Source organism: Salmo salar, chromosome 28, assembly GCF_965601325.2.
Source record: "Salmo salar chromosome 28, fSalSal1, whole genome shotgun sequence".
Lineage (NCBI taxonomy): Eukaryota > Metazoa > Chordata > Actinopteri > Salmoniformes > Salmonidae > Salmo > Salmo salar.
The window spans coordinates 39,116,089-39,188,119 of record NC_138318.1 but is presented as its reverse complement, the minus strand read 5'-3'; the positions used below and the strand labels follow the sequence as shown (position 1 = coordinate 39,188,119).

The following is a 72,031-nucleotide window of genomic DNA, read 5'->3' as shown; positions in this document are numbered from 1 at the left end:
CCAACACTGGCCGGTTTGCACTGATCCAACACTGGCCGGTTTGCACTGATCCAACACTGGCCGGTCTATACTGCTACGTTAACTGCGGCGTAAATTCTCCTAACCTGGTACGTTAACTGCGGCGTAAATTCTCCTAACCTGGTACGTTAACTATACTGCTACGTTAACTGCGGCGTAAATTCTCCTAACTTGCTACGTTAACTATACTGCTACGTTAACTGCGGCGTAAATTCTCCTAACCTGCTACGTTAACTATACTGCTACGTTAACTGCGGCGTAAATTCTCCTAACTTGCTACGTTAACTATACTGCTACGTTAACTGCGGCGTAAATTCTCCTAACTTGCTACGTTAACTATACTGCTACGTTAACTGCGGCGTAAATTCTCCTAACTTGCTACGTTAACTATACTGCTACGTTAACTGCGGCGTAAATTCTCCTAACTTGCTACGTTAACTATACTGCTACGTTAACTGCGGCGTAAATTCTCCTAACCTGCTACGTTAACTATACTGCTACGTTAACTGCGGCGTAAATTCTCCTAACCTGCTGCGAAAAGAGTGCTTTCCATTTACGGTTCAGGCAGAGAGGAAGAGGTGTATGGAAGCATCTAGGTGCTTATTCATAATTCCAATTTCCTTTCATCTTGTCAAGGCCAAAAACAATAGGACATTCAGCGTTTTATCATTTTTGTAGTTGAAAACAAAAAAACATTGTATATCAACTCGTGTTCTCGTTTATAGTTTCCAAATTGGGCATCGAGTAAAAGAAAACAAATATGTAAAAAAAAGACAAAATGTAAAAAAATAACAAAATATGTGTTTCTTCATATCTGGAAGGACACGGTATGGGGGCAGAATGTGCCCGCTGGAGGAGGACACAGTATGGGGGGTTCAGAATGTGCCCGCTGGAGGAGAACACGGTATGGGGGGGTTCAGAATGTGCCCGCTGGAGGTGAACACGGTATGGGGCAGAATGTGCCCGCTGGAGGAGAACACAGTATGTGGGGTTCAGAATTTGCCCGCTGGAGGAGAACACGGTATGGGGGCAGAATGTGCCCGCTGGAGGAGAACACGGTATGGAGGCGGGTTCAGAATGTGCCCGCTGGAGGAGAACACGGTATGGAGGCGGGTTCAGAATGTGCCCGCTGGAGGAGAACACGGTATGGAGGCGGGTTCAGAATGTGCCCGCTGGAGGATGACACGGTATGGGGGCAGAATGTGCCCGCTGGAGGAGAACAAGATATGGGGGGGTTCAGAATGTGCCCGCTGGAGGAGAACACAGTATGGGGGCAGAATGTGCCCGCTGGAGGAGAACACGGTATGGAGGCGGTTTCAGAATGTGCCCGCTGGAGGAGAACACGGTATGGAGGCGGGTTCAGAATGTGCCCGCTGGAGGAGAACACGGTATGGAGGCGGGTTCAGAATGTGCCCGCTGGAGGAGAACACGGTATGGGGGCAGAATGTGCCCGCTGGAGGAGACAACAGTATGGCATCTGAGCAGATCATCATGAACTTAATCCAGTTACATCAGCCAATACAATAAATAAAAAAATCTGCCTTTTTTTTATTGGTGTGGGCATAATTCACAAACCTCCTTTCCTGCTTACTGAAAGGCAGATGTAGAAAAGGAGTAATGGTGAGGACACTACATGAATTGATATGACAAAATGGCCTACTTTTCTTAATGTATATCTACCACCTTTCAGGGGAGCAGATGATCAATGATATACAGAGAAAGTCTGATATTACTTGATTATGGAACTTGAAGCATAAAGCCCATTTTCCAGTTGGGTTTGGCTCAGTAAAACACACCAATCCCTGTCCTAATTTCAACAATGGGTACTAATGTGGTATATCTTGTATTTGTTTTGTAGTAAATCTCACTAATTTGTGAGATTGTAAACGGTCATATTTTTTTTAAACATATTTCCAACTTCAGTATCCAAAATGTTTTGGCTGCTCCCATAGGATATAGTAATTACAAAAATGTACAACGCTGAAAGTCGGGCTTTGGTGTTTGTCATTAGCATTTTGGTGAGCACTATGCTGGCCAGCCCAAAGGTTACATGGCCACAATCAAGCTACATTATGACTCAAAATGTCATGGGAATTATACACCACAATTCATTTGACCAGGAAAAGAGGACTGACTGCCAGATGCCTCTGGATCTGCAGATAGAGAAGATATTGGCTCAACACTCACCTTCCAATCGGTGTTGGCAACTCAAATAGCATTGTAAATTACGCCCTTCAAGTACTGAGCAAATATCATAATTAATGAAAATGCCCTTCATTTGCATTGCGAATGTTGCTTTCATGGTTGTGATCAACAATACGAATGTAAGAGTGGTAATGAAATGAATTACAGGAGTATTTTTATGACCCAGCAGATGGCTGTAGTCCACCTTCAATAACAGCCCAATGAGTTGGTGCCAGAGGTTCAGGCTTGAGATCCAAAGGCCTTGAATTCACACAAAATGTGCCTATGATCCAGGGTTTCCCAAACTCAGTCCTCGGGACCCCAAGGGGTGCACATTTTGGTTTTTGCACCTAGCACTACACAGCTGATTCAAATCATCAAGCTTTGAACATTTATCAACTGTGTAAATTCTTATTTACAATGACTGCCAAACACAGACAACGCTGGGCCAATTGTGCGCCGCCCTATGGCCTTTTTTGCCTTTACCTCCCTTATCTCACATAATTTGCTCACATTGTATATAGTCTTATTTTTTTCTACTGCATCATTGATTGTATGTTGTTTTACTCCATGTGTAACTCTGTGTTTTTGTATGTTGTCGAACTGCTTTGCTTTATCTTGGCCAGGTCGCAATTGTAAATGAGAACTTGTTCTCAACTTGCCTACCTGGTTAAATAAAGGTGAAATAAATAAAAATGGGACTCCCAATCACAGCCAGATGTGATGCAGCCTGGATTCGAACCAGGGGATGTAGTGACACCTCTTGCACTGAGCTGCAGTGCCTTAAACCGCTGCGCCACTCAGGACAAACACCAAAATGTGCACCGCTTGGACCGAGTTTGGGAAACACTGCTTTATCCAAATGGAGCAGCATGAGGGCCATTTGCTCAGTGTTGAAGTCATTAAACCCACAGCATGAGGGCCATTTGCTCAGTGTTGAAGTCATTAAACCCACAGCATGAGGGCCATTTGCTCAGTGTTGAAGTCATTAAACCCACAGCTTGAGGGCCATTTGCTCAGTGTTGAAGTCATTAAACCCACAGCATGAGGGCCATTTGCTCAGTGTTGAAGTCATTAAACCCACAGCATGAGGGCCATTTGCTCAGTGTTGAAGTCATTAAACCCACAGCTTGAGGGCCATTTGCTCAGTGTTGAAGTCATTAAACCCACAGCATGAGGGCCATTTGCTCAGTGTTGAAGTCATTAAACCCACAGCTTGAGGGCCATTTGCTCAGTGTTGAAGTCATTAAACCCACAGCTTGAGGGCCATTTGCTCAGTGTTGAAGTCATTAAACCCACAGCATGAGGGCCATTTGCTCAGTGTTGAAGTCATTAAACCCACAGCTTGAGGGCCATTTGCTCAGTGTTGAAGTCATTAAACCCACAGCATGAGGGCCATTTGCTCAGTGTTGAAGTCATTAAACCCACAGCTTGAGGGCCATTTGCTCAGTGTTGAAGTCATTAAACCCACAGCATGAGGGCCATTTGCTCAGTGTTGAAGTCATTAAACCCACAGCTTGAGAGCCATTTGCTCAGTGTTGAAGTCATTAAACCCACAGCTTGAGGGCCATTTGCTCAGTGTTGAAGTCATTCCCACCTATGTGATACTGTGGGACAATGTCAGTTTCCACCGAGCTGCTCAGGTAAGGGAATGGTTTAACATCAATGGGCAGTTTATGAACTTGTACCTCCCTCCATACTCGCCTTTCCTGAATCCGATTGAGGAGTTTTTCTCCTCTTGGAGATGGAAAGTGTATGATAGACAACCCTACACCAGAGTAAATCTGCTGCAAGCCATGGATTTAACCTGTGGTGAAATAGGTGAGGAATCATGTCGGGGCTGGATACGGCACACAAGAGGCTTCTTCCCCCGTTGCCTCAGGAGGGACAATATTGCTTGTGATGTCGACGAAGTGCTCTGGCCTGACCCAGCCCAAAGACAAGAAGAAGCACATTGATCACATGTTTACTCCTTTGATTTTTGTCCCTTTTAGTATTGTATACTGTAGTACAGTGCATTGTAGGCTGTATACTGTACAATGGACAAATTGTATGGCCCTGAACATTGTGCTTAACATTTATTAACAGTACTGACTGCTCAATAGATTTTGACTGGTTGCAGGTTCATATCAACAAAGAACAATAATTACAGTATCACAGAGACAAAGGACACGTTTGTGAGATGCAGGGTACAGTACTGTAAAAATAGGGGTACAAGGAGGAGGAAGAACAAAAAACGAAATTGCAAAGAGCAAAGCCTTCCCTGTGGCTCAGTTGGTAGAGCATAGTGTGTGCAATGCCAGGGTTTTGGGTTCAATTCCCACGTGGGGTGAGTACAAAAAAAAAATGCATGAAATGAAATGTATGCATTCACTACTGTAAGTCGCTCTGGATAAGAGCGTCTGCTAAGTGACTAAAATGTCATTTCTGACCAACTTTGAGCTACTATGACAGAACATGTTTTCGTTCATCAAAAGACAATGACGGAAAAATATGAATATTTTTTTAGATTAAAAATGTACTTCTCCCTGAGAATTGTATGTTTTGAACAATGTGTTTTCTATTTTTCGGTGTATTGTTTACTGACTGTTTGAGAGTGTATATCATTTTGAGCACTTTGTTTATGATGTGAGAGCAGTGTTTGATTTTGAACACAGGTAAAACTGTTTTGAGGCGAATGTTTCATTTTGCGAGAGGAGTCAGAGGTTATGTAAATAGTGCTTGAAGATGAGGAGAGGAGAGGAGAGGAGTCAGAGGTTATGTAAATAGTGCTTGAAGATGAGGTTTTGTGTTTAATGTTTTCAGGAAATGAAGCAAGGTTTCAGAAATTGTGTTTTAGCGATTGAGAAAAACTGTAAACCCACAGCTTGAACTGCCATTACTCAGTGTTGAAGTCATTACAGTTTTTCTCAGTCGCTTTGGTGCATTTCTTAGATCAAAAGTGCCATTCTTGATACTACTTGTACAAATTCCAAATCATCTAGTCACTTGTGCACATCATTAAAGCAATTTCTTATTCCTTTGAACAAATTGCAATTGCTTTTGTACATATTGCAATTGATAATGTACAAGTGTCAGCTTTTTTCCACCTTTTCAATTGCTCATGTCATGTTGATCAAAATATAGTAGATGGTTCTCTGTTGAATAGTCTTACCCCTCAAAACATCTAGGCATTAGTTCCTTGCATAAGCCATTACATGCAAAATTGTTGAACTATTTGTCATAAACTGTCAAGCATAGTTTTACACATTTCTATTAGACCTTTTGTACAAAACCGTGAATTGATGAATGGTGGGGGTGAAATTGACCCTCACTCATGAAGGAATGTAAAGCGTTAGTTCAACCAACAATCAACCAGTTGTCTAAATTGCTCAAAGGTGCATCTCATGAAGAATCAATTGGCAAGCATATATAGACAGACCACAACACAGAGTTGCAATTTTCCAATAATGGATGGACCAGGAAACGAACAGGGTCAACAGCCAAGAGGAGGAGGAAGAGGAGCAAGGATGCGTGGTGGAAGGCAAAACAGAGGAAGAGGCAGAAGAGGACATACGGGCCACTATTATAGACCATGTTGTCAATCATGGCCTTACAATGGCTGAGGCGGGTCGACGGGTGCAGCCGAATATTGGGAGATCAACCGTGTCCTCAATAGTTCAAACGTTTCGAAGAAAGAACAGGTATGTCCACCAATGTACAGTGCACAGTTACTGTATATAAGCAGTATACTGTATACTTCCTACAATGCTTCATATTACAGTAGCCCACTTGTATTTCACAGCATACAGAAATATACTCTATACAGATACATACTGCACCTTACATGCACCCACCTGTATGTTTTACAGTAAAATGTGTGTTCACATAGTTTTTGTCTATGTGAAAGTGTGCGATGCATCACTGCATTTTTTCCCCCCACATAGGACTGCAAGATTACCTCAAACCGGTGGCAGAGGACGCCTTTTCACACCTCAACAGGAGGAGGCTATTTGCACCATGGGCCGAGCAAACAATGCCATGAGACTCAGGGAAATACAAAGGACCATTATAGAAGACAACGATGTCTTTGAAAACATCCATACGGTTAGCATGTCAACCATCGACAGGGTGCTGCATAGAAACCAGATGAGTATGAAACAGCTGTACCGTGTACCATTCCAAAGGAATGAGGACAGAGTTAAGGAGCTACGGTACCAGTATATACAGGTAAAACATATATCTATGTAACTACAGCAACATTTTATAGTGATACATAGTACAGTAAGCATAAACTGCACACATTTCCATTGCTGTGGAAGGAACATGCAATATATGTACATTTTATGTCACTCTTCCTTACCAAAACAAATTCAACTGTGTGTTCTGGGATATAGCGTATAATGGAGTTGGAATCAAGTGAACCCTCTCACAACTTTGTATACGTGGATGAGGCTGGCTTCAACCTGACCAGATGCAGGAGGCGGGGTCGGAATATCATCGGTCACAGAGCTACTGTGGATTTGCCAGGCCAACGGGGAGGAAATATCACCATGTGTGCTGCTATTTCGGAAGCATGGTGTCCTAACCCATATCCCCCTTATAGGGCCATACAACACCCAGCATCTACTCAACTTTTTACAGACTCTCTACAGGGCTCTCATCCCTGATGATGAGAGGGGTCTGTTTAGAGAGGATTTGCCAAAGTATGTGGTCATTTGTGATAATGTGAGTTTCCATCGATCAAACATCGTAAGGCAATGGTTTGTGACCCACCCGAGGATGCTCATAGAATTCCTCCCACCTTATTCACCATTCCTTAACCCAATTGAGGAGTTATTTTCAGCATGGAGGTGGAAGGTGTACGATCGTCAGCCACACGCACAGATGACCCTGCTGGCTGCAATGGATGCAGCATGTGAGGACATCACAGTAGACAAAGTAAGGAAAAGTTGTGCCTTAGGGGTGGTTTCTTTATAATTTCGTTTTTTTTCCTTTGAGCCCCTTGGGTTGTCCAGTCTCTTTCAATCAATAACCCACATACAGTAATATGTAAATAGTACTGTTGAAATTGATATATGCCATAGAAGTGCAGCCTTGTGCATTTTCAATACAGTAACTGTCATCCAAACTGTAGCCTAAGTTTACATCAGGTAATACTGTCAAAGTACACAGTTCCATTGACAACATGCCTAAACATTTTGACGACCTTGTTCGTGAACAATGACTCAATGACTTATCATTCTGATGACAGTGACATGATCATTGCCATGAATATTTACTTTTGAGAGATGTACTAAGGATTTTTAGTGACTGACTAGCTTTAGAAACACATCTATTGTATATTGCAGTTTGTATAAATTGTTCTGAGAAACGCACTTATTGCACTTATTATTTTGCACGTTAGGGATGATGTGAAAAATGCACCAAAGCGACTTAGTGTAACAGTGTAGGTTCCGTCCCTCTCTTCGCCCCAACCTGGGCTCGAACCAGGGACCCTCTGCACACATCAACAACTGACACCCCCACGAAGCATCGTTACCCATTGCGCCACAAAAGCCGCGGGGAAACCCTACTTCAAGTCTCAGAGCGAGTGACGTCACTGATTGAAATGCTATTAGCGCGCACCACCGCTAACTAACTAGCCATTTCACATCGGTTACATGAGTAACTGTAACATGAGCATAAATATTACATTTTAGTAATTTAGCAGCCGCTCTTATCCAGTGCGACTTACAGTAGTGAATGCATACATTTCATTTCATGCATTTTTTTATTAAAAATAAAAAATAAATTGTACTGGCTCCCTGTGGGAATCGAACCCCACCCGGCGGCACACCCTGCGGCATTGCAAACACCATGCTCTACCAAGTTTGTAATATTGATGGGCACCAAAATTATTTATTTTTCAAGTCCATTTCTGCTTGATACCTGGTATGTCAAATTGTTTTTCTTTGGTAAATGTTCTTTTTTTGTAAATAAAGTATGCAATTTATCTTATCTCCTTGGTGTTTGAGCTTTATTTTCTGAAAATATTTTGGGATGTTCAACACTTACAGACCCAGATTAAATATTTCTAAAAACAGTGACCCAAGTCTCTCCAGTATGTGTGGTGTGTTAGGACCTCACTGTCTGCCACATTGAAGAACTCCGGGGTTCAGTGAATTATCACTTCTACCTCTAAAATCAGCAATCAAAGGATTCATTCATGCTCCTTAGATGCCAGGTTAGGGTTACACACTAATGTTCTGTCATGTTCTATTGATCCCCTGAAGTAGCCTTGGTCACCCCCTGGCCACCCCATGTAGAAAACTCTAGTTCTGCCACTGCTTCCTATGGAGTTTGTCCTAGCCACTGTGCTTCTGCATCGCTTGCCGTTTGGGGTTTTTGGCTGGGTTTCTGTACAGCACTTTGATGACATCTGCTGATGTAAAAAGGGGCTTTATAAATACATTTGATTTGATTGAGATACCAACATAAAAAAAAGGGGTAGTTGCATCGGGTGTGACCACCATTTGCCTCATGCAGCGCGACATCTCCGTTGCATAAAGTTGATCAGGCTGTTGACTGTGGAATGTTGTCCCACTCCTTTTCAATGGTTGTGGGAAGTTGCTGGACATTGGGGGGAACTGGAACACACTGTCGTACAAGTCGATCCAGAGCATCCCAAACATGCTCAATGGGTGACATGTCGTGATTATGCAGGCCATGGAAGAACTGGGAAATGTTCAGCTTCCAGGAATTGTGTACAGATCCTTGCGACATGGGGCCGTGCATTATCATGCTGAAACATGAGGTGATGGCACCGACAATGGACCTCAGGATCACATCACAGTATCTCTGTGTACTCAAATTTCCAACAATAAAATGCAATTGTGTTCGTTGTCCGTAGCTTATGCCTGCCCATACCCTAACCCCTCCTCCACCATGGGGCACTCTGTTCACAACGTTGACATCAGCAAACCGCTAGTTCACACAACGCCATACACGCTGTCTGCCATCTGCCCGGTACAGTTGAAACCGGGATTCACCCATTTAGAGCACACTTCTCCAGTGGCCATTTAAGGTGAGCATTTGCCCACTGAAGTCAGTTACGACACCAAACTGCAGTCAGGTCAAGACCCTGGTCAGGACGACGAGCACGTAGGTAACTGCCACTTGAGTAAATGAGGGATACAATATTGAAAGCATGATGTGCTTCTACACAGGAAGTTGCAGACACTTATAGAATCTATGCTAAGGCGCATTGAAGCTTTTCTGGCAGCTCAATTACGATCCAATCAAATTGTATTAATCACAAGCGCCAAACAGGTGTAGACCTTACAGTGAAATGCTTACTTACAACCACTTAATCAACAATGCAGTTAAAAAAAATATATGGATAAAAATAAAAAGTAACAAGTAATTAAAGAGCAGCAATAAAATAACAATAGCGAGACTATATTCAGGGGAGTACCGGTACAGAGTCAATGTGCAGGGGCACCGGTTAGTTGAGGTAATATGTACATGCAGGTAGAGTTATTAAAGTGACTATGCATAGATGATAACAACAGAGAGTAGCAGCGGTGTAAAAATGGGGGGGGGGGGGGGGCAATGCAAATAGTCTGGGTAGCCATTTGATTAGGTGTTCAGGAGTCTTATGGCTTGGGGGTAGAAGCTGTTTAGAAGCCTCTTGGACCTAGACTTGGCGCTCCGGTACCGCTTGCCGTGCGGTAGCAGAGAGAACAGTCTATGACTAGGGTGGTTGGAGTCTTGACAATTTTTAGGGCCTTTCTCTGACACCTCCTGGTATAGAGGTCCTGGATGGCAGGAAGCTTTGCCCCAGTGATGTACTGGGTCATTCGCACTACCCTCTGTAGTGCCTTGCGGTCAGAGGCCGAGCAGTTGCCATACCAGGCAGTGATACATACAGTCAGGATGCTCTCGATGGTGCAGCTGTAGAACCTTTTGAGGATCTGAGGACCCATGCCAAATCTTTTCAGTCTCCTGAAGGAGAATAGGTTTTGTCGTGCCCTCTTCACGACTGTCTTGGTATGCTTGGACCATGTTAGTTTGTGATGATGTGGACACCAAGGAACTTGAAGCTCTCAACCTGCTCCACTGCAGCCCCGTCGATGAGAATGGGGGCGTGCTCGGTCCTCCTTTTCCTGTAGTCCACAATCATCTCCTTTGTTTTGATCACGTTGAGGGAGAGGTTGTTGTCCTGGCAACACACTGCCAGGTCTCTGACCTCCTCCCTAAGACACTTTCAGTTGGTGTTTCCTTTATTTTGGCAGTTACCTGTAACTGCAGGCTACACGGAGAATGGAACAGCTTGAGTCGCGCAAAAGGGAATTTAACATTGCAGATAAAGTTTTGAATGAGACAATTGTGTGTACAACATCTAAAGTCCTGCATTACTATACTGAGAGCTTTGGTGTTTGTCCGATGGGCATTATGATCTGGTTGCATGCAGCTGTGCACTGAATTTATGATTATTTGGGTTCTGCCAGCTGTGGGCATGTGGTCAGGATTAAACCCAACCCAAGGTAAACAGTTACTGTATGGTACCCTTCGTTCTGTGATGTATCATTTTTTCCTATCATCTCACCAAATGTCCGTTTTGGACGAGACTGATTTGACAAATTACAATACTTACACTTTATAGTCAATTTTGACACTAAAATAAATGTTTCTCGCTCATATCGATTCCATATAGCCCATTTTCTAAATGAAAAGTAGCTTTTTCGGGGCAGTCGCTCCAGGGCCCTCAAACTCAACTCTGGACCTCAAAGCTAGTTCCACTGTTTTTTCCTTTTCCCCCAGTAATCAGGGACTGATTTTGACCTGGGACACCAGGTGGGTGCAATGAATTATCAGGTAAAACAGAAAACCAGCAGGCTCCAGGCCTCGTAGGGTAAGAGTTGAATTCCCCCTGCTCTAGGGTAGGGCTCTCCAACCCTGTTCCTGGAGAGCTACCATGCAGGTTTTCGCTCCAACCCCAGTTGTAACTAACCTGATTCAGCTTATCAACCAGCTAATTATTAAAATCAGGTGTAGTAGAGTGTTGGTGTGAAGAGCTGTACAAAGAACAGGGTTGGAACCTGCTGGTTTAGGGTTTAGTTAGGGACGTCCCAAGGATTCCATAAAGCACTAACTTTGGTGAATCATTACCACATACATGTAATCTCTCTTTGCATAATCCTCGCTCCCTTTCCTCCCCTCCTTAGCTTTCCTAGATCCATTTCCTCCTATCTTAATTTCTAGCCTCCTTTCTTTTATCCCTTCCCCGCCACCCTACCCTTTTGCTCTAATTTCTTCTAACATCCTTTCCTTTCCTCCTATTCTAGTTTCCTTTCCTTCTTCATTTGCTCACATTTCCTTCCCTAACTGTATTTTCTCTTCTCCTTCCCATTCCTAGATCTCAATTCAAGATTGGCTTAAAAAAAAAAAAGAATAAAAAAAGAATAATAATAATAATTTAAAAAAAAGATCGTGTTGATGCAGAGATTGAAGTTCAATCATAGGAATGTGGGCGTATGGATAATTTATAATAATCAGAAATACATAGTTATCACACAAAACACTAGATGGAAAAGGTTTGTTTGAAACATAATGAATATCTAAGTCTTCTACGAGCACTTCCGGTAAAAAAAAAACAATCTCTCTCCCGATTGGTCGAATTTAAAAAAGAGACCGCGACAGTTCTGGATGACAACAGAAAACTGTTTTTCGTTGCGAAACATTTTATTTTTTGTTGGGGAAAAACAAAAAGTCTGTCACGTAAGTAGACATTAAAAACCCTAATATCAATAAGAAAAATACTATATATATATATTTTTTTTTTTTTCTCATAATGATTCGAATATATAGGGTAAGTTAGTGGTTTTGCATGTCTCTTCCATTATGTTACAAAAAGACTTGACGTTAGCTAGTTAAGTTAGCTGTGTTGGCGTCGCATCGTCGGGAATAGTGTTTAGACAACTTAACTAGCTGTCGGTGCAAATACCAATTTGTTTCGTTAAAGCCAACAACATGTTTTACTCCGCTTGCTAGCAAGTAGTACTTTGATCTGCTTACGTTGAATGTCGAAGGTGATTGTTGTTAGCTAGCTAGTTGCTAGTGTAGAAGGTGCGTTGGTAACTAACTATAGCCAGTGTTTTTTGCTCAACACCTGTTTTCTTTGATCCCACCACATTTATTTGACACAGGATGATGGAATCAGGTTATCACAGCAGATTGGGAAGCGTGGAGAGGGAAATGAACGTCGACGACCTGAGGAAAGACCTTTTATCAGAGTTTCACTCACAGGAGTCATGCCTAGAAGAGAACGAGCACTTGCAGGTGTACCTCCGCATTAGACCGTTCACATCAATTGAAAGTGAAAATGGCGAATCACAGGTAATGTAACACACTGCTCCTCTGGCTTGAAATAGTTTTTTCACAAGAAGCACACACACACGTCAGGTAACAAGAGCCTTGGATAATAACTGTTGACCAAAGTTTAAATTGACCATTGACTCGCTGTCCTTTTGCTGTACGAATTCAAGGAGTGCGTTTCCATTGAGCCCCCAGACAAGGTCCTCCTCAAGGCTCCAAGGACCTCCCTGTCAGCAGGGCTTAGTGACAAATCAGTCCTGCAGACAGCTCAAAGGTTCCAGTTCTCACAGGTCAGTCAGCAGGGCCTGGCAGTGGCTCAGTTGGTAGAGCATGGTGTTTGCAACGACAGGGTTGTGGGTTAGATTCCCACGGGGGACCAGTACAGGGGAAAAAATGTATGAAATCTATGCTTTCACTACTGTAAGTCGCTCTGGAAAAGAGCGTCTGCTAAATGACTAAAATGTAAATGTGTGTGTGTATATATATATTTTTTTTTTTTGTTGCCTGCCAGCTAAATCTGACGCATTTACGGTAATGGCGATTTTTAAATGTGCACTATCCCTGTAATCAAATCAAATGTATTTATATAGCCCTTCTTACATCAGCTGATATCTCAAAGTGCTGTACAGAAACCCAGCCTAAAACCCCAAACAGCAAGCAATGCAGGTGTAGAAGCACGGTGGCTAGGAAAAACTCCCTAGAAAGGTCAAAACCTAGGAAGAAACCTAGAGAGGAACCAGGCTATGAGGGGTGGACCAGTCCTCTTCTGGCTGTGCCGGGTGGAGATTATAACAGAACATGGCCAAGATGTTCAGATGTTCATAAATGACCAGCATGGTCAAATAATAATAAAACACATTTTAACAAGGTAGAACAAAAACACACATGAAAATAAATAATAACCACGTTGTAATAAAGGAACAGAAGATGTATCCTCTAACAACACTGTTTATTTTTGTCCTCAGGTCTTGGGGCCAGAAACCTCTCAGAGGGAGATGTTTGATGGCACCGTGAGAAGTCTGGTCAAGGATGTTTTGGAAGGTGGAAATTCTCTGGTTTTCACATACGGAGTCACAAATGCGGGAAAGACGTTCACATTTCTAGGTTTGATTTCTGGATTATTTTTTTTGTTTTTCTTGCCTTGCAGCGTTGTGGAAAGATGCATACTGTTTTGTCATCACATCCTACTTGTACACGAGGGCTAGCCTGAGTTAGCTGTCGCACAGACTCACTGTATGAATAACACTGTGAAACACAATCCTTTTTAAAGTCAAATCATATGTTTACCGTTCACCCACTTTCAAACCCTGCTCTTTATGACCAACTCCCACAAACACACTAAGACAACATGATTCACACATTAACAGATCTTCAACACCTGTTGTTTTTTCTTAAGGTCCAGAGGCCAACGCAGGGATCCTCCCCAGGTCTTTGAATGTCATCTTCAACAGCATCGAGGGGCGTGTTTACAACCAGATGACTATCAAGCCACAGCGATGCAGAGAGTTCATCAGGCTCACTAAAGATCAGCAGAGTGAGGAGGCCACTAGCAAGAGAAATCTCTTCAGGCTCCTCAAGGAGGTACAGCATTGGTTTATTAACCTAAATTCATATATATTTTTTTAAATCTTTGTTTTAATTTTTTAAAGCCATTGCATTACTCAACAAGTTTTTCTTTGGGTTTAATAATTTATATTATATCATTGCTCTTCCCCCATAGAGTGATAACCCGAAAAGCTCCACCAGCCAGACAAGCTCCACCAGCCAGACAACCCTGCAAGGCAAGGAGATGCATCATTTATGTGTTCTTACACTACTATGCATGTTCATGTTTTGCATTTATACATGATTGTCACATGTCACATTGCTCCTCTCGCTCTCTCGCTCTCGCTCTCTCTCTCCCGAAGTTTGGTGCATCGTTTGTCATCACAACAGACTTCTATCCAACAAGAGGGTTTGTAAACAGTCTAACAGCACCACTTGTTTCTCTGACAGGGTCCACACTAAGTGACATTGAGAGGACTGTGACTGAAGACGCTTTCAGTCTGGTTTTTGACGCACACACCAAGTTCTCAGTCTGGGTGTCCTTCTGTGAAATCTACAACGAGAATATTCACGACTTGCTGGAGCCCATACCGATCGGAGCCCTGAAGAGATCCACGCTGCGGCTGTCGCAGGATGTCAAAGGCAACTCCTTTGTGAAAGGTAACAGATGCATTGGAGGTGTAAAATATTAACCCACAATCCTGTTGTTAAAGCACCACGCTCTACCAACTGAGCTGCAAAGGACCAAATGTTCCTGCGTGTAATTTCAGATCTGAAGTGGATACAAGTGAACAATGCGGAGGAAGCCTACAAGGTGATGAAGCTAGGGAAGAAGAACCAGAGCTTTGCCAGCACAAAGCTAAACCTCCTCTCAAGCAGGAGGTATGATCATTTTTAAGCGCGTCAATACCTTTTTCAATGATTAATTTGAATGTTTCTTTGGGCTGCTACTAACTTGCTTTGAGCCAGGTTCACACAGTAGAGTAGATTTGACTGCTTAATAAAATAAATTCTGTTCCGTTCCTATGCTCAGCCACAGCATATTTTCTGTTCGTATCCTGCGGATTGAAGATGCTAGGATTCCTCGTGTTAACTCTGTCAGCGAGTAAGTGAAATGCATATTTCATTCATTTGCTCACAATAAATATCTTCTATGAGCCCCGTGCAGTATTTGTGGGTGTCTAAGGCAGGGCATTCCCCCCCCCCCCCCCTTTCTGTTCAGGCTGTCCCTGTGTGACCTGGCTGGGTCTGAGAGGTGTGCTAAAACTCAGAATAAAGGGGAGCGTTTGAAAGAGGCCGGGAACATCAACACTTCCCTGATGACGCTGGGCAAGTGCATCAACGCTTTACGTCAAAGCCAGCAATCCAAGTGAGCCTTGTCTGCTTTTTAACATATGTAATACAGAGTCTACCAAACATTAGGAACGCCTTCCTAATATTGGGGGGTATACATAATCTTTTAGCTGAATCTGCTGCAACTCATTTCTCAGTGCTCTGAGAAGTGTGTTTTTGTTGTACATTGTCCCTGTCCAAATCTAATAAATACATTTTTATATTCTGACCTGCCCCTTGTTGCTAGGCTACCACAGCACATCCCTTTCAGGGAGAGCAAGCTCACCCACTACCTGCAGGGCTTCTTCTGTGGGCGGGGCAAAGCCTGCATGGTAGTCAACATCAACCAGTGTGCCTCCATGTACGACGAGACGATCAACGTGCTCAAGTTCTCCGCTGTGGCTCAGAAGGTGGTGGTGCTGACATCCAAGACCGCCCCTTATCTCGCCGCCAAGACGTCGACCCAGGAACTGTCCATGATCGTCGACCACGCAGACAGGAAGAAACTGTTGGGTCAGCGGAGAAGGAGCTCCCTGGTTGGCTGGGAGACCAGTCTGGAGGATGTGCAGGAGGATGACATGGAAGCGGAGAGCACGACAGAGGACAGCGTGATTGAGGAGACCATGCAAGAAGTGGACGATGACAAGTTTCTCATCGATAAAGATGCTTATGAGGTAAGGGTCTCCCCCTAGCTACTAGGGCTGGGAGTTGCCAGGGACCTCATTACACCCTACTGAGGGCCCTCATTACACCAGGCCTCATTGCACCCGACCTCATTGCACCCTACTGAGGGACCTCATTGCACCCTACTGAGGGACCTCATTGCACCCTACTGAGGGACCTCATTGCACCCTACTGAGGGACCTCATTGCACCCTACTGAGGGACCTCATTGCACCCTACTGAGGGACCTCATTGCACCCTACTGAGGGACCTCATTGCACCCTACCTCATTGCACCCTACCTCATTGCACCCTACCTCATTGCACCCTACTGAGGGACCTCATTGCACCCTACCTCATTGCACCCTACTGAGAGACCTCATTGCACCCTACCTCATTGCACCCTACTGAGGGACCTCATTGCACCCTACTGAGAGACCTCATTGCACCCTACCTCATTGCACCCTACTGAGAGACCTCATTGCACCCTACTGAGAGACCTCATTGCACCCTACCTCATTGCACCCTACTGAGGGACCTCATTGCACCCTACTGAGGGACCTCATTGCACCCTACTGAGGGACCTCATTGCACCCTACTGAGGGACCTCATTGCACCCTACTGAGGGACCTCATTGCACCCTACTGAGGGACCTCATTGCACCCTACTGAGGGACCTCATTGCACCCTACCTCATTGCACCCTACCTCATTGCACCCTACCTCATTGCACCCTACCTCATTGCACCCTACCTCATTGCACCCTACTGAGGGACCTCATTGCACCCTACCTCATTGCACCCTACCTCATTGCACCCTACCTCATTGCACCCTACCTCATTGCACCCTACTGAGAGACCTCATTGCACCCTACCTCATTGCACCCTACTGAGGGACCTCATTGCACCCTACTGAGAGACCTCATTGCACCCTACCTCATTACACCCTACTGAGAGACCTCATTGCACCCTACCTCATTGCACCCTACTGAGGGACCTCATTGCACCCTACTGAGAGACCTCATTGCACCCTACCTCATTGCACCCTACTGAGAGACCTCATTGCACCCTACCTCATTGCACCCTACTGAGGGACCTCATTGCACCCTGCTGAGGGACCTCATGCACCCTGCTGAGGGACCTCATTGCACCCTGCTGAGGGACCTCATTGCACCCTGCTGAGGGACCTCATTGCACCCTGCTGAGGGACCTCATTGCACCCTACCTCATTGCACCCGACTGAAGGACCTCATTGCATGATATTATCACCATACTGGGGTGCCATTACAATATGTGTTGTGATTTGATACTTTGATTATTTTTTTTGCGTTCCGAACATATTGCTCACCACATGTCTGCTGCAGAGGGACAAGAGGGTCATGATAACTAGTTTTGATCAGTTGTGGAAATAAGTGCTGAAAACAAATTGCATTCCTATTTTAAAAGGTGGAGAACAAGCTATGAAGGAAAAATGAGTTTTGGTGCAGGTACAGCCAACTAGCGCAAAAATAATACAGCGACGTTGTCAAAAAGATAATATCACGATATGTAAAATAATACAGCGACGTTGTCAAAAAGATAATATCACGATATGTAACCGGATTGATTTGTTCCCCCATCACTACTAACCTCTGTTTAGTAGTCACCTACATTACCAGGCCCTGATTAGATATTTCGGGAAGATTCAGGCCTACTAATAGTCTCGTAAAGGGACCAGAGTTTTGCCTAATCAGGTCACATTGTCAAAAAACTGGTTACTTTTTATTAATGTGACGTTCACCCAGAACTAAAGTCTTGTATAATTTGGTCAGATGCTTGATTTAATATACACTGCTCAAAAAAATAAAGGGAACACTAAAATAACACATCCTAGATCTGAATGAATGAAATAATCTTAAATACTTTTTTTCTTTACATAGTTGAATGTGCTGACAACAAAATCACACAAAAATAATCAATGGAAATCCAATTTATCAACCCATGGAGGTCTGGATTTGGAGTCACACTCAAAATTAAAGTGGAAAACCACACTACAGGCTGATCCAACTTTGATGTAATGTCCTTAAAACAAGTCAAAATGAGGCTCAGTAGTGTGTGTGGCCTCCACGTACCTGTATGACCTCCCTACAACGCCTGGGCATGCTCCTGATGAGGTGGCGGATGGTCTCCTGAGGGATCTCCTCCCAGACCTGGACTAAAGCATTCGCCAACTCCTGGACAGTCTGTGGTGCAACGTGGCGTTGGTGGATGGAGCGAGACATGATGTCCCAGATGTGCTCAATTGGATTCAGGTCTGGGGAACGGGCGGGCCAGTCCATAGCATCAATGCCTTCCTCTTGCAGGAACTGCTGACACACTCCAGCCACATGAGGTCTAGCATTGTCTTGCATTAGGAGGAACCCAGGGCCAACCGCACCAGCATATGCTCTCACAAGGGGTCTGAGGATCTCATCTTGGTACCTAATGGCAGTCAGGCTACCTCTGGCGAGCACATGGAGGGCTGTGCGGCCCCCCAAAGAAATGCCACCCCACACCATGACTGACCCACTGCCAAACCGGTCATGCTGGAGGATGTTGCAGGCAGCAGAACGTTCTCCACGGCGTCTCCAGACTGTCATGTCTGTCACATGTGCTCAGTGTGAACCTGCTTTCATCTGTGAAGAGCACAGGGTGCCAGTGGCTAATTTGCCAATCTTGGTGTTCTCTGGCAAATGCCAAACGTCCTGCACGGTGTTGGGCTGTAAGCACAACCCCCACCTGTGGACGTCGGGCCCTCATACCACCCTCATGGAGTCTGTTTCTGACCGTTTGAGCAGACACATGCACATTTGTGGCCTGCTGGAGGTCATTTTGCAGGGCTCTGGCAGTGCTCCTCTTGCCCCTCCTTGCACAAAGGCGGAGGTAGCGGTCCTGCTGCTGGGTTGTTGCCCTCCTACAGCCTCCTCCATGTCTCCTGATGTACTGGCCTGTCTCCTGGTAGCGCCTCCATGCTCTGGACACTACGCTGACAGACGCAGCAAACCTTCTTGCCACAGCTCTCATTGATGTGCCATCCTGGATGAGCTGCACTACCTGAGCCACTTGTGTGGGTTGTAGACTCCGTCTCATGCTACCACTAGAGTGAAAGCACCGCCAGCATTCAAAAGTGACCAAAACATCAGCCAGGAAGCATAGGAACTGAGAAGTGGTCTGTGGTTACCACCTGCAGAACCACTCCTTTATTGGGGGTGTCTTGCTAATTGCCTATAATTTCCACCTGTTGTCTATTCCATTTGCACAACAGCATGTGAAATTTATTGTCAATCAGTGTTGCTTCCTAAGTGGACAGTTTGATTTCACAGAAGTGTGATTGACTTGGAGTTACATTGTGTTGTTTAAGTGTTCCCTTTATTTTTTTGAGCAGTATATATATTTTTTTTAAGTCTGTCAACGAGAGATGAATGTGAAGTTTTTTAAAAATGCTATATGTCTGTCAACCCTTTCAGAGCCAGCTCCTCCAGTTGAAGGAGCTCCGGGAACAACTCCAGAAAGAGAGATCTGAAAACCTGGCGTTGGAATCCCGCATCCGTGACGAGGTCACAAAGGAGTTCTCTGACCTCTTCTCTGAAATGCAGACCGATTACAAGTGAGCTCTTCTCGGCCATTTTGTTTTAAGTCATAATTTTTGTTTGGCTGCTTTAAATAATAATAGATTGGATTTATACATTGCCTTTCTATCAACTGAGGTACTCAAAGCTTTACATAGTAAGGGGGATTTAAAGGTAAATATTTTTATTACATAAAACTGAACAAGCTGTAGCTATAATAACTTGATTTCTGTGTCTTAAAGGGAACGTCTGGCCAAAGAGAAGGAGATTGTCGAGGAGAGAGCGGAGAGGCGTCTAGAGATCCTGAAGAATCTAGTGAACAAGAACACCAGTCAAGGGGAGCTGGACAGAGCAGAGCGAGCCACGGTAATGCGGCCTAACTATAGACACGTTGGCCGTCTAGCAGTGTCAACCTCCATGTTGCCTTGTCTCTTCTGTCACCTGACTTTGCTCATAACTACTCTATTGAGGAAATATATACTATGACATGAGGTCTCACCTAGCTATCTATCTTAAGACGAATGTACGAACTAAGCTGGATAAGAGCTTCTGCTAAATGACTCAAAATGTGTATCGTCTCATGTAGAAGGAGAGCTCGTCGTTGGGAGGCATGTTTGACTCCATGTGCAGTGACCTGGCAGGCATAAAGATGGCGGCTGAGACGGCCAAGACATGTCTGGTGGTCGCCCACCCCAGTAGTGACACCGTCTCCAACCTCTCAGTGCAGCTCCCTGTCGAAACCAATGGTAACCATCTGGCGCCCAGTTGTTTTTCATTCTAGCACTACACAATGGATTCCACTAAGCAAAGGCTTGATGATGATTTGAATCGGGGGGGGGGGGGGTGTGTGTGTAATGTTTAAAAACCAAGATGTGCACCCCAGGACCAGGATTATGAAACACCGTCAGCGTCTGTGGAACTCTGTCAGCGATAACCTGTTAATCATCAGTTTTCAGTATCCATCAATGACATAAGCAGACTGGTTTACCTGATGGGTTTTTTCCAGTGGCTATGAGGGAACATGCTAGGTTTCCTTCTGGTTGATTAGTCCGTTGTCTTCCGTTGATTTCAGAACTGGAAAATGATCGCAGACGAGCACCGCAATCAAAGGAACAGCTTGACGAGGCTAGGAAGGTACTGTCAAATTGTATTTTGGGTGGGGTATTTTTTTGCAGCAAATGGGACTTATTTTTGGTTCTGACTAATCAATCGTGGACAGACTACATACACCACATTGATGCTGCAGTTTTAGTTCTGTGTTAACTGAGAGTCGTACTGACAAACCCTTATTTGTGTTTTTCTCTTGAGTCTCAGGAGCTGAAGTTCTCCGACCTTCTGGAGATGTGTCATGAGAAGGACGAGATGATCTCCTCGCTTCAGAACACCGTGGACCAGCAGGTCAAAGACACTATCAAAGATGTAAGTTCATTTTTAAATGACAAGCGATCAGCCTGTTTCATAACCCAGGGGTTCTCAAACCTTTTGGGGGCCGGGGACCCCTTTTTGTGACAGCAAATTCATCAGGGACCACCCTCGTAATCACAACACATCAAATGTGATTGGTCACATAGACATGATTAGCAGATGTTATTGCGAGTGTTGTGAAATGCTTGTGCTTCTAGTTCCGACAGTGCAGTAATATCTAACAATTCCACAACAACTACCTAATACACACATCTAAGTAAAGGAATGGAATAAGAATATTTTAATATATGGATGAGCAGCATAGGCAAGATGCAATAGATGGCATGTAATGTACAGTTGAAGTTGGAAGCTTACAAACCCAAGCCAAATACATTTAAACTGTTTTTCACAATTCCTGACATTTAATCCTAGTAAACGTTCCCTGTTTTAGGTCAGTTAGGATCACCACTTTATTTTAAGAAGGTGTAATGTCAGAATAATAGTAGAGATTTATTTCAGCTTTTATTTCTTTCATCACATTCCCAGTGGGTCTGAAGTTTACATGCACTCAATTAGTATTTGGTAGCATTGCCTTTAAATTGTTTAACTTGGGTCTAACGTTTCGGTTAGCCTTCCACAAGCTTCCCACAATAAATTGGGTGAATTCTGGCCCATTTATCCTGACAGAGCTGGTATAACTGAGTCAGGTTTGTGGGCCTCCTTGCTCACACACGCCTTTTCAGTTCTGCCCACCCATTTTTCTATGGGATTGAGGTCAGGGCTTTGTGATGGCCACTCCAATACCTTGACTTTGTTGTCCTTAAGCCATTTTGCCACAACTTTGGAAGTATGTTTGGGGGTCATTGTCCATTTGGAAGACCCATTTGCGACCAAGCTTTAACTTCCTGACTGATGTCTTGAGATGTTGCTTCAATATATCCACATCATTTTCTTTCCTAATGATGCCATCTATTTTGTGAAGTGCACCAGTCCCTCCTGCAGCAAAGCACCCCCACAACATGATGCTGCCACCCCCGTGCTTCATGGATGGGGTTCTTTGGCTTGCAAGCATCCCCCCCCTTTTTCCTCCTAACATAACGATGGTCATTATGGCCAAACAATTCTATTTTTGTTTCATCAGACCAGAGGATATTTCTTTAAAGTACAGTCTTCGTCCCCATGTGCAGTTGCAAACCATAGTCTGGCTTTTTTATGGCGGCTTTGGAGCAGTGGCTTCTTCCTTGCTGAGCGGCCTTTCAGGTTATGTCAATATAGGACTCGTTTTACTGTGGCTATAGATACTTTTCTACCTGTTTCCTCCAGCATTTTCACAAGGTCCTTTGCTGTTGTTCTGGGATTGATTTGCACCAAAGTACGTTCATCTCTAGGAGACAGAATGCGTCTCCTTCCTGAGTGGTATGACGGCTGCGTGGTCCCATGGTGTTTATACTTGCGTATTATTGTTTGTACAGATGAACGTGGTACCTTCAGGCATTTGGCAATTGCTCCCAAGGATGAACCAGATTTCTGGAGGTCTAGAATTTATTTTCTGAGGTCTTGGCTGATTTATTTTGATTTTTTTTTCCCAATGATGTCAAGCAAAGAGGCACTGAGTTTGAAGGTACAGTGGGGGGAAAAGTATTTGATCCCCTGCTGATTTTGTACATTTGCCCACTTACAAAGAAATGATCAGTCTATAATTTTAATAGTAGGTTTATTTGAACACAGAGACAGAATAACAAAAAATCCAGAAAAACGCATGTCAAATGTTATAAAATGATTTACATTTTAATGAGGGAAATGAGTATTTGACCCCTCTGCAAAACATGACTTAGTACTTGGTGGCAAAACCCTTGTTGGCAATCAGAGGTCAGATGTTTCTTGTAGTTGGCCACCAGGTTTGCACACATCTCAGGAGGGATTTTGTCCCACTCCTCTTTGCAGATCTTCTCCAAGTCATTAAGGTTTCGAGGCTGACGTTTGGCAACTCGAACCTTCAGCTTTCTCCACAGATTTTCTATGGGTTTAAGGTCTGGCGACTGGCAAGACCACTCCAGGACCTTAATGTGCTTCTTCTTGAGCCACTCCTTTGTTGCCTTGGCCGTGTGTTTTGGGTCATTGTCATGCTGGAATACCCATCCACGACCCATTTTCAATGCCCTGGCTGAGGGAAGGAGGTTCTCACCCAAGATTTGACGGTACATGGCCCCGTCCATCGTCCCTTTGATGCGGTGAAGTTGTCCTGTCCCCTTAGCAGAAACACACCCCCAAAGCATAATGTTTCCACCTCCATGTCTGATGGTGTTCTTGGGGTCATAGGCAGCATTCCTCCTCCTCCAAACACGGCGAGTTGAGTTGATGTCAAAGAGCTTCATTTTGGTCTCATCTGACCACAGCACTTTCACCCAGTTGTCCTCTGAATCATTCAGATGTTCATTGGCAAACTTCAGACGGGCATGTATATGTATTCTTGAGCAGGGGGACCTTGCGGGCGCTGCAGGATTTCAGTCCTTCATGGCGTAGTGTGTTACCAATTGTTTTCTTGGTGACTATGGTCCCAGCTGCCTTGAGATCATTGACAAGATCCTCCCGTGTAGTTCTGGGCTGATTCCTCACCGTTCTCATGATCATTGCAACTCTACGAGGTGAGATCTTGCATGGAGCCCCAGGCCGAGGGATATTGACAGTTCTTTTGTGTTTCTTCCATTTGCGAATAATTGCACCAACTGTTGTCACCTTCTCACCAAGCTGCTTGGCGATGGTCTTGTAGCCCATTCCAGCCTTGTGTAGGTCTACAATCTTGTCCCTGACACCTTTGGAGAGCTCTTTGGTCTTGGCCATGGTGGAGAGTTTGGAATCTGATTGCTTCTGTGGACAGGTGTCTTTTTTACAGGTAACAAGCTGCGGTTAGGAGCACTCCCTTTAACCTCTCTGGGCCAGTGGGACGCTTGCGTCCCACCTACTCAACAGCCAGTGTAATCCCGTGGCGCGATATTCAAATACCTTAGAAATGCTATTACTTCAATTTCTCAAACATATGACTATTTTACAGCTATTTAAATACAAGACTCTCGTTAATCTAACCACACTGTCCGATTTCAAAAAGGCTTTACAACGAAAGCAAAACATTAGATTATGTCAGCAGAGTACCAAGCCAGAAATAATCAGACACCCATTTTTCAAGCTAGCATATAATATCACATAAACCCAAACCACAGCTAAATGCAGCACTAACCTTTGATCTTCATCAGATGACAATCCTAGGACATTATGTTATACAATACATGCATGTTTTTTTTTCAATCAAGTTCATATTTATATCAAAAAACAGCTTTTTACATTAGCATGTGACTAGCATTCCCACCGAACACTTCCGGTGAATTTACTAAATTACTCACGATAAACGTTCACAAAAAACATAATTATTTTAAGAATTATAGATACAGAACTCCTTTATGCACTCGCTATGTCCGATTTTTAAAATAGCTTTTCGGTGAAAGCACATTTTGCAATATTCTCAGTAGATAGCCCGGCCATCACAGGCTAGCTATTTTGACACTCACCAAGTGTGGTACTCACCAAACTCCGATTTACTATTAGAAAAGTTCGATTACCTTTGCTGTTCTTCGTCAGAATGCACTCCCAGGACTTCTACTTCAATAACAAATGTTGGTTTGGTTCCAAATAATCCATAGTTATATCCAAATAGCAACGTTTTGTTCGTGCGTTCAAGACACTATCCGAAGGGTGACGCGTTTCGTGACAAAAAAATTCTAAATATTCCATTACTGTACTTCGAAGCATGTCAACCGCTGTTTAAAATCAATTTTTATGCTATTTTTCTCGTAAAAAAGCGATAATATTCCGACCGGGAGTCGTTGTTTTCGTTCAAAGAGAGAGAAAGTAAACATGGTGTCGGCTCGTGCACGCGCCTCCAGTCTCATTGTTCTCTGATCGACCACTATCCAAATGCGCTAATGTTTTTCAGCCATGGCCTGCAAAGCCACCATTCATTGTTCTGGGGCCTTCTGAGAGCCTACGGGAGCGTTAGAAAATGTCACGTTATGCCAGAGATCCCCTGTTTTGGTTAGAGATGATCAAGAAGGCCAAGAATTAGTCAGAGCGCTTCCTGTTTGGAATCTTCTCAGGTTTTGGCCTGCCATATGAGTTCTGTTATACTCAGACACCATTCAAACAGTTTTAGAAACTTTAGGGTGTTTTCTATCCAAATCAAACAATTATGTGCATATTCTAGTTACTGGGCAGCAGTAGTAACCAGATTAAATCGGGTAAGTTTTTTTTATCCGGCCGTGCAAATACTGCCCCCTATCCCCAACAGGTTAAGAGTGTGCTCCTTATCTCAGCTCGTTACCTGTATAAAAGACACCTGGGAGCCAGAAATCTTTCTGATTGAGAGGTGGTCAAATACTCATTTCCCTCATTAAAATGCTGATCAATTTCTGACATGTGTTTTTCTGGATATTTTTGTTATTCTGTCTCTCACTGTTCAAATAAACCTACCATTAAAATTATAGACTGATCCTTTCTTTGTCAGTGGGCAAATGTACAAAATCACCAGGGGATCAAATACTCTTTTCCCCCACTGTAGGCCTTGAAATACACTAATTGGAGGAGTACCTGTGGATGTATGTAAACTTCTGACCCACTGGAATTGTGATGCATTGAAATAATCTGTTTGTAAACAATTGTTGGAAAAATTACTTGTGTCATGCACAAAGTAGATGTCCTAACCGACTTGCCAAAACTATAGTTTGTTAACAAGAAATTTGTGGAGTGGATGAAAAACGAGTTTTAATGACTCCAACCTAAGTGTATGTAAACTTCTGACTTCAACTGTACATATGAGATGAGTAATGCAAGGTATGTAAACATTAAAGTGACTAGTAATCCATTTTATTGAAGTGGCCAATGATTTCAAGTCTGTATGTAGGCAGCAGCCTCTCTGTGTGTTAGTGATGAACATAATTCCATATGAGTACTGCTATGACTTTAGCAGTGCATCATGGCTGGACGAACCAAGTCTCAGACCCTGGGAAGGAATATATTTTTTTTTTTATTTTTTAAAGGCCCATGTCTTGGCATCAGAATATTGCATTTCGACACATTTTGTGATGGTGCATAGTTGTAAAATTTACTGTGGATACCAATATCCCTGTGAGCCACCAAGGCCCGTGTTACTCCGGGTTAAGAACATGCATTGTAAATTAATAATACTCTAATACACCCTCTTAACTTATTCCATGGATGTGTTGCCAAAATGTGTTTAATCTGTTAGTAATATATATATATATATATATATATATATATTATATTATTTTTAAATCTGAACGTTGACCCCCTGCAGTAACTAGCCGACCCCACTTTGAGAACATCTGTCATGCGCCATATTTGACAATACCTCTCCCATTTTATAGCTCACTGGTGCCAATTTCCCATCCAAATGTGACCTTTTTTATAAATGCTCATATCCAGAACGTGCCTTTTTTTAAAATATATATTTTTTATATTCCAGCTTGAGTAGGCCATGCTAGATGTTTTAACACCGTTGTTGGGGTGGGGGGGGGGGTGTCCTTGACAGAAGACTACATTCGACGGCATCAAGGATGAGCTCCTGCGTCTGAAGAGCAGCTGCACTTGCTCCAGAGGGGAGAAGCGCAGCTCTCGCACAGAGAGCCGCAAACGGCTGGTGGATCTCCAGCCGGACCTGGAGGAACAGCCCCCCAGCAAGAAAGGTATGGGGTTGGCTCCGAGCACTGCCGGGATGTCCCTCCCACCGTTTGTGGGGGGAGAACAGGGGGGAGAGAGTAATGCCAGAGGTCGCAAAAACATCCGCTCGAAAAGGCGGCTGTCTGCGCTCCAGAAGTAATGCTGCCTCAACTTCCTTATGGATAAATGCTTCTATTCCTCATGTGTTTTTTTTTTTTTTTAAAGTGGTTGTCGTATTCATGATTTTAAACCATAATAAACCGTTTTTTTGTTGGTTTTCTGTACTCAGACATTTTTTTTTTTAAAACATTGTACAGCTGTGGAAGGATTTGAGGTGTCACGTCATTAGTAGAGAAACCATGTTCTGAGAAATGGTCTTCACTAACCATACTCGCTAATATGGACTTAGAAACGTTTTATTTTCCAATATCAATTGCTGACCAAAATTGCAATGTGTCCAGTTGTTTGCTGTTTAGCAAACCAACTAGCCCTAATCCTATTCCACTGGCTAACGCTTAAGGACAGAACACCAGATCCATTCAGTTAAATACTGTTAAGCATCTCGTTAACCTAAACTAACATCCCACCATACCTCAGATCATCCTATTATAATATGCTTTGTTTGCAACGCCTTTTAGAGATGACTCATCAGATGTCCTGCTTCTTTGTTAGGTTTCCATGGGGAGGGTAGTGGAGAGGACGAGAAGATGGACAGATTGTGCTGGGAGCAGGTGGTGAAATCCTCAGAAGTGGCGGGACTAGTAGAGACTCTGCAGCTTGACCAGGTAGCACACGAAGAGGGTGACTTGAAAGTGCAGGAGGTGAATATCTCCTGTATGAAGGCACATGAGCTGGAGGTGCAGACGCGTGCTCGCGAGGAGGCCCTGTCCGTGGTGGTGGAGGGGAGGCGGCGGTGGCGGCGGCGAGGAGGGAGAATGCCAGGCTGCTCCAGGAACGGGAAGACTTGCAGCGGGAGATGCGCATACTTCGAGGGGAATCCCAGGCTCTAATTGGGAAGCTGCAGGCCATGGAGAGGGAGGTCAGTCTGCAGACAGCCAGAGCAGAAAAGGCTGCAGAGGACCGACAGGCCACGCATGACCACGAGGTCAGAGAGAAAACTGCCCTGATTGACTCCCTGATACAGGAAGTGACACGCCTAGGGAAGGAAGTCGTGACCTCTCAAGCTGCGTCGGGAGCACAAAGGGACAGCAGGCTTCTCAGAGACAAGATGGCGGAACTGAAGAGGGAATGCTCAGAGGCCCTAGAGGAGAGGCTCCTGCTGAAAGAGAAACTGTCCCAACAGCAGATCTCTGAACAGGAGCTGAAAGAGAAACTGGCCCAACAGCAGATCTCTGAACAGGAGCTGAAAGAGGAACTGGCCCAACAGCAGATCTCTGAACAGGAGCTGAAAGAGAAACTGGCCCAACAGCAGATCTCCGAACAGGAGCTGAAAGAGAAACTGGCCCAACAGCAGATCTCCGAACAGGAGCTGAAAGAGAAACTGGCCCAACAGCAGATCTCCGAACAGGAGCTGAAAGAGAAACTGGCCCAACAGCAGATCTCCGAACAGGAGCTGAAAGAGAAACTGGCCCAACAGCAGATCTCCGAACAGGAGCTGAAAGAGAAACTGGCCCAACAGCAGATCTCCGAACAGGAGCTGAAAGAGAAACTGGCCCAACAGCAGATCTCCGAACAGGAGCTGAAAGAGAAACTGGCCCAACAGCAGATCTCCGAACAGGAGCTGAAAGAGAAACTGGCCCAACAGCAGATCTCCGAACAGGAGCTGAAAGAGAAACTGGCCCAACAGCAGATCTCTGAACAGGAGCTGAAAGAGAAACTGGCCCAACAGCAGATCTCCGAACAGGAGCTGAAAGAGAAACTGGCCCAACAGCAGATCTCCGAACAGGAGCTGAAAGAGAAACTGGCCCAACAGCAGATCTCCGAACAGGAGCTGAAAGAGAAACTGGCCCAACAGCAGATCTCTGAACAGGAGCTGAAAGAGAAACTGGCCCAACAGCAGATCTCCGAACAGGAGCTGAAAGAGAAACTGGCCCAACAGCAGATCTCCGAACAGGAGCTGAAAGAGAAACTGGCCCAACAGCAGATCTCCGAACAGGAGCTGAAAGAGAAACTGGCCCAACAGCAGATCTCCGAACAGGAGCTGAAAGAGAAACTGGCCCAACAGGAATTGACCTTGGAGCAGCTCAAGGTGGAAATGGAGGCTAAAGAAGAGGCCCACGTTGACAGCAAAAACTCTGTATCTGAGAGAGAGACCGCTGAGGGCCTGAGGAAACTAAACTCTGATCTGGAGGCTGAGGTCGTGACCTTGAAGGGAAAGATGGCCTATCTGGAGGGAGAGGAGCGCACCCGCCAAATGGAGAGGGAGGTGGCTGTAACCGTGTCCCAAACGGAGAGAGTGGCAGAGTTGGAGAAGATACTGTTCGAGAAGGAGGCGGAGGTGTCGGGCCTGCAGAGGAGCCTGCGGGAGGTGCAGGAGAGGTGGGAGGATGAGGAGACCGCTGCGGTGCAGGAGGCTCGTAGGAGGGAGGTGGAGAGGAGGAGGGAGCTGCTGGCCGTGGCTGAGGAGGCCATCGCTCAGAAGGACGCTGAGCTGAAGAAGAGAGCCCAGGACATCACCAGGTTAGTGGGCTGGCTGGAACCATTCACTATGGCTAGTGGGGAAGCCTACGTGCCAATCCTAAATCATCCTCTAAACCCTATGCACGTGTGGAGATCTGAGAGGATTTGATTGGTGTATGCAGTACGGTGACAGTTCCACCTAGCCTATCAGAGGGCAAGGTGCAGCTATTACAAGATTGATTACAAGTGTTTCCTCAGATCTCTACAAGTCTATAGGGCACCGGGTTTCTTTATTTTCCCTGCTCATCCTGACTGTTAAACCTCTCTAATATAGTGGTGTTTTAAGTTAATCTCATGTGTTTGTGACCACAGATTGAAGGAGACCATTAAACTTGACTCGGACAAAGTGAAGATTTTGAGCTTGGACCTTGAGAGGAAAGACGATGACATTTCTGATCTCAAAGAGAAGCTGGCCGACTCTAAAAAACAGATACAGCAAGTTCAAAAGGAGGTAAAGGCTGATAAGATTTATATATTTTTTTCATGCAAGAGAGTAATATACAGTATATACACACACAAGTATGTGGACACCTGCTCGTCGAACATCTCATTCCAAAATCATGGGCATTAATATGGAGTTGGTCCCCCCCTTTTGCTGCTATAACAGCCTCCACTCTTCTGGAAAGGCTTTCCACTAGATGTTGGAACATTGCTGAGGGGACTTGCTTCCATTCAGCCACAAGAGCATCAGTGAGGTTGGGCACTGATGTTGGGCGATTAGGCCTGGCTCGCAAATTCATCCCCAAGGTGTTTGATGGGGTTAAGGTCAGGGATCTGTGCAGGCCAGTCAAGTTCTTCCACATCGAACTCGACAAACCATTTCTGTATGGACCTCTCGCTTTATGTTCGGGGACATTGTCATGCTGAAACAGGAAAGGGACTTCCCCAAACTGCTGCCACAAAGTTGGAGGCACAGAATCGTCTAGAATGTCATGGTATGTTGTAGCGTTAAGATTTCCCTTCACTGGAACTAAGGGGCCCGAACCATGAAAAACAGCCCCAGACCCTTATTCCTCCTCCACCAAACTTTACAGTTGGCACTATGCATTCGGGCAGGTAGCGTTCTCCTTGCGTCCGCCAAATCCAGATTTGTCCATCAGACTGCCAGATGATGAAGTGTGATTTATCTCTCCAGAGAACTAATTTTCACTGCTCCAGAGTCCAATGGCGGTGAGCTTTACACCACTCCAGCCAACGCTTGGCATTGCGTATGGTGATCTTAGGCTTGTGTGCGGCTGCTCGGCAATGGAAACCCATTTCGTGAAGCGTCCGACAAACAGTTATTGTGCTGACGTTGCTTCAAGAAGTAATTTGAAACTTGGTAGTGAGGGTTGCCACCGAGGGGCAGACTATTTTTACGCGCTTCAGCACTTGGTGGTCCCATTCTGTGAGCTTGTGTGGCCTACCACTTCTCGGCTGAGCCGTTGTTGCTCCTAGACCTTTTCATTTACATTTAAGTCATTTAGCAGACGCTCTTATCCAGAGCGACTTACAAATTGGTGCATTCACCTTATGATATCCAGTGGAACAACCACTCTACAATAGTGCAGCTAAATCATTTGGGGCGGGGGGGGGTTAGAAGGATTACTTTATCCTATCCCAGGTATTCCTTAAAGAGGTGGGGTTTCAGGTGTTAGGTTCTAATTCTGAGTAAGACACTCAACGGACATTTATGAAAGCTTAACCAAGTTTAATTCTTCCCAGAGGATCAATACAGCTGCATTAGACAAACATTATCAGACAAGGTCTGGTATTTAACCGTTCCTCATAGGCTGAGTCTCCTCCTACACATCTCTATAAACATCGTTCTTTACTGCTGGGCAGGACACTAGTGATACGAGCCATAAACTTTTCTTTCCCCCTTAACGTGACCTGACCTCGACACCCTTCATCACTAATCCATGGCTCGCTCCCCTTTATCAATGCCTGCCACATGTAATCAATCCCCAGCACTTAACACATTCCAAGCTTAATTGTACAGACTGTATACCTTCCTCCTATAACCATTAACTTCTGGTGTAGACCCTCTAAACCTCAGCCCATCCCTCGGTGACATGAATAAGTACATTTCCTACCCTCAGAACCCGACACACAGTTGACCGGGGGTAGCTCAAGCAGGGCAGAAATTTGACGACATGACTTGTTTGGAATGGGAACATCCTATGACTGTGCTGCGTTGAAAGTCACTGAGCTCTTTAGTACGGGCCATTCTACTGCCAATGTTTTGTCTATGGAAATTGCATGGCTGTGTGCTTTATTTTTTTATATTTTATATACACCTGTCAACAATGGGTGCGGCTGAAATGGATAAATCCACTCATTTTGTACGGGTGTCCACATACTTTTTGTAATGTAGTTGGTGAATAATTCTACACGTAATCACTATTAATAACATATTAAACACTAGTAATACAATATGAATAACACATTAAACACTTAAATAACGTATCAAAGACTTGATAACGTGTGCCCTTTTTTTTGTTATCCTTACCCAAGATCACCTTGGAGAAATCTCTGAAACTTAAACTGCAGGACTTGGAGAAAGTGAAGAAACAGCAGCAAGCAGACTTGGCTAATAAAGACCGGACCATACACCAACTGAAAACTGTATGTTGTGTACTCTCTGGGTTATTTTCATTCTAACAAAGAGGTGTGTGTGGTGTGTGTGTGGGGGGGGGGGGGGATGTATGTATGCCCTTGTTGTTGACCGGCTCTTCCTCTATCCAGGAACATTCCGCTGACTCGAAGTCTGAGGAGAACTTAAAGCTTTATCAGAACGCCTGCAAAGGTACATGGCTCAGTACTGTTCTACTGTTATGTGTCTGTGTTTTTGAAATCTGTCTTCCCCGACTACTTAGTAAAACTGTGTACTAATCGTCCTATAGACTCTTTAGAACACACTGTTCTAAAAATCTATGCCTGTTTTACTCGCAAATATCAACATGTGAGACTTATGCACACTGAGAACGCATCTAATGCAGTGTTACTGAGGCACGCTGAGAATAGTGTTACTGAGGCACGCTGAGAATAGTGTTACTGAGGCACGCTGAGAATAGTGTTACTGAGGCACGCTGAGAATAGTGTTACTGAGGCACGCTGAGAATAGTGTTACTGAGGCACGCTGAGAATAGTGTTACTGGGGCACGCTGAGAATAGTGTTACTGGGGCACGCTGAGAATAGTGTTACTGGGGCACGCTGAGAATAGTGTTACTGGGGCACGCTGAGAATAGTGTTACTGGGGCACGCTGAGAATAGTGTTACTGGGGCACGCTGAGAATAGTGTTACTGGGGCACGCTGAGAATAGTGTTACTGGGGCACGCTGAGAATAGTGTTACTGGGGCACGCTGAGAATAGTGTTACTGGGGCACGCTGAGAATAGTGTTACTGGGGCACGCTGAGAATAGTGTTACTGGGGCACGCTGAGAATAGTGTTACTGGGGCACGCTGAGAATAGTGTTACTGGGGCACGCTGAGAATAGTGTTACTGGGGCACGCTGAGAATAGTGTTACTGGGGCACGCTGAGAATAGTGTTACTGGGGCACGCTGAGAATAGTGTTACTGGGGCACGCTGAGAATAGTGTTACTGGGGCACGCTGAGAATAGTGTTACTGGGGCACGCTGAGAATAGTGTTACTGGGGCATGCTGAGAATAGTGTTACTGGGGCACGCTGAGAATAGTGTTACTGGGGCACGCTGAGAATAGTGTTACTGGGGCACGCTGAGAATAGTGTTACTGAGGCACGCTGAGAATAGTGTTACTGAGGCACGCTGAGAATAGTGTTACTGAGGCACGCTGAGAATAGTGTTACTGAGGCACGCTGAGAATAGTGTTACTGAGGCACGCTGAGAATAGTGTTACTGAGGCACGCTGAGAATAGTGTTACTGAGGCACGCTGAGAATAGTGTTACTGAGGCACGCTGAGAATAGTGTTACTGAGGCACGCTGAGAATAGTGTTACTGAGGCACGCTGAGAATAGTGTTACTGAGGCACGCTGAGAATAGTGTTACTGAGGCACGCTGAGAATAGTGTTACTGAGGCACGCTGAGAATAGTGTTACTGAGGCACGCTGAGAATAGTGTTACTGGGGCACGCTGAGAATAGTGTTACTGGGGCACGCTGAGAATAGTGTTACTGAGGCACGCTGAGAATAGTGTTACTGGGGCACGCTGAGAATAGTGTTACTGGGGCACGCTGAGAATAGTGTTACTGAGGCACGCTGAGAATAGAGTGTTACTGAGGCACGCTGAGAATAGAGTGTTACTGAGGCACGCTGAGAATGCAGTGTTACTGGGGCACGCTGAGAATAGTGTTACTGAGGCACGCTGAGAATAGTGTTACTGAGGCACGCTGAGAATGCAGTGTTACTGGGGCACGCTGAGAATGCAGTGTTACTGGGGCACGCTGAGAATGCAGTGTTACTGGGGCACGCTGAGAATGCAGTGTTACTGGGGCACGCTGAGAATGCAGTGTTACTCGGGCACGCTGAGAAGGCATCATCTAATGCAGTGTCCCCACTCCAGTACCCCCACCAACAGCACACTTTTTATTGTATCCCCGGACAAACTCACCTGATTCAACTCACTGAGGGCTTGATGATGATAAGTTGACAAGTTGAATCAGGTGTGTTTGTCTGGGGCTACAATAAAATGTGTACTGTTGGGAGGACTGGAGTTGGGAAACAATGATCTAATGCGCAATTTTGTGTTTTCCTGATTTATTTGTTTATTTTTTTTGGTACAGCCATTCCCCTTATCTGATTATTAGACACGTGGGTATGAAAATATGCTTTTCCTCCAATAGCATGCAGAGAATTATATTACTGTAGATGAAAGCCAAAATGAGTTTCCACATCTTGGCATTTTTAAAGCATTACTTTAAGTTTCAAAATTGCACATACTAGAAAACGTTCTATTTCCACATACCCAAAATGGCTACTATTTAGAATGCAAGTACAAGTATTGGAACACGGTCATAGTGTTGACTACACACGGTAGTTCAGGTATTGTGACACAGCCATAGTGTTTGACAGTACATACGGTAGTCTATTCCCATATGCTCTTCTCTGTGCGTCTCTGTCCTGTATTCATGGGGTTCATTGTGCTTCCTCAGACCTTCAGGCTAAGGAGCGTTTGATTGAAGACATGCGTCTGGCTCTGACTGAGCAGGAGGACACCCAGACCCAACAGGAGCAGGTGCTGGAGGCTAAACTGGAAGAGATTGACGCCCTCACAGAAGGTGGGATTATCAAATCACTATTTAAAGTGCATTTTAAACACGTGTCAATACACTTAACAAAAAAATATGTATTAAAAATGAATAATACAATTTTTTTTTAATATATATATATAGCTGCCCACACAAGCAGCAATGAACGGGGTTCACAGGATGACAGAAATGACACAAGATCAGTCTTTTATATGTAATCATTGAAGGCATTACCATATTAATAACAAATGTAATGACTAAATACAAAATCTGGATTGAATCTGAAGTTCCTGAGGAGAAGTTGATTGTAGCTGATTGTGAGAACTAACGTTACATTATGCCAAGAATCAATACTAAATTCAGTGTAGTTCATTTTAGGGATGTCCGTGATAGCAATGACACGTTTCAAATTGATAGGCAACTGTGGAGTGGATGTACAGTGGTGAAAATCGAAAACTTAAAATCTGATTTTTTTTTTTTATTTATCAATAAATCAGCCATCTTTCGACCAATCCCTTAGCATTTCTCTGTACCATGGGCCGACATTCCAAATTTGGTGTCTGAATATTTGAAGTATTTTTAGCATATTAGCTAATATGCGTCTACTTGTATAGTGTGGCAATCTTTTGAATGCATCAGTTATTTTCTCAAACTCTTTAGGGGGTATTGTTAGGAGTGAATTTAACTTTTTAGTCCATGAAGATTTTTTTAATGTATTTTTGGCATTAGAATTACATAGTCAAATAAGTGAATTGTTAGTTTCCTTATTTAAGATATCAATGGTAAACTTAACCTGGCTCATCGTGTTAATTTCTTTGACGCTGAACAGTTTCATAGGTCATTGTTGAGTGGTACCAAGGATTTAAATGGACACGTAAAATCAGATTTCCTGATTTGTATCAGTAACTCAGCCATCTCTTAACCAATCCCTTAGCTTTTCTCAAACTAAGTTAAGAGATGTACAATGAGCCTACATACCGAGATGTCCAAGATGGAGGAAAACCTATCCTGATGGAACTTATGGGCCCTTGAGACACATTTTGTTCAGCATGAGGATAGACACCAACATACAAAGTTTAAGTCGCTAGGTCAAACGGGGCGGCGGATATAAGCGTTTAAGTGAGACACCCCCCCCCCTTTATAACAGCACCACCTACTGGCCAATCAGTGCCATTATTTTGACCAAATTACTCATAGCCTCTAGTTTCTTTTGTCAAATTTAGAAAAAATATATATAATCTAAGAATAACGATAGATTACAGGTTGGCTGTGAACCCTTAAACAAGACTGTGGGGATGTGGTTTTCCATTCAGATTACAGCTCTTTATATTTGGTGACGGTACTCAAGTGTCTTTCTTTTATTTATTGTCATTTTCAGAGGTGGAGAAAGTGAAAGGACTGTTACGCTACCAGGACAATAGAAAAGACACTGCGTCCCTGAGAGACAGCCAATCGGACGAAGCCAAATTAGCCAAACAGGAAGCCATTCAGGCTCAAGTGACCTTGAAGGTGAACTTCTAAATATTTAGTTGATAATGCATATTTTGTCCCGTCTTTTTAGATTGGATTAATCTGTGTTTGTACGTGTTTTCCCCCAAGTAATCATATGAGTTAGAGCCGGGATGATAAAACAAAAAATGACCGTGACGACTGAACAGACCTCTTATCGAGGACATTTTACTGATATCGATAATTACGATAAATAGTCTATAGCCTTCTAGATGTGACGTTTGACATAAGTCTACTAATATGGGTGGTTGGTAACGGGACAATTGCTAGCTACAACGTTCAAACTAGAAGTATGAGTTTTTTTAAGGGTCATGTAAAAAGTAATTGAGGGCAACATTAATGTTAGAAACCTATTGATCTATTTATCATTATTGCGTATTTTTGTCGTGTGTGTGTGTGTGTGTGTGTGTGTGTGTGTGTGTGTGTGTGTGTGTGTGTGTGTGTGTGTGTGTGTGTGTGTGTGTGTGTGTGTTTCTAGCTGTGTACTGAGAAGCACCAGGCTGACAGGAGGAAGTGGCTAGAGGAGAAGATGGTTCTCATCCGGCAGGCCAAGGAAGCCGAGGACAAGAGGAACCAGGAGATGAGGAAGTTCGCAGACGGCCGTGAGCGACACGCCAAACAGCAAACCCAAGTGGTAAAAGGACTTCCTGTAGAAATGACCCCTTAGAACCTCTCCTCCGGGGACCCCAGCCGTTCCGTGTATTTGAACTATTCCACAACCGTAACACCTGGTTCAACTGATCATCAAGCACTTTAAATAGGTGAATCAAGTGGGCTACAACAAAATGGTGAAATGTCTAGGGGTCCCCTGAGGAGAGGTTTGAAAACCCCTGCCCTTGAGTTTATTTATTTTTTTATTTTGTTTCACCTTTATTTAACCAGGTAGGCAAGTTGAGAACAAGTTCTCATTTACAATTGCGACCTGGCCAAGATAAAGCAAAGAAGTTCGAAAACATACAACAACACAGAGTTACACATGGAGTAAAACAAACATACAGTCAATAATACAGTAGAAAAATAAGTCTATATACAATGTGAGAAAATGAGGTGAGATAAGGGAGGTAAAGGACAAAAAAAGGCCATGGTGGCAAAGTAAATACAATATAGCAAGTAAAACACTGGAATGGTAGATTTGTAGTGGAAGAAAGTGCAAAATAGAAATAGAAATAATGGGGTGCAAAACAGACAGAGCCTACTAAGAAACCCCTCTGTCTGTGACCCTGCAGGAAGATCTCGTGGCCCAGCTCGGTGAGAAAGAGCAGGACCTAGTGAAATGGAGGAAGGAGAGGGACACCCTTGTAACAGCTCTGGAGGTCCAGCTAACCAAACTCATCTCCAGCATCGCCAACAAGGATGAGCAGATAGCCCGTCTGCGCTGCAACGACACCTCTCAGCCAGCAGAGGTCAGTTCAAACACACACGTGATGGACTGTTAGGTTGGTTGGGGCTGTTGGAGAATGTTCTCGTTTGGGATTGTACATGTTATTAAGGTTGGTTGCAGGGTTGATGGTCATTTTCCATTTGAACTTTGCAGAAGAAGAAGAACAGAAGAAGTGATTTGGAGTTTGCACTGTTTTGAAAACCTTATTGAAAAAAATAGTGGGCACTTATTTTAAGCACGTTGTGGCTCAGTTGGTAGATCATGGTGTTTGCAACGCCAGCGTGGTGTTTGCAACGCCAGGGTTGTGGGTTCGATTCCCACGGGAGGCCAGTACAAAAAAAAAAAAATGTATGCGTTCACTACTGTAAGTCGCTCTGGATAAGAGCGTCTGCTAAATGACTAAAATGTAAAAAAATGCACATTGAGTGTGGAAAATGCTCTCTACAAAGGTATTGTTACTGTAGGTTAATTATTATCAATCATTTTGAAATGGAATTGTTTCAAATGGGGCACAGTTCACATTCCATAATGTGTTGTGGTACCTTAACAGCACGAAAATGAACACGACTTTGGACCATGAGGATGGATGACGTCATTGGTCCATTATATCCTAATGGTTGGTTGTGTTGATGTTTTTCGTCCTTCCTCAGAGGCACCATGGCCAGGTGGAGGTAGAGGAGCTGCAGAGCCTTCTGTCTGAGAGAGATGCTGAGATCTTTAACCTGAAGGAACAACTGAAAGCTATTTCCAAAGCCAGCTGCAATGTCTCATCTGCGCCTCCCACTAAGCCCAGAGAGACCGCCACTCTGGTGAGAGAGCAGTCTCCTTTATAACAAATCAAAGTTTATTGGTCACGGATACAGGGTGTAAACGGTACAGTGAAATGCTTTACTTGCGAGCTCTCAACACTACAGTACACATTATCATAAATAGAACTTTATTCAATTTCCCATCTATATTTTGTAAGTTGGTCTTGTTGACACAATGGATGTTGTCCATGATGGCGCTCTCTCGCTCAATCTCTCTCTCGCTCAATCTCTCTTGCTCTCGCTCTCTCTCTCTCTCTCTCTCTCTTAGACTAAAGCAGAGGAGTGCCCTCCCAAAGTCAGTGAGAGAACTCTCCATGACGACAACAGTCAACTAGTACATGGAGTGAAGACTGAGAAGAGGACCAGTCAGGTAATCGTCTCTCTAGACATCCGGGTTTCCTCCCATAATGTTCCAATGCCTTAACACATCTTTCTGTACGTCACAGAACGTCAGTTTGGCGTAGAGGAAGTACGTCATTGCCTTGCCCGGCCTGTTGCCCACATCCCCCACAATAGTAGTTATCAAGGTGAAGAGATCAGAGGTTATTTTTAAGGAGTGTATTTCTCAAGTTTAATCTAGTTTGCATCAACTATCTTCACTTAAAACCACTGCAAAGGTTTATCCTGTAAACCTGTGGTTTTCGAATCGCACCGTTTTGTCATGTCTGCCTCGTGATTGGTTGGGAGTAGCTGCTGTTGCCTCGGGTCAGGTTCATGGACATGACATCAGAGCATCATGTCTGTCTGTCTGCTCTGAGAGGTGAAGGTTAACGAATGTAACCACAGTTATGTGAGCTATTGAATCAATCCAATATGGTATCCTTCCGCGCGTCGGGAGACACTCCGAGTAAGGCTTTTCAGTTGTAAAAACATTCTCTAAAGGTATGGGCCTCGTTCTGGTCCACGCTCATTTTCTGAAGTGTGTTTTCTGCCCTTTTTAAAAAAAAATGTTTTTCCATGTGGCAATTTGAAACACTAGTGAATGAAGAGCTGACTAGGCTCCTCCTATAGGTTAACCCAACTGACTAGGCTCCTCCTATAGGTTAACCCAACTGACTAGGCTCCTCCTATAGGTTAACCCAACTGACTAGGCTCCTCCTATAGGTTAACCCAACTGACTAGGCTCCTCCTATAGGTTAACCCAACTGACTAGGCTCCTCCTATAGGTTAACCCAACTGACTAGGCTCCTCCTATAGGTTAACCCAACTGACTAGGCTCCTCCTATAGGTTAACCCAACTGACTAGGCTCCTCCTATAGGTTAACCCAACTGACTAGGCTCCTCCTATAGGTTAACCCAACTGACTAGGCTCCTCCTATAGGTTAACCCAACTGACTAGGCTCCTCCTATAGGTTAACCCAACTGGCTAGGCTCCTCCTATAGGTTAACCCAACTGGCTAGGCTCTCCTGGAGGTTTAACCCAACTGGCTAGGCTCTCCTGGAGGTTTAACCCAACTGGCTAGGCTCCTCCTATAGGTTAACCCAACTGGCTAGGCTCCTCCTATAGGTTAACCCAACTGGCTAGGCTCCTCCTATAGGGTTAACCCAACTGGCTAGGCTCCTCCTATAGGTTAACCCAACTGACTAGGCTCCTCCTATAGGTTAACCCAACTGACTAGGCTCCTCCTATAGGTTAACCCAACTGGCTAGGCTCCTCCTATAGGTTAACCCAACTGGCTAGGCTCCTCCTATAGGGTTAACCCAACCGGCTAGGCTCCTCCTATAGGTTAACCCAACTGGCTAGGCTCCTCCTATAGGGTTAACCCAACTGGCTAGGCTCCTCCTATAGGTTAACCCAACTGGCTAGGCTCCTCCTATAGGTTAACCCAACTGGCTAGGCTCCTCCTATAGGTTAACCCAACTGACTAGGCTCCTCCTATAGGTTTAACCCAACTGACTAGGCTCCTCCTATAGGTTAACCCAACTGACTAGGCTCCTCCTATAGGTTTAACCCAACTGACTAGGCTCCTCCTATAGGTTAACCCAACTGACTAGGCTCCTCCTATAGGTTTAACCCAACTGACTAGGCTCCTCCTATAGGTTAACCCAACTGGCTAGGCTCCTCCTATAGGTTAACCCAACTGGCTAGGCTCCTCCTATAGGTTAACCCAACTGACTAGGCTCCTCCTATAGGTTTAACCCAACTGACTAGGCTCCTCCTATAGGTTAACCCAACTGACTAGGCTCCTCCTATAGGTTAACCCAACCGGCTAGGCTCCTCCTATAGGTTAACCCAACTGGCTAGGCTCTCCTGGAGGTTAACCCACCCTCACTGTCATACTGTGTACCCCTGTCTTTAGGGGTCTGGGGGCTACCCGTCGGTGCTCGACTCCTCAGAGATCATAACGGAGGGAGGCAGGACCAGCCGCTTCCCCAAGCCTGAGCTTGAGATCTCCTTCAGCCCGCTGCAGCCCAACAGGATGGCCTTGAAACGCCAGGGAGAGGACGTGATTAACGTCAAAATCACTCGCAAGAGGAAGAGCTCTGAGATTGACAAGGTAGACAGTGTTAAAGGGATAGTTCCCCCCCCCCCCCCCCCAAAATTACCAAATTACATTTTTTTTGTTACCTTTACCTAGTAAGAGCTGTTTGGATTTGAGTATGCTATCGCTCCTGTGACTTGAATGGGATTTGTGCCACAAATGCTAAAACGTTAGCATTTGCAAACCGTGCCAGGGTAACTAAACCAAAGCATGGGTTGCTGCCACACCTTGTCCATATACTGTTTAAAGGGTAAGCAAACCAATGTAATTTAGGTGAACTGTCCCTTTTTTAAATTTGCAGCGAGGGATTGGATGTTCAGTCCGGGGTATAACTGTGTGGTCCTCCTGCCACTGCACGCCTGTAGCTTGGTGGAACACTCCACTGAGATGCAGACCTGGTCCAGCTTAACCATTAACCATTCCTGTCAGTCATCTTAAAGACATGCTCCTGAACTTATGGCGACTAATAAGTGTTTTTTTTTTGTTTGTTTTTTAAACCTCCTCTTTTTGGGCTGGATGTGTCAATGTGTAGTCCATACATGCATAATCTATGAGTAGAATTCCTGTTTTCAGTTAGCCATGAAATCCCTAGTATGACAGACTATATTTTTCTGTAAGCTGTGCTGCGGCCCCCCCCCCCACGTGGGCCGGCCCCCTAGCGGTCAGAGTTCTAGCCAATGAGCTTCAACCCCCTCACCATTTTGAGTGACAGGTGGTGCACTTACCTTCACATGGTTTTAATTGCCTCCGATAAGCTGTTTTATGAAGTGTTTTTAATTAGGTTCTACTTAACAGCAAGTCGTTCAACATATTAATAGTTTATTGCCCTGTCTTACGTTATGCGTTGAAGAGGGAAGTAAAAGGTTGGAAGTTTTCCCCTATTACATGTGGTGTGATCTAACACCAAGCACAGTTATTTTGTGACTACAATGAGTTGATGTAGTGTGTATGGGGGTCTCTGCTGCAGGGACGTAGGAGTGAGTGGAGGCTATGGTGCCGTATTTCCTCCATATAGGAGGAGTATTTCAAACCTCTGGAGTTAGAAACTCATGTAATTCCCTGCTGACTGTCCCAGGTGTATGATAGATAGGGGAGGAGAGTGAGACTAGGGGTGAATCTCAATTCCTCGCGTCCTCAACTCCCCGTCTCAAAATGCGTTGGTGGAGGAAGTTCGAGGGGAGGAACCTCATATCTTCTGCTCCAATGTGCTTTGAGAAGGAGACTGGGAGAGGAAACAAGGAGAGATTCAACTGAGGACTTAGGAAAGTGAGAGCTGACAGCACAAAGGCAGCCTCTGCAGAGGCTTTTGGTCAAAAGACACTACCTTTAGACCTGTAGCCTTGTACGATCCAGAACGGCTCATAGGAGCAGGAGCCGATCACCTGTTTCTGTAGCGTGAGGCAGCTTGATGTTACTAGTACACCCTCTGGACAGGATGCTAGGATATCACCTGTTTCTGTAGCGTGAGGCAGCTTGATGTTACTAGTATATCACCTGTTTCTGTAGCGTGAGGCAGCTTGATGTTACTAGTACACCCTCTGGACAGGATGCTAGGATATCACCTGTTTCTGTAGCGTGAGGCAGCTTGATGTTACTAGTACACCCTCTGGACAGGATGCTAGTATATCACCTGTTTCTGTAGCGTGAGGCAGCTTGATGTTACTAGTACACCCTCTGGACAGGATATCACCTGTTTCTGTAGCGTGAGGCAGCTTGATGTTACTAGTACACCCTCTGGACAGGATATCACCTGTTTCTGTAGCGTGAGGCAGCTTGATGTTACTAGTACACCCTCTGGACAGGATATCACCTGTTTCTGTAGCGTGAGGCAGCTTGATGTTACTAGTACACCCTCTGGACAGGATATCACCTGTTTCTGTAGCGTGAGGCAGCTTGATGTTACTAGTACACCCTCTGGACAGGATATCACCTGTTTCTGTAGCGTGAGGCAGCTTGATGTTACTAGTACACCCTCTGGACAGGATGCTAGGATATCACCTGTTTCTGTAGCGTGAGGCAGCTTGATGTTACAAGTACACCCTCTGGACAGGACGCTAGTATATTGCAGGGTCTTACCTCCAATCTATCTCCCTAATGCTGAGTGCCAAGCAGTCCCATTTCCCCCCCCCAGTCTGGTATGACACTAAGTAGGCCTTTTAGACTTGTCCTGTGCTTACCAACAGAGGAACTACTATAACTAAAGCCCACACAGCTCAGCAGGGGAGCCCCTGGGAGCGCTGAGGTTCCTAGTCCTATTTTTACTCTTATTCAGCCAATCTGTTATATGACTCATTCACCTTTTTTTGGGGACACGAAAACAAGACTGTTTTCCCTGTGTCACATCACATTTGACTCCCCATTGCTGGGAATAAAATCACAAACATGTTTGTTGACCGCTAGACAGGCGGGTGGGCGCACCGACAGAATTGATAATAACAAGTGAGAGTCCAGACGCAGGTAACTGCCAAAATAAAGGAAACACCAACAGTGTCTTTTTTAATAGGCCGTTGGTCGACCACAAGCCCCCAGAACAACTTCAGTGTGCCTTGGCAGATCGTCTGGACCTCTATTGGAGGAATGCCAGAGGATGTTTTGATGGTGGAAAATACTGTCTCAGTTGGGTTGAGATCTGGTGACTGAGACCCTTCTTTTTAAAATCACTGAGATTTCTTCTAGCCATGGTATTTGGGGCATTTTGAAACATGACCCTAAGCTCTACCATGCTCTACCAACTGTAGCTCAGTTGGTAGAGCATGGTGTTTGCAACGCCAGGGTTGTGGGTTCGATTCCCACGGGGGGCCAGCACAGAAAAAAAAAAATGTATGAAATTGTATGCATTCACTACTGTAAGTCGCTCTGGATAAGAGCGTCTGCTAAATGACTAAAATGTAAAATGTAAATGTAAGCATGATGGGATGTTAATTGTTTAATTAACTCCGGAACCTGTGTGAAAGCACCTGCTTTCAATATACTTTGTATCCATCATTTAGTGTTTCCTTTTATTTTGGCAGTTACCCGTATCTTTAACAACGTTCTCTATTTAGTCAGAAATGTGTTATTTACCTAACAGCTTTTCTCTCTGACAATTTTAACATGTTTTTTTATCATGTTCACAACAAACACATGAACAGGGCAATGGTTTTAGTATTAAAGATGAACGCATCTGAAGGACTTCGCCGTTCACGGTTATTCTTGTTGCTACCTGATGGACGTCTTGCATCAGTTGATTTCTGCCTTAACACTTCTTTATAAATTTGTTGTTAATCCTCACTGCCATCTTAGTTAGGAGGAGGTTTGTTATTTTTTTTTTCTAACACGTCTTTCTTTTTAAAGAAGAAAGGTTGGCACAGTAAGGCTAAACGGAGAGCAACACGTGAGCTCCCATCTCAGGTATTCAAACCAGTCAGACCTGTACTCATCAGTCCATCGTACCATTTCAGCCATCTTGGGGTTACATTTTTTAACCTTCTTCATGCATGTTTTGTGATCATGCATGTTACTCCATCCATCGTCATTCTTCTCGATTGTTGTTGTTGTATTACTTTGTTCAGTAATGTTTAGGTTGGCGTAATGGCAAAACTATACGTTCTCTGAGAGACGATATGGAAGGTCCTGATTTGAAATGACAAGTGTTTCAGCGCTGGGTATTTCCTGCTTTTATGGTAATTTATATAAATAATATATATATATACTCATTGATTTCTTGAAGACTAACTTTTTTATAAAATGCAGAAACACGAACTCCAGAGATCGTAATTTTTTAAGTTTGAAACACGCTCAATATCTTTATGTAAAACAAACACAAATCAAATGTAACACCTGTTTTAGCAGATGTTATTGCGGGTGATGCGAAATGCTTGTATTTCTAACTCCATCAGTGCAGTAATATATCTAACAATACACACAATCTAAAGTTAAAGGAATGGAATTTAAGAATAAATAAATGCATGTATGGACAAGCAATGTCCGAGTGGCATAGACTAAGATGCAGTAGGCTAGAGTGGATATACATATGAGATGAGTAATGCCAAATATGTAAACATTATTAAAGTGACTAGTATTCCCTTTTTTTTAAAATTTTTTTAAATTAAAGTGGCCAGTAATTTCAAGTCTGTGTACACTGATACAATGTTGGACAGGTGTTACCAATTAACTTATTGAACATACTTTTATTTTGGAATACACATTTATGTTTTTAGATTAGGTGTACTTTTGCCTTTTGCGTTTCTGGACATTTTCAGACTAGATTTGTGTCGGGTTGGCTTTCACTGGAGCTGTGAACTATGCTTTTGTTAATCCACATCAATAATTGGAAACCTACTGACTTATTTTCATCTGCATTTGCATGAGACTCTTGAAATGTTTGGTAAATCTTAATTGTATTTATTCAATTGATCTTTTGAAATCCTATACATTCATGAAATTAAATCAATTTGTTCTATCTAATCCCGATCATTAGAGGAGAGAACTGTTGTTGCCTACATGTTAGATTTGAATTTGACTTTGTTTTGGCTCGTACGTATGTAGCTTTAAAAACCACAGCATTTTAATTTCTCTCCCTGGTCTCCTCTCTCCGCCATGTGCTGGTGTTTCTCAGGATGAGGTGAACAGTGAGAACCGAAGGAACAACAGAACTAGGATGACTTCTAAACTGGCTGTACATCAAGAGGAGGTGAGAGACACGTTTTAAACAACGACTACCCCCCCCCCAAAAAGGCTGTGTTTTTAAAACGAGAGGTTGCTTTATGTGGCATCCCTAAAGATGCATCGGTAGAGCATGGTACTTGCAACGCCAAGATTGTGAGTTGGGCTCCCGTGGGTTAACCATACATCACATTTGTATTTTATTAGGATCCCCACTGGCTGTTGGTGTTTTGTTAGGGTCCCCATTCAGCGACTCTTCCTGGGGTCCGCACGAAACATGACATAAGACAGAACATGAATAGACAAGAACAGCTCAAGGACAGAACAACCATTAAAAACATTAAGGCACACGTAGCCTACATATCAATACATACACACACTATCTGGGTCAAATAGGGGAGAGGCGTTGTGCCGCGAGGTGTTGCTTTGTTTTTTGAAACCAGGTTTGCTGTTCATTGGAGCAATATGAGATGGAAGTCCCATGCAATAAGGGCTCTATATAATACTGTAGGCTTTCTTGAATTTGTTCTGGATTTGCGGACTGTGAAAATACCGTGTGTGTGTGTGTGTGTGTGCGTCAGAGCTGTGTATACAGCGGTTCCTCCTTTAACAGTTGCGTGACTTAGAGGTACCCAGCGTCACTACTTCATTGCTCCAGACCACCACAAGGGGGAGTTAGAGCACTCATTATGCATTTGAGGCCCCAAGGTTTCAATATGACCAATCATATCGAGTGGTTCCAATGACGGATTTGACGCGGGCCACCCGTTCCCTGGTAACTGGCTGACAAAACATTACGGGGAAACCAAATGTAAGTAGTTATAACGTCATAATGAGTCAAGCAAAAAATATATATAATTGAGAGGAATATGTTAGTTTAATGTAGAGACAAACGATTGTGCATATTTTATTTTTTTGTCATAAAGTACGTTTACGAAAATCACTATTTAAAGTTTTTTTTTCAGCCACATCCAATACCAGGTGTATCAAACTCATTCATTATACACTTCAACTGTGTTTACCACTCTTGCTCCTGGGACATCAATGATTACACATTGTAACTATGCAATAGACTGGAAACATGATTTAAGTAAAGGCTGATTTTGTAATTCATATATACAGAATGAAAAACAGTACATCCTGCCAGCACGCCCACAAGCGAGCCACTCAGGTGGAGAATGACTTGTGGAAAAGAGCGAGGAACGAGATGGGAGTAACAATCCAGGCTATTTTGCTCTGAGACCGGCATAATAATGTAATGAAACAAGCAGGGAGCAGGTTTTAAACCCTCAACATTCTAGCCTGAAGTCCAGCATCCTATTGACTGAGCCTAAATGTATTAATTGGGGTTGGGGCCGATTGTGGCTAAAAAAACATGTTAAAGATTCCAATCGATAAAATGTGAAAAACTAACAATAATACTTTCCCCCTTTTTCCACAAGCGTAGCAGGATGGGTTATTAGCTGAACAATAGACCATTCAACCTTTACTAAAGAATTGTCTTAATAGCCGAGCTAGGTGTGAATCCCCCCCCCCAACTTGCATCAAATCATTTTCAGGACTTTTAGGATTTTAGAAGTAGGATTTTTTTTTTTTTTTATATATATATATATTTTTTAAATTATTTTATTATGCCTACTTATAATTGCAACTGATAAAAAATGTAGCATCCTACATAAAACAATAATTTAAAGAAAAAAAGTCTCCACTTTTGAACTAAAACAATGTAACTAAAAATAGAGCGCACATTTGTAATTCCCAAACACTAAAAGTAATTGGAAAGGTAGATGCAAATGATGTGACATTGTGGTTACAATAAAAGAATGTAGCCCATCATGCAAATGTTTCCTATTAGCAGGACAATAGACTTTTTATAACCCGGCTACTGTTGTGAAAATCCCTCAACTTGCAATGTATTCGATGCTTAAATACTCTAAAGTGTTTACATTTCTAACTCAAAACAGCATTTCTTCATCAACATCTTTATGCTTTCGTTAATCTTGATCTTTTTTTTTCTGTAGCAATTTTGAGCAAATTGCTCAAGGGCCACGATTTGATTCGTCGGTGAAGATGACATTATTGAATGTCTCGCCAGCTTTGATCTGGGCCTGCAGGACGCAAAGTTCTTTGTTTGTCAGACAAATCATTGGGTCAGAACTACAGAACACACATGGTTAATGTTCTGCTATTCCAAGGATGTGAAACGGAAGAGACGCCACGAGTGGGCACAGAATTCATAGCCTTCCTGCTGCGCCATCTATTTCAGCACCGTTTTGTGCTGCTCTGAGACCAGCGTGGAGAAACGGAAATGTTCAAATATGTTCTTAAGATATGTGTTGACTGAATATAAGCAAGTGATTTTTGCTAAATAATGAAGTTGGGTTTCTCCAGGAATAAATCATTCTAAATAACTGGCTTTATTTTCATATTAGTGAGAATGCCTCACCCCATGTTCAAGAATTGCCTTTTTTTCTCGCTCACTCTAGGTTAAATGAAATCTCCAAATTATAGTTTTTAAACAAAGCGATTATTAATTAATTTTGAATGATATAAAAGCCCCTTAGGATCTGTAGGAATATCTGAGAATATCTAATGGAAAATACCCCTTAGATATTAATTTCGAGTACTCCAATCCTCTAAATGTAATAATTGGCGGAGAGTCAAGTCATTGGGGAAAAAAATATCTATTTTTCGATATACTTTAGGTCTACCATAGGTGAAATGAGTCTCGCTAGTGTTGAGTAATGTGCTGTTAAAAATGGTGTAGGTCTTATTTATTTATAGAGCATATTGAAGTTAGAAGCAAAAGCCTACAACTGTTTTAGCACCGTTTAGCGATGCTCTGAGGCAAGCATGGGGACTGGTCTTGATAAATCAATTCGATTTTTATTTTCACTTAATCTCCATTTGGGTATTAGTTAGACAAGAATTAGAAAATTAGGGTGCGGAAATGTTATGCTCTTAGTGTAACCTTTTATTTAACTAGGCAAATCAGTTAAGAACAAATTCTTATTTACAAGGAGAGCCTACATCTTCCTCATAAATAGCCCAGTACTGTACTGCTGACCATCATTTTCCGTTCCAGCAAGTACCAGTCAAAAGTTTGGACACACCTACTCATTCCAGGATTTTTCTATATTTTTACTATTTTCCACATTGTAGAATAATAGTGAAGACATCACAACTATGAAATAACACACATGGAATCAGTTAAGAACAAATTCCTATTTACAAGGACGGCTTACTCTTTCCTCCCCAACGGGGATTTGAACCCCGGTCTCCCGTGTGCCCTGCATTCTGTAGTACAAACATGGCCTGCTCTCCCTTATGAAAGGAATTAGGCACTTTCCCATGTTTACTACAGTATGTATTGTAGACTAATAAACATTTTATTAATAAAATAATGATAAATACTTTCAAAATGCAGATGTTGATTTAGTTATGGATCCATAACGAATTACTATGGGATTAAATATCTGATTCTCAGAAATATTGGAACAAAGTTGTCTAATGAAGGCAAACAATTTAGAATCCTCCAATCCTGTAGCCTACTCCCAACCGTCACGTTGTACAGCGCCATATTTTCCATTCAATCCTAACGGAAACCCTGAGGGTTTTGTTTTTCTCTGAGTAGAAACACCACAATATTAAGCCCATATACTATGTTATTACAAAAAAGGTTTTAAATTCTATGCTAATGCCAATACAGAAGACTATCAAATGCTTCTCAAAGATGTCCTCTGGTGGTCAAACTATCAATAACTTGCAGTAACAGAGAAAATGGCTGACAATTAGATAACGTGCCACAGAATGCTGCAGCAGCACGCAAGGTGTGCTGCAGTATGACACAACTTTTAAAGGAGGAATCACTAAGTTGACAATGCAAACAATTTGGGGTTTTCAACACAATGGCTACATCACTTCTTTTTACAAGAAACAATCTCTCCTCAACTCTTAACCAAGAGAGACTGGCATGCATAGTATTTATATCAGCCCTCTGATTACAATGAAGGGAAAGACGTGTTGCTCTGTTCTGGGCCAGCTGCAGCTTAACTAGGTCTTTCCTTGCAGCACTGGACCACACAACTGGACAATAATCAAGATTAGACAAAACTGGAGCCTGCAGAACTTGCTTTGTGGAGTGTGGTGTCAAAAAAGCAGAGCATCTCTTTATTACAGACAGACTTCTCCCTGTCTTTACAACCATTGTATCTATATGTTTTGACCATGACAGTTTACAATCTAAGGTAACGCCAAGTAATTTAGTCTGAACTTATTCAACAGCCACACCATTCATTACCAGATTCCGTTGCTCTTAGTTTTAGAGATGTTCAGGACCAGTTTATTACATCGTCCACATAAGAGTCACAGAAAAATCTTTTGTATGATCTCTTATACACTATTTTAGGCCCAGCTGTTGGAACTTTGTCTTTCCTGGATATAGCCACTATATTGTGATCACTGCATCCAATGGGTACGGATACAGCTTGAGAACAAAGTTCTACAGCGTTAGTAAAAATGTGATCGATACATGTGGATGATCTTGTTCCTGTAGTGTTTGTAAACATCCTGGTAGGTTGATTAATAACCTGAACCAGATTACAAGCGCTGGCTACAGTAAGAAGCTTCCTCTTGAGCGGACAGCTTGATGAAAACCTGTCAATATTCAGGTCCCCAAGAAAGTAGACCTCTCTGTTTACATCACATACACTATCAAGCATTTCACACGTAATATTTTGATACTGACTGTTAGCACTTGGTGGCCTGTAGAAAAGGCTTTAGATGTGCCAAGTGAACCTGCAACATAAGATCTCTAAGCGTTACAGGGATATGGCTCTGAATATATCCGTCTCTCAACCCCTCACCCACAAGCATTTCTGTCTCTTCTATAGATGTTATATCCTTTGTATTGCTACTGATGTATCATCAAATGAAAATGGATAATACAGCTCTGGGAAGAAATTAAGAGACCACTGCAAAATGATCTGTTTCTTTTGTTAGCAAGTTACGGATTTTCATTAACCTTATTTCTAAGGCTACATATATTAATATGGGCTGTTTTCATCCCTTTCCTGGGTGGCTGATCAGAGACGGATATAATATGGAAAAGAGCAAATGGAACAAGAGGGAAAAAAAATACATTCAGCAGTCCATGAATTAATTGGTGTGTGTGGCTGCTGCGGGGTTGACGCTATGAACCCATAGGCTTGGCTCTCATCCCTTCCAGGCTTCTGGGAGGGAGGGTGGACAGTAAAACCTGTCATAGCGGATGTACGCAATGTCCCCACGCGCTCTGGCAGCTTTCATGGCATGGGATCAGTTCTTTCCTCTTCTGGCGCACAGCTTCAGGAAAGTCCTCGTTGAGGGAGATGGATATACGTTCCTCTCAAGTTCTTGGCTCTTTCCAGAACAGCTACCTTGTCCTTGAACCTCAGGAACTTGACCATTATCGACCTGTCACCTGGGCCTGTCACCTGGGCTAGTGGTGGGTTTTCCAGTCCTGTGGGTGCGCTCTACCTCAATCTTCCTGTGGCCCATCTTCAATTTCTAAGAGAGAACTTTCCTCACTTTGTCCTCAGACTCCGTCCACAACCATGTTGTTCCAACTTGATTGTCTCGAGATTTTTCTTTTTGTTATCATGGATTTACACACACAAATGATGTCCTCTCAATGACTTACAGATAGATGTCTGTCATCTTGCCGTTGTCATGTTTCAACTCATTGAGCTGACCCTAGGATCACTGCAAACTGTTCTTCAGGTCCTGGACCTCTCTGGTCAGGTCGACCGTTCTTTTATTAGTTGAATCCACTAGTATTTGGACAAACCACTCAAAGCTATTTTGTTGTTGTAACAACTGCTTGTATTAATATTTTTGTTTGTTTTAAAAGATCCTTCACGTGTGATAGAGAGACACCACTGTCCTCAACGGTACTCCCACCGGCTTTGGTCTTTGTCATGGTTGCTAACAACGTAGGTTACACCGTTACTCCTCTCAGTTCCAGACAGGGCAGGTCACGGGGAAGATTGAAAACAACAAACAGCAGGGATCTAGACAGCCACAAACCCGGGCCAATCCGCGGTCTCAGCCACAATGGCTAACAGTGTCACGGGCTGCGTTCAAGCCCTCAAGAAAACCCCGCTAGCTTGATAGGCAGCTAGGCTAGCTGCGACGCCAAATAGCTCCTCAGACCCGGCCTTAGTAGGCAGGATCTCTGGACAGAGACTAGCAGTCCCAGCAACTGATGCCAACTGCGGATAGGCTGTGCAAACTAAAAAGTTAGCTAGCTACTAAGAAACTTTCCAATTCCCTTTTCAAAACAACAAACCCATCTCTGGATAAAAGCCTCTGTAAAATATAATATATTACACATACACTACATGGCCAAAAGATGCTCATCCAACATTTAATTCCAAAATTATGGGCATTAATATGGAGTTGCCCCCCCCCCCCTCCCCTCTCTTGCAGCTATAACAGCCTCCACTCTTCTGGGAAGGCTTTCCCCACTAGTGAGGTCAGGCACTGATGTTGGGTGATTTAGGCCTGGCTCGCAGTCAGCGTTTCCATTTTATCCCAAAGGTGTTCAATGGGGTTGAGGTCAGGTCTCTGTGCAGGCCAGTCAAGTTCTTCCACATCGATCTCGACAAACCGTTTCTGTATAGACCTCACTTTGTGCACCGGGGCATTGTCATGCTGAGACAGGAAAGAGCCTTCTCCAAGATGTTTTGTACTTCCACAAAGTTGGAGGCACAGAATCGTCTTGAATGTCATTGTATGCTGTAGTGTTAAGATTTCTCTTCAATGAAACTAAGGGGCCCGAACCATGAAAAACATCCCCAAGACCATTATTCCTCCTCCACCAAACTTTACAGTTGGCACTATGCATTGGGGCAGGTAGTGTTCTCCTGGCATCCACCAAATCCAGATTCATCTGTTGGACTGCCAGATGGTGTAGCGTGATTCATCACACCAGAGCACGTGTTTCCACTGCTCCAGAGTCCAATGGCAGCGAGTTTTACACCACTCCAGCTGACGCTTGGCATTGCGCATGGTGATCTTAGGCTTGTGTGCGGCTGCTCGGCCGTGGAAAACAATTTCATGAAGCTCCTGGCAATCAGTTCTTGTGCTGATGTTGCTTCGAGAGGCAGTTTGGAACTCGGTAGTGAATGTTGCAGCTGATTTTTACACGAGTCAGCACTCGTCTGTCCCGTTCTGTGAGCGTGTGTGGCCTACCACTTCGCGGCTGAGCCGTTGTTGCTCCTAGACCTTTGACCAACCGGCTCAAATCGGTCTTATGTAGCAATATTTGAAATTGTTGTTTTTTTTATATTGGATAGTAGAGACTCAGCGCTACAACATGATATATCATACACTACAGTTGAGGAACAATGGGGAAAGTAATTCTGCTTTGAAAGTTGATAAACTTGTAACTCCACTTTTAAGAAAATGACCTTAAAATGTTTTGGTACACCTACTGAAGAGCTCTCCTGTCTCCACCCATTCAGCATCGTTCACACCCTCTTAAGCTTTAGCCCCACCCATCTCTTGTGTGGTCATGTGCTAAACAGTGAGTAGTGTAGTAAATTTATGATTAAAAGTGGTAGTAGCCTACATTAAGGATAAATTCCAGGTTAACAAAACTTCCAGATAACAAAATAATTTATAAATATTAGATGTTTACCCAGACACACTTGTCTAAATTGATGGGTCATGTGAAAGAAATGTTCCACTTCACAATAACAGCACTTACAATTGACCTGGGCAGCTCTAGACATTTTACAAACTGAAACTTGTTGGAAAGGTGGCATCCTATGACGGTTCTGCGTTGAAAGTCGCTGAGGTCTTCAGTACAGTCCGTTCTACTGCCAATGTTTGTCTGTGGAGATTGCATGGCGGTGTGCTCGATTCCAGCAATGGTTGTTTTGAAGGGGTGTACACATACTTATTATTATAAACTGGCTGGTTTGAGCCCTGTATGCTGATTGGCTGAAAGCCATGGCGTATACCACGGGTATGACAAAACCATTTTATTTTTACTGCTCTAATTACGTTGGTAACAAGTTTTTATAAAAGCAATAAGGCACCTTGGGTTTGTTATATGGCCAATTAACCACGGCTAAGGGCTGTGGCAGCGTTGCATTGTGCCTAAGAACAATCCTTAGCCGTGGTATATTGGCCATATACCACATCACCTCGGGCCTTATTGCTTAATTATATCATGGTTTCGTAGACATCTCCGGCGAGGGGCAGTAAAGACCCGGACTCCATTAGGCCCCAGGACTCCCAGTCCAGCCTTCGGAGCAGGAAAGAAGGAACGATGCAGAAGATCGGCGACTTCCTCCAGAGCTCCCCAACGTTTTTCGGTAGCAAGGGTAAGAGTTGACACTATAGCTATTCTGTGCTACTGTTACAGCGTCCAGCACAGACTCCATCATCATCATCAGACCAAAGAGTCAGAAACACAGAAACCACACTGGAGCCAAAGTACCATCTGCAGTGGTATAAATCACACCTTGATGGTCAAGTTCAATATTACCTGCCACAGTGTCTCTCTCTCTGTCCATCCAGTCTCTCTCTCTCTGTCCATCCAGTCTCTCTCTCTCTGTCCATCCAGTCTCTCTCTCTCTGTCCATCCAGTCTCTCTCTCTCTGTCCATCCAGTCTCTCTCTCTCTGTCCATCCAGTCTCTCTCTCTCTGTCCATCCAGTCTCTCTCTCTCTGTCCATCCAGTCTCTCTCTCTCTGTCCATCCAGTCTCTCTCTCTCTGTCCATCCAGTCTCTCTCTCTCTGTCCATCCAGTCTCTCTCTCTGTCCATCCAGTCTCTCTCTCTGTCCATCCAGTCTCTCTCTCTGTCCATCCAGTCTCTCTCTCTGTCCATCCAGTCTCTCTCTCTGTCCATCCAGTCTCTCTCTCTGTCCATCCAGTCTCTCTCTCTGTCCATCCGCAGTCTCTCTCTCTCTGTCTATCCGTCCATCCAGTCTCTCTCTCTCTGTCCATCCGCAGTCTCTCTCTCTCTCTATCCGTCCATCCAGTCTCTCTCTCTCTCTCTCTCTCTCTATCCGTCCATCCAGTCTCTCTCTGTCTGGCCTGGCCCCAGAACTGTTTGTGCTTTTAACTACTACACAGTGCTTGTCAAGCATGGCAATTCCATAATAAGCTGGCAATAGAAGGGAAACCGACTGGAATCCCAGGCGTATTGTTTCTGGCCCACAGTAATGGTTTGCTCTGGCTTGACCCTTTTAGTGGCCTATGCTGCTGAGCTTTTTTTTAAAGCCCTTACATCCCTCTTTCTCTTTGCAGCTAAAAAGATAATGGGATTGGTGAGCGGGAAATCCCCAGAGACAGAGGGTGGGGCATCCATGAGCTTCAGACCCAAGAAGTCCAAGAGGAAGCTTTACAGACCAGAGATCTCCACCCCGATGGACTTCCCCTCCCACCCGGTGAGAATGGTTAGGCTTGGGCGACATGGTTAGGCTTGGGCGACATGGTTAGGCTTGGGCGACATGGTTAGGCTTGGGCGACATGGTTAGGCTTGGGCGACATGGTTAGGCTTGGGCGACATGGTTAGGCGACATGGTTAGGCTTGGGCGACATGGTTGGGCTTGGGCGACATGGTTAGGCTTGGGCGACATGGTTGGGCGACATGGCTTGGGCGACATGGTTGGGCTTGGGCGACATGGTTAGGCGACATGGTTAGGCTTGGGCGACATGGTTGGGCGTCATGGTTGGGCGACATGGTTAGGCGACATGGTTAGGCTTGGGCGACATGGTTGGGCTTGGGCGACATGGTTAGGCGACATGGTTAGGCGTCATGGTTAGGCGACATGGTTAGGCTTGGGCGACATGGTTAGGCGACATGGTTAGGCGACATGGTTGGCTTGGGCGACATGGTTAGGCGTCATGGTTAGGCGTCATGGTTAGGCTTGGGCGACATGGTTAGGGCTTGGGGCGACATGGTTGGGCATTGGCTTGGGCGACATGGTTAGGCGACATGGTTAGGCGACATGGTTGGGCTTGGGCGACATGGTTAGGCTTGGGCGACATGGTTAGGCGACATGGTTAGGCGACATGGTTAGGCGACATGGTTGGGCTTGGGCGACATGGTTGGGCGACATGGTTGGGCGACATGGTTGGGCGACATGGTTAGGCGACATGGTTGGGCTTGGGCGACATGGTTGGGCGACATGGTTGGGCTTGGGCGACATGGTTGGGCTTGGGCGACATGGTTAGGCGACATGGTTGGGCGACATGGTTGGGCGACATGGTTGGGCTTGGGCGACATGGTTAGGCTTGGGCGACATGGTAAGGCGACATGGTTGGGCTTGGGCGTCATGGTTGGGCTTGGGCGTCATGGTTGGGCTTGGGCGACATCGTTGGGCGACATGGTTAGGCTTGGGCGTCATGGTTAGGCGTCATGGTTAGGCGTCATGGTTGGGCGTGGGTGTCATGGTTGGGCTTGGGCGACATGGTTAGGCGACATGGTTGGGCTTGGGCGACATGGTTAGGCGACATGGTTGGGCTTGGGCGACATGGTTAGGCGTCATGGTTAGGCTTGGGCGTCATGGTTAGGCGTCATGGTTAGGCTTGGGCGACATGGTTAGGCTTGGGCGTCATGGTTAGGCGACATGGTTAGGCTTGGGCGACATGGTTAGGCTTGGGCGACATGGTTAGGCTTGGGCGACATGGTTAGGCTTGGGCGACATGGTTGGGCGTCATGGTTAGGCGACATGGTTGGGCGACATGGTTAGGCTTGGGCGACATGGTTAGGCGTCATGGTTAGGCTTGGGCGTCATGGTTGGGCTTGGGCGTCATGGTTGGGCGTCATGGTTGGGCTTGGGCGACATGGTTAGGCGTCATGGTTAGGCGACATGGTTAGGCTTGGGCGTCATGGTTAGGCGACATGGTTAGGCTTGGGCGACATGGTTAGGCTTGGGCGTCATGGTTAGGCGACATGGTTAGGCGACATGGTTAGGCTTGGGCGACATGGTTAGGCTTGGGCGTCATGGTTAGGCGACATGGTTAGGCTTGGGCGTCATGGTTAGGCTTGGGCGACATGGTTAGGCTTGGGCGACATGGTTGGGCGACATGGTTGGGCGACATGGTTGGGCGTCATGGTTAGGCGACATGGTTGGGCTTGGGCGTCATGGTTTGGCTTGGGCGTCATGGTTTGGCTTGGGCGACATGGTTAGGCTTGGGCGACATGGTTAGGCTTGGGCGACATGGTTAGGCTTGGGCGACATGGTTAGGCTTGGGCGACATGGTTGGGCGACATGGTTGGGCGACATGGTTGGGCGACATGGTTGGGCGACATGGTTGGGCTTGGGCGACATGGTTGGGCTTGGGCGACATGGTTGGGCTTGGGCGTCATGGTTAGGCGACATGGTTAGGCGACATGGTTGGGCTTGGGCGTCATGGTTAGGCGACATGGTTAGGCGACATGGTTGGGCTTGGGCGTCATGGTTAGGCGACATGGTTAGGCGACATGGTTGGGCTTGGGCGACATGGTTAGGCGACATGGTTAGGCGTCATGGTTAGGCGTCATGGTTAGGCTTGGGCGACATGGTTGGGCTTGGGCGACATGGTTAGGCGACATGGTTAGGCTTGGGCGACATGGTTAGGCTTGGGCGACATGGTTAGGCTTGGGCGTCATGGTTAGGCGACATGGTTGGGCTTGGGCGACATGGTTGGGCGACATGGTTGGGCGACATGGTTGGGCGACATGGTTAGGCGACATGGTTAGGCGACATGGTTAGGCGACATGGTTGGGCTTGGGCGACATGGTTGGGCTTGGGCGACATGGTTGGGCTTGGGCGACATGGTTGGGCTTGGGCGACATGGTTGGGCTTGGGCAACATGGTTAGGCGACATGGTTAGGCTTGGGCGTCATGGTTAGGCGTCATGGTTAGGCGTCATGGTTAGGTGACATGGTTAGGCTTGGGCGACATGGTTGGGCTTGGGCGACATGGTTGGGCTTGGGCGACATCGTTGGGCGACATGGTTAGGCTTGGGCGTCATGGTTAGGCGTCATGGTTAGGCTTGGGCGACATGGTTAGGCGTCATGGTTAGGCGACATGGTTAGGCGACATGGTTGGGCTTGGGCGACATGGTTAGGCGACATGGTTAGGCGACATGGTTGGGCTTGGGCGACATGGTTGGGCTTGGGCGACATGGTTGGGCGACATGGTTAGGCGACATGGTTGGGCTTGGGGGACATGGTTAGGCGACATGGTTAGGCTTGGGCGACATGGTTAGGCGTCATGGTTAGGCTTGGGCGACATGGTTAGGCTTGGGCGACATGGTTGGGCTTGGGCGACATGGTTAGGCGTCATGGTTAGGCGACATGGTTGGGCTTGGGGCGACATGGTTGGGCTTGGGGCGACATGGTTGGGCTTGGGCGACATGGTTGGGCGACATGGTTGGGCTTGGGGCGACATGGTTGGGCTTGGGGCGACATGGTTGGGCTTGGGCGACATGGTTGGTCGACATGGTTGGGCTTGGGCGACATGGTTGGGCGACATGGTTGGGCTTGGGCGACATGGTTGGGCGACATGGTTAGGCGACATGGTTGGGCGACATGGTTGGGCTTGGGCGACATGGTTAGGCTTGGGCGACATGGTTAGGCTTGGGCGACATGGTTGGGCTTGGGCGACATGGTTAGGCGACATGGTTAGGCTTGGGCGACATGGTTGGGCTTGGGCGACATGGTTAGGCGACATGGTTGGGCTTGGGCGTCATGGTTGGGCTTGGGCGACATCGTTGGGCGACATGGTTAGGCTTGGGCGTCATGGTTAGGCGTCATGGTTAGGCGACATGGTTAGGCGTCATGGTTGGGCGTGGGTGTCATGGTTGGGCTTGGGCGACATGGTTGGGCTTGGGCGACATGGTTAGGCGACATGGTTAGGCTTGGGCGACATGGTTAGGCGTCATGGTTAGGCTTGGGCGACATGGTTAGGCGTCATGGTTAGGCTTGGGCGACATGGTTAGGCGTCATGGTTAGGCTTGGGCGTCATGGTTAGGCTTGGGCGTCATGGTTAGGCTTGGGCGTCATGGTTAGGCGTCATGGTTAGGCGACATGGTTAGGCTTGGGCGACATGGTTAGGCTTGGGCGACATGGTTAGGCTTGGGCGACATGGTTAGGCTTGGGCGACATGGTTAGGCTTGGGCGACATGGTTAGGCTTGGGCGACATGGTTAGGCTTGGGCGACATGGTTGGGCTTGGGCGACATGGTTAGGCGACATGGTTAGGCGACATGGTTAGGCGACATGGTTAGGCGACATGGTTAGGCTTGGGCGACATGGTTAGGCTTGGGCGACATGGTTAGGCTTGGGCGACATGGTTAGGCTTGGGCGACATGGTTAGGCTTGGGCGACATGGTTAGGCTTGGGCGACATGGTTAGGCTTGGGCGACATGGTTAGGCTTGGGCGACATGGTTAGGCTTGGGCGACATGGTTGGGCGACATGGTTGGGCGTCATGGTTGGGCGTCATGGTTGGGCGTCATGGTTAGGCGACATGGTTGGGCTTGGGCGACATGGTTGGGCTTGGGCGACATGGTTGGGCTTGGGCGTCATGGTTAGGCGACATGGTTGGGCTTGGGCGTCATGGTTAGGCGACATGGTTAGGCGACATGGTTGGGCTTGGGCGACATGGTTAGGCGACATGGTTAGGCGACATGGTTGGGCTTGGGCGTCATGGTTAGGCGTCATGGTTAGGCGACATGGTTAGGCGACATGGTTGGGCTTGGGCGTCATGGTTAGGCGACATGGTTAGGCGACATGGTTGGGCGACATGGTTAGGCGACATGATTGGGCGTCATGGTTAGGCTTGGGCGACATGGTTGGGCTTGGGCGACATGGTTAGGCGACATGGTTAGGCGTCATGGTTAGGCGTCATGGTTGGGCTTGGGCGACATGGTTAGGCGTCATGGTTAGGCGTCATGGTTAGGCGACATGGTTGGGCGTCATGGTTGGTCTTGGGCGACATGGTTGGGCGACATGGTTAGGCGACATGGTTGGGCTTGGGGGACATGGTTAGGCTTGGGCGACATGGTTAGGCTTGGGCGACATGGTTAGGCGTCATGGTTGGGCTTGGGGCGACATGGTTGGGCTTGGGCGACATGGTTGGGCTTGGGCGACATGGTTGGGCGACATGGTTGGGGTTGGGCGACATGGTTGGGCTTGGGCGACATGGTTGGGCTTGGGCGACATGGTTGGGCGACATGGTTGGGCTTGGGCGACATGGTTGGGCGACATGGTTAGGCTTGGGCGACATGGTTGGGCGACATGGTTGGGCTTGGGCGACATGGTTAGGCGACATGGTTAGGCGACATGGTTGGGCGACATGGTTGGGCGACATGGTTGGGCGACATGGTTGGGCGACATGGTTGGGCTTGGGCGACATGGTTAGGCTTGGGCGACATGGTTAGGCTTGGGCGACATGGTTGGGCTTGGGCGACATCGTTGGGCGACATGGTTAGGCTTGGGCGTCATGGTTAGGCGACATGGTTAGGCGTCATGGTTGGGCGTGGGTGTCATGGTTGGGCTTGGGCGACATGGTTGGGCGACATGGTTAGGCTTGGGCGACATGGTTAGGCGACATGGTTAGGCGACATGGTTAGGCGTCATGGTTAGGCTTGGGCGACATGGTTAGGCGACATGGTTAGGCGACATGGTTAGGCGACATGGTTAGGCGTCATGGTTAGGCTTGGGCGACATGGTTAGGCGACATGGTTAGGCGTCATGGTTAGGCGACATGGTTGGGCTTGGGCGACATGGTTAGGCGACATGGTTGGGCGACATGGTTAGGCGACATGGTTAGGCGACATGGTTAGGCGACATGGTTAGGCTTGGGCGTCATGGTTAGGCGTCATGGTTAGGCGACATGGTTGGGCGACATGGTTGGGCGACATGGTTGGGCGACATGGTTAGGCTTGGGCGACATGGTTAGGCTTGGGCGTCATGGCCACAACATCATAGCACAATGTTTATCATTTTCTATAAAAAAAGAAAAATTCTGAATAATAGACGTTTTAAATATGTTTTATCGGTAGTACAGGACCTTAGGATGGCTACAAATGAATTGTACGTGGTTTTAATGGGCTTTATCCATTCTGATTTTGTTAATACTCAACCAAAACCTGACAGAGAAGTAGTCCAATTTTGTTTAACTTTTCATTTATTTAGCACTGGATCAACAAATCGTTGTAGAAGGTATTGTAATAAATCCCTAGCTGTATGTTTATACATCCATACGATATGTGACTGCTCCAAACCTGGGCCAACACCGATTTATTGGGACAGTAGGGCTTCCTGTTTACAGTTATTCACCACCCAGGGTGCTTGATCAAAGTATTTAATTTTTGGATATGTTTTTATCCCAGTTGTGTCAGGTGTGTGTAACCACAAAGCAAGGTATAGTCACGTAGACAACCCTATCAGTTCAGGTCTGATGCCTTGTTCTATGGGTAAGGATTCCCATTTATATGATGGGTGTCATGCAAGACATACGTGTTGATTTTTAACTTCAGTTGTAAATATTGTAATGAAACGGGCAGGGAGCAGGTCTCGGACCTTCGACCTTCTAGCCCGAAGTCCAGCGCGCTATCGACTGTGCCGCAAAAGCGTGCTCGTGCGGCAGAGTCGATATCCTCGCTTATAAACCCAGGGTCGTTACAATATAGGTCAACCTTATGGATACGTTATAAAGGTTTTGTGTGTGTGTGTAATTTCAGCCACTTGTTTTAAAAGTAGCACTCGCGATGCCAAAATCGGGACGTCATCCGTTTTGTATGAAATGTTAATAGATGGTTCATTCACTGCTCTAGAATGTAGTGAAGTACGGGGTCAATTCAAGAGGGTGCTACTAAATCAACGTCTTCACCTGTTTTTATTTGTGCCCTATGTCATTATGAATCACATTCAATGAATCATTAGATTGTTCTCTACAATATTACAACTTTAAACACACTTTTTTTAGATGACCGTGTTGATGAAATAAGAACGTTAATTTGTACTTTACATTGTGCTGCTCTTGGCTGTAAACTCTTCCTTATTTCAGCGTTAGGAGGTGGGGGCATTTCCGCTCTTTGGACCAATCAAAATCAACTTGATACCCTCGTCATGTTCAACTCCAGATCCGGGTATTTTTATTCCTCTAACCCCGGTCAATCAATGTTGAGAGGGGCCGTTTCCATGGCGATTTAAAGGGGAAGACTCGGAAATTCACAATGGAAACTAGAAAACGTTTTATTTTTTTTGTCGGGTAGGGTATATCTTGAAATTTAGTCTAACTTTTGGTAATTAATGTATACCCAGTATATAAGCTCCATTTTTTTTATTTTTTTATTCTGGGGATATTATTTAGGGGAAAGCCCATATCACACACTAACCTGCAGCCGCTAGCTTGTCTGTTGACGTTGGAAGTTAGCGCCGTTCTGCCCACGGAGCAGTGACGGAGTTCTATTGAACAGCGACCACTTTCTGACCATGATGATGTTACATTCTCTTTAATTTAAATTCTCTGAGTAAATCGTCTAACTTTTGAAAAATATATATATATGTGTGTGTGTGTGTGTGTGTGTGTGTGTAGAGAGACAGGGTTTGGACTATTGTTTTTTTTCTGATGCAATTCTCTATTGAATGAACATATTGTCAAAACCTTTTTTGAATTACATGATTTTTATCGTTATATATTTTGCAGGATGTAATATATATCTCTCTCCCCCCCCCCCCCCCTTGTAATTGGTATGTTAGAAATGTGTAAGTGCTTCAGATCCTGTTCATTCTCCTGAACTGTTGACCTCTGTCTCAGATCATCGGTGGAAGTTCAGACGAGCGAGAGGGGGACCATCTCATCATCAAGAGAAAACTCCGGACGGCTAAATGAGTTGACTTCTCTGTTCCACAGCGAGGATGTTATCCCTGCTGCTCTTGTGTGGTAACGGGGAAATGAAATAATCCATTTTGTTGGTGTAATGTTGTGGTTGTTTTCTTCTTAATATCGGTTAGGTAGATATCAGTTTTAGTTTTCATATTAGCCTTCATTTATCACTTTAATTTATATTCGATTTTTATTTCTATGTATTTAATGTTGCACATTATGTGATTTATTTCTTTCATTTGTATGATTTAACACTATCATTTTTGGACCAAGTATGTTTATTCTCAGTCCAGAACATTTTGGTAATGTGCTCCTCTGAAGATGTACATGTCAACGATATTCATGTAAAAAAAAAATAAACACGAGGCGTTTTTTGTTGTGCAGAATGAATGTCTTACTGGGGACAACCAGTCCTATTGTGGTGCTAAACATGTTGACGATACATGGTGGAATGTAGATTATAGCGCCCTGTTCAATCAGCCAATCAGAGTAGTATCTGGGCTAAGACATCGTTACAAACTGCTCTTTTGGCTTCAGGCCGTGAACATCATTTTATTTACTAAATTCATCTAAATACACTTCATGTTGTATCACAGGAAGTCCCATTTTTTTTGTTTTGTTGATTTAACCGAACCGTTTGACTGCTATTCATGTATAATACTGTACTGCTAACAAGGTGGTTTAATAAAAACACTGCTATTCTTACAAATTATTCCAGTGTCTGAGGATAACTTCAGGAACAAACTATATTCTAACCACGCCATCAAGTATTGTCACCATCTGTGTGTCGTGTCTTTGGGGTACCATTAAACTGAAGACATGTTTATCAATTAACTCCCTGTAATTATTATCACGCGATTAAACTGATTAATCGTTTAATTGTAATTAACTAGGAGATCGGGGCACCAAGGAGAATATTCAGATTACAAAGCTATAATTTTCCTAATATAACTTTCCTGTACTATAATATTATATTCTATTATGGTATAGGCCGATTATCTTCTGGTTTAAATGGTGTATTTTACCTCTAGTCCAGTCTCATTCCAAACGTCGTAAATTGTTGTATCTGCACGAACCCAGTCTTTACTAAGAGTCATCCATACATCAATTGTCTTAAAATCATTTATTTACTAAACTAAGTAATCACATAAAGTATACAAACAGTAATTATGGTCACAAAGAATTGGTAGAGTAATGTGCCCTAGTGGTCTAAAACAGGCAGGGCTGGTGTCTTGTAGAACAATGGGTCATAAAATGTTCAGCTGAGGAGGTACACAGTTCATTAATATTAACAATTGACATGCTAATCCTTTGCACATGAACGCTCACTCATTTGAGAACAATTGCAATCAATATATATTTACGCTCAGTGTGTAGTCGGGATCCTTGTTGGAGCGTCGTTCTGATGGAGAGTTTTCTCTCTCTCGGTTAGAATGGATGTTTCGTTGGTCTTCGCGTTCAATGATATTAATTATTAGTCTGCAGCTAAGTAAATTATATCAAAGACTTGTTCTTATTCTGTCGGTATCAATAGTCTAAATGTTAATCACGTGGTATAGTTCACTTTCAGTAGAGTACTTGGATGGTCAAACCTATTGGCCAACTCGCAATGGAGTGGAGGCCGGGGTCTGAAGAAAGTAGATCAGGCTATGGTTTTATAGTGAACATGTCACATGACACCTGGTACTGTCTGTGTCCCTGGGGGCGTGCCGATGACTGAGTTAAGCTTGGTACAGAAATATAATTCTATCACATTAACATCAGTACATAGCATCTCAATGTATTACAAATAGCTTTATCCTTATTAATACATTCTATACAACCATGTGGATGCAAGTCTCAAGGCTGAGGCTATTATATAAACCGTTTTATGGTAATATGGCTATATCGTCTCTTCTGAGTATCACAAAATTGTACCAAGCGGACCAGTTCGTAGCTGGATTCTTCACCAGTCTTCCATACCTTCTCCAGAACACAAATGTCGCTTGGCTCCCCAATTCTGTGAGTTGGAAGAATTTCCTGTGTCTCTCTATGGGCCATGTGGCCAGAGACTCTCCTGGAATTTTACCACTCCTTCACACAGGGACTGGGTGGGGGAAGGTAGGTTGGGGGATGGTGCAAAGGGGGGGAGGGGGTCAACTGTCCTCCCTGTACTCAAAGAGGCCAACGTCATGACGTGTTTTATACTCTGAAATCCCCTCAGCAGTCACTGTATTGCTTTTTCACTTACTCATAGAATATTTTTAATTGCATCCGAATAAGCAAAAATTATGAAGTGAAAAATAAAGGCAAGGCAGCTGTTGATAGAGAGAGAGGAGGGGGGGAAAGAGAGAGAGAAGACTTGTGACATCCAGAGCTCTGTTCCCTGGACGGACGTCATTGTTATGGCCGTTCATCCGGCAGGGACAAGGTGTTCTCATGCTTTTTGCTTTCTCTGCAAAGGTGTGTTTTTTTTTTTGTTGAGGTGATATAAGAAGCCTGACAATCATGGTCTTCACACTTTAAAAAAAATAAAAAAAATTAATGAGGAAGATATTCATCTGTCAGAACTCTGGGTTTGGCAGTTAGTATCGGCTCAGAATTAGAGATATAGGCCTGAGTCAGCAAGTGATGTATTACAGCACAGTCGACTACTATCTTAACCGGCAGATTTTCTGAGTGCTTCGGGACCCCAGGAGAGGAGGAAAGGGGTGTAAAGGGATAGTTACCCAAATTACATTTCGGTGTCCTTAACCTTCAAAATCCAAAGGCCTCATTAGGAAATGACACAATGGCACATACAGCACTGTAAAGATAACAGACAGGCTACAGCACTGTAAAGATAAGACAGGCTACAGCACTGTAAAGATAACAGACAGGCTACAGCACTGTAAAGATAACAGACAGGCTACAGCACTGTAAAGATAAGACAGGCTACAGCACTGTAAAGATAACAGACAGGCTACAGCACTGTAAAGATAACAGACAGGCTACAGCACTGTAAAGATAACAGACAGGCTACAGCACTGTAAAGATAACAGACAGGCTACAGCACTGTAAAGATAACAGACAGGCTACAGCACTGTAAAGATAACAGACAGGCTACAGCACTGTAAAGATAACAGACAGGCTACAGCACTGTAAAGATAACAGACAGGCTACAGCACTGTAAAGATAACAGACAGGCTACAGCACTGTAAAGATAAGACAGGCTACAGCACTGTAAAGATAAGACAGGCTACAGCACTGTAAAGATAAGACAGGCTACAGCACTGTAAAGATAACAGACAGGCTACAGCACTGTAAAGATAACAGACAGGCTACAGCACTGTAAAGATAACAGACAGGCTACAGCACTGTAAAGATAACAGACAGGCTACAGCACTGTAAAGATAACAGACAGGCTACAGCACTGTAAAGATAACAGACAGGCTACAGCACTGTAAAGATAACAGACAGGCTACAGCACTGTAAAGATAACAGACAGGCTACAGCACTGTAAAGATAACAGACAGGCTACAGCACTGTAAAGATAACAGACAGGCTACAGCACTGTAAAGATAACAGACAGGCTACAGCACTGTAAAGATAACAGACAGGCTACAGCACTGTAAAGATAACAGACAGGCTACAGCACTGTAAAGATAACAGACAGGCTACAGCACTGTAAAGATAACAGACAGGCTACAGCACTGTAAAGATAACAGACAGGCTACAGCACTGTAAAGATAACAGACAGGCTACAGCACTGTAAAGATAAGACAGGCTACAGCACTGTAAAGATAACAGACAGGCTACAGCACTGTAAAGATAACAGACAGGCTACAGCACTGTAAAGATAACAGACAGTCTACAGCACTGTAAAGATAACAGACAGGCTACAGCACTGTAAAGATAACAGACAGGCTACAGCACTGTAAAGATAACAGACAGGCTACAGCACTGTAAAGATAACAGACAGGCTACAGCACTGTAAAGATAACAGACAGGCTACAGCACTGTAAAGATAACAGACAGGCTACAGCACTGTAAAGATAACAGACAGTCTACAGCACTGTAAAGATAACAGACAGGCTACAGCACTGTAAAGATAAGACAGGCTACAGCACTGTAAAGATAACAGACAGGCTACACCACTAGAGGTAAAGATGACAGACAGACAAGCTACACCACTGTAGAGGTAAAGATGACAGGCTACAGTGAGAAGTGATGGACTCCATCCTAGCTGGAGGGGTGCTCTCATCTTATCTACGAACATAGACAGGGCTCTAACTCCTCTAGCTCCACAATGAAAAAGGGTGCAGGCCAGGCAGCAGGCTGTTAGCCAGCCTGCCAGCTTAGTGGAGTCTGCCACTAGCACAGTCAGTGTAGTCAGCTCAGCTATCCCCATTGAGACCGTGTCTGTGCCTCGACCAAGGTTGGGCAAAACTAAACATGGCGGTGTTTGCCTTAGCAATCTCACTAGAATAAAGACCTCCTCCATTCCTGTCATTATTGAAAGAGATCGTGATACCTCACATCTCAAAATTGGGTTACTTACTGTTAGATCCCTCACTTCCAAGGCAGTTATAGTCAATGAACTAATCACTGATCATAATCTTGATGTGATTGGCCTGACTGAAACATGGCTTAAGCCTGATGAATTTACTGTGTTAAATGAGGCCTCACCTCCTGGTTACACTAGTGACCATATCCCCCGTGCATCCCGCAAAGGTGGAGGTGTTGCTAACATTTACGATAGCAAATTTGAATTTACAAAAAAACAACAACGACGTTTTTGTTTTTTGAGCTTCTAGTCATAAAATCTATGCAGCCTACTCAATCACTTTTTATAGCTACTGTTTACAGGCCTCCTGGGCCATATGCAGCGTTCCTCACTGAGTTCCCTGAATTCCTATCGGACATTGTAGTCATAGCAGATAATATTCAAATTTTTGGTGACTTTAATATTCACATGGAAAAGTCCACAGACCCACTCCAAAAGGCTTTCGGAGCCATCATCGACTCAGTGGGTTTTGTCCAACATGTCTCTGGACCTACTCACTGCCACAGTCATACTCTGGACCAAGTTTTGTCCCGTGGAATAAATGTTGTGGATCTTAATGTTTTTCCTCATAATCCTGGACTATCGGACCACCATTTTATTACGTTTGCAATCGCAACAAATAATCGGCTCAGACCCCAACCAAGGAGCATCAAAAGTTGTGCTATAAATTCTCAGACAACCCAAAGATTCCTTGATGCCCATCCAGACTCCCTCTGACTACCCAAGGACGTCAGAGGACAAAAATCAGTTAACCACCTGAGGAACTCAATTTAACTTTGCGCAATATCTTAGATGCAGTTGCACCCCTAAAAACTAAAAACATTTGTCATAAGAAACTAGCTCCCTGGTATACAGAAAATACACGAGCTCTGAAGCAAGCTTCCAGAAAATTGGAACGGAAATGGCGCCACACCAAACTGGAAGTCTCCCGACTAGCTTGGAAAGACAGTACCGTACAGTATCGAAGAGCCCTCACTGCTGCTCGATCATCCTATTTTTCCAACTTAATTGAGGAAAATAAGAACAATCCGAAATTTATTTTTGATACTGTTGCAAAGTTAACTAAAAAGCAGCATTCCCCAAGAGATGATGGCTTTCACTTCAGCAGTAATAAATTCATGAACTTCTTTGAGGAAAAGATCATGATCATTAGAAAGCAAATTACGGACTCCTCTTTAAATCTGCGTATTCCTCCAAAGCTCCGTTGTCCTGAGTCTGCACAACTCTGCCAGGACCTAGGATCAAGGGAGATACTAAAGTGTTTTAGTACTATATCTCTTGACACAATGATGAAAATAATCATGGCCTCTAAACCTTCAAGCTGCATACTGGACCCTATTCCAACTAAACTACTGAAAGAGCTGCTTCCTGTGCTTGGCCCTCCTATGTTGAACATAATAAACGGCTCTCTATCCACCGGATGTGTACCAAACTCACTAAAAGTGGCAGTAATAAAGCCTCTCTTGAAAAAGCCAAACCTTGACCCAGAAAATATAAAAAACTATCGGTCTTTATCGAATCTTCCATTCCTCTCAAAAAATTTTGAAAAAGCTGTTGTGCAGCAACTCACTGCCTTCCTGAAGACAAACAATGTACACGAAACACTTCAGTCTGGTTTTAGACCCCATCATAGCACTGAGACTGCACTTGTGAAGGTGGTAAATGACCTTTTAATGACGTCAGACCGAGGTTCTGCGTCTGTCCTCGTGCTCCTAGATCTTAGTGCTGCTTTTGATACCATCGATCACCACATTCTTTTGGAGAGATTGGAAACCCAAATTGGTCTACATGGACATGTTCTGGCCTGGTTTAGATCTTATCTGTCGGAAAGATATCAGTTTGTCTCTGTGAATGGTTTGTCCTCTGACAAATCAACTGTAAATTTCGGTGTTCCTCAAGGTTCCGTTTTAGGACCACTATTGTTTTCACTACATATTTTACCTCTTCGGGATGTCATTCGAAAACATAATGTTAAATAACACTGCTATGCAGATGACACACAGCTGTACATTTCAATGAAACATGGTGAAGCCCCAAAATTGCCCTCGCTAGAAGCCTGTGTTTCAGACATAAGGAAGTGGATGGCTGCATACTTTCTACTTTTAAACTCGGACAAAACAGAGATGCTTGTTCTAGGTCCCAAGAAACAAAGAGATCTTCTGTTGAATCTGACAATTAATCTGGATGGTTGTACAGTCGTCTCAAATAAAACCGTGAAGGACCTCGGCGTTACTCTGGACCCTGATCTCTCTTTTGAAGAACACATCAAGACTGTTTCAAGGGCAGCATTTTTCCATCTACGTAACATTGCGAAAATCAGAAACTTTCTGTCCACAAATGATGCAGAAAAATTAATCCATGATTTTGTTACTTCTAGGTTGGACTACTGCAATGCTCTACTTTCCGGCTACCCAGATAAAGCACTAAATAAACTTCAGTTAGTGCTAAATACGGCTGCTAGAATCCTGACTAGAACCAAAGAATGTGATCATATTACTCCAGTGTTAGCCTCCCTACACTGGCTTCCTGTTAAGGCAAGGGCTGATTTCAAGGTTTTACTGCTAACCTACAAAGCATTACATGGGCTTGCTCCTACTTATCTTTCCAATTTGGTCCTGCCGTACATACCTACACGTACGCTACGGTCACAAGACGTAGGCCTCCTAATTGTCCCTGGAATTTCTAAGCAAACAGCTGGAGGCAGGGCTTTCGCCTATAGAGCTCCATTTTTATGGAATGGTCTGCCTACCCATGTGAGAGATGCAGACTCGGTCTCAACCTTTAAGTCTTTACTGAAGACTCATCTCTTCAATGGGTCCTATGATTGAGTGTTGTCTGGCCCAGGAGTGTGAAGGTGAACGGAAAGGCTCTGGAGCAACGAACCGCCCTTGCTGTTTCTGCCTGGCCGGTTCCCCTCTCTCCACTGGGATTCTCTGCCTCTAACCCTATTACAGGGGCTGAGTCACTGGCTTATTGGTGTTCTTCCATGCCGTCCCTAGGAGGGGTGCGTCACTTAAGTGGGTTGAGTCACTGACGTGGTCTTCCTGTCTGGGTTGGCGCCCCCCCCCCGGGTTGTGCCGTGGCGGAGATCTTTGTGGGCTATACTCGGCCTTGTCTCAGGATGGTAAGTTGGTGGTTGAAGTTTTCCCTCTAGTGGTGTGGGGGCTGTGCTTTGGCAAAGTGGGTGGGGTTATATCCTTCCTGTTTGGCCCTGGGGTATCATCGGATGGGGCCACAGTGTCTCCAGACCCCTCCTGTCTCAACCTCCAGTATTTATGCTGCGGTAGTTTATGTGTCGGGGGGCTAGGGTCAGTCTGTTATATCTGGAGTATTTCTCCTGTCTTATCCGGTGTCCTGTGTGAATTTAAGTATGCTCTCTCTAATACTCTCTTTCTCTCTTTCTTTCTTTCTCTCTCTCGGAAGACCTGAGCCCTAGGACCATGCCTCAGGACTACCTGACATGATGACTCCTTGCTGTCCCCAGTCCACCTGGCCGTGCTGCTGCTCCAGTTTCAACTGTTCTGCCTGCGGCTATGGAACCCTGACCTGTTCACCGGACGTGCTACCTGTCCCAGACCTGCTGTTTTCAACTCTCTAGAGACAGCAGGAGCGGTAGAGATACTCTCACTGGTCGGCTATGAAAAGCCAACTGACATTTACTCTTGAGGTGCTGACCTGTTGCACCCTCGACAACTGTGATTATTATTATTTGACCATGCTGGTCATTTATGAACATTTGAACATCTTGGCCATGTTCTGTTATAATCTCCACCCGGCACAGCCAGAAGAGGACTGGCCCACCCCTCATAGCCTGGTTCCTCTCTAGGTTTCTTCCTAGGTTCTGGCCTTTCTAGGGAGTTTTTCCTAGCCACCGTGCTTCTACACCTGCATTGCTTGCTGTTTGGGGTTTTTGACTGGGTTTCTGTACAGCACTTTGAGATATCAGCTGATGTACGAAGGGCTATATAAATACATTTGATTTGATTTGATTTGATTTTATACAGCACTGTAGAGGTAAAGATGACAGACAGACAGGCTACACCACTGTAGAGGTAAAGATGACAGACAGACAGGCTACACCACTGTAGAGGTAAAGATGACAGACAGACAGGCTACACCACTGTAGAGGTAAAGATGACAGACAGATAGGCTACACCACTGTAGAGGTAACGATAACAGACAGACAGGCTACACCACTGTAGAGGTAAAGATGACAGACAGACAGGCTACACCACTGTAGAGGTAAAGATGACAGACAGACAGGCTACACCACTGTAGAGGTAAAGATGACAGACAGACAGGCTACACCACTGTAGAGGTAAAGATGACAGACAGATAGGCTACACCACTGTAGAGGTAAAGATGACAGACAGACAGGCTACACCACTGTAGAGGTAAAGATGACATAGATGTGTGACTGGAGAGCATTCGTAAATCTCCCAATCAATGCTGCTTAATCTTCCCCATGTACTCGGAGCCAAGTCAAAAGACGACACGTTTTCTCTCGATAATCACGAGCCTGTACTGTTCGATTTAGCTATGCTATATCACTTCCCCACACAGCTGCACCATTGTACCATCTGAATGTCAGTTCCAGCTTCCTGTTCTCCAAAGACGGTGAGAGTGTCTGTGTCAATCTAGCATGACTCCAAACTGAGAAGTGGAGATGCAGCTTCTGCTGTCAGTACAAAAGGCAATCGGGGCAAAGAGGGAGAAAGTCCACAATTCAAAGGATCATAGTATCTGCAAGGCATGCTGTTCTGTGCATGTGTTGAATCAGCCTGGTCTCATAGACTAGAGTAACATAAAACAAAACTCCAGGATACTCAAATGAAGGGAAAGGGGGATATCTATTCAGTTGTACAACTGAATGCGTTCAACTGAAATGTGTCTTCTGCATTTAACACAACCACTCAGTGGGTTAACTGCCTTGCTCAGGGGCAGAATAAGTAAACTCAGCAAAAAAAATAAACAGCCCTTTTTCAGGACCTTGTCTTTCAAAGATAACTCGTAAAAATCCAGATGACTTCACAGATCTTCATTGTAAAAGGGTTTAAACACTGTTTCCCCATGCTTGTTCAATGAATTATAAACAATTAATGAACATGTACCTGTGGAACGGTCGTTAAGACACTAACAGCTTACAGACGGTAGGCAAT

At 44.7% G+C, this 72,031-nt stretch overlaps 1 protein-coding gene across 1 annotated transcript; it reads left to right on the top strand.

Annotated features, from left to right (window-relative positions):
* The first annotated feature begins 11,656 nt into the window (after window positions 1-11,656).
* LOC106589940 (kinesin-like protein KIF20B) lies at window positions 11,657-63,059 on the top strand. The gene is given in 34 exon segments (XM_014180391.3): window positions 11,657-11,943; window positions 12,372-12,561; window positions 12,711-12,830; window positions 13,506-13,644; window positions 13,937-14,121; window positions 14,261-14,321; window positions 14,536-14,745; window positions 14,856-14,967; window positions 15,119-15,190; window positions 15,308-15,454; window positions 15,665-16,091; window positions 19,561-19,700; window positions 19,905-20,028; window positions 20,249-20,408; window positions 20,735-20,796; window positions 20,971-21,081; window positions 26,666-26,819; window positions 27,466-27,716; window positions 27,719-29,433; window positions 29,746-29,884; window positions 31,930-32,040; window positions 32,161-32,221; window positions 34,548-34,673; window positions 36,022-36,152; window positions 36,631-36,786; window positions 37,379-37,555; window positions 38,184-38,342; window positions 38,611-38,712; window positions 40,643-40,840; window positions 44,159-44,215; window positions 45,423-45,497; window positions 53,700-53,841; window positions 54,770-54,909; window positions 62,279-63,059. Coding segments are annotated over 33 exon segments (6,228 nt in total). The 5' UTR covers window positions 11,657-11,943; window position 12,372; the 3' UTR covers window positions 62,354-63,059.
* The last annotated feature ends 8,972 nt before the right edge of the window (window positions 63,060-72,031 follow it).